Genomic DNA, 72,089 nt, shown 5'->3' on the forward strand with positions numbered 1-72,089 from the left:
CTCCTGAATTGCAGCCACTCGGTTTGCTAAAAACACGTTGAATCTTGAAGGATCCTCCCGAATCCACGAAAGCACCACAGTTGAGTCGCACCAGCAGTAGAATTTCCCTTCGAATACGTTCAGTTTACTGATTTCAGCTACAAGCCGAGCTAGGAGTTTAGCTCCGCAAATCTCATGCCTTGGCACGGTTCGGGTTTTCAAAGGGGCCACTCGAGACTTTGAATAAAGTAAGTGGCTGCTGTGAGATTGTCCCCTAGACACGACACGATATACAGGCTCCATAAGCTTTAATGCTTCCATCGCAAAATCTTTAATTTAGAGCTTGGAGAATGGGTCAATCGTGAGAATGAGGCATGCCTAATTTGCGAAAAACTACTGCATATATCTTAGCATTCTTAATCTTGTGCCAAAGGAAGGCTTTCGTCCTAGGACAACTTTTCAGCAGCTGAAAAAAAATCTTGGATTTTGTGAATCACTGGACCAGCCATCAGAACATCGTTTAAGGAGTATCCTGAAGAAGTTGACGCCGATTCCTTCCGCTTTCTGGCGGGGCTGTCGTTTTTCATGACACAATGATGGTGCAAAAAATACCGACAGGAATAAGATTCTCTGTCGAAACTTCTGACATATGTCCCATCTGCAAATACTCCTTAATAAAAACCTTATATTAAGCCGACGGCTGGACGATGCTCTAGTTATATCCGTTACTCGTATTGTAAAAGGGTATACTAGATTCGTTGAAAAGTATGTAACAGACAGATCGAAGCGTTTCCGACCATATAAGGTATATATATTTTTGATCGGGATTTTTTGATATTTATTCATTTTTGTATAAGTCTTGTAAATTTCTATCGATTTGCCAAACAACTTTTTGCCACGCCCACTTAAACGCTCACAAGCCGCCAAAAACTGTCAGTGTTGAAGACTCTCCTTCGCACTTCTACTAGCTGAGTAACGGGTATCAGTTAGTCGGGGAACTCGACTATAGCGTTCTCTCTTGTTTTCTCTTAAGAGATAAGAATCTTAGCAGAGCTTGCTGGTAGTATTGCCCTAACAGATCTAAACTGATCTTGGCTGGTAATCAAACAGAATAATCCCCAGCCGGCAAGCGAGCAAAGAATTTAACGAAATGCGCTTCACAGTCAAGCTCTTCTCTAGTAGCCCGGAAAATGGCCTCGTCGCAACTCTCCACCTTCCAAAACCGCCAAAGCAGTATCTCAAGAAGATCCAGTTAGGTTTCCTCATTGGGCGGAACAATCGCGCACGACGATATTAATGCCTTGCCATTGAAGCGACTGCAGTCTCCGGAAACAAACCAGCTCAAACGAGTCTTTTGAATTAGAGGCAATCCCGGCAGAAGTCTGATTTGACCAACGCATAGCAGGTCTTAAAATAGACTGGCGCCCATCAACAAATTAACGCGATGGGGACTGAGCTCTGGATCCGCGAGTTTCAGATTTAGGGGTATGATCCAGTTACAAAGGTCGATGTTAAAATTGGACTAATGTTCGGTTATATTGGAAGCAATGACAGCAGTGATAGAAGTCAAGTATTCGGAGGTTCGAGATCGCATTGTTAACATAACTGACAAACCATCTACCTTGAAACTAGAGTCACCTTTTCCGTTAACACAAGTGGACGTTTTTGTTCTACTAAGCTTAAGTAAGTTCTCAAATCGGGACGTTATTAAGTGCAGCTGAGAGCCAGAGTCGAGTACAGCACGCCAAGGTTCCAGAACGGTTTTTTACTAACACAATAGTAGTGTCTAGGAGTACCACATCTTTGCCTACATCATGAGCAATAAGAGCTGAAGATGGACCAGGTAATGCAGAGGGTTCTTTCGCATGATCAAAAGAATCTGATGCTACGGTTTCAGTAAGCTGAGATCTTTAATGTGACGAAAACGAGGCTAAGGTTCCCAAATGAAGCAGTGTGTGGTGCTTGGATTCGCAGGCAAATATTAATTATAATTATAATTAAGGCAATTTATACAAAGAGTCAATCCTTTTGCTTCTTGAAAACGACTTGCTGGATATTGGTTCTTAAAGCTCTGAGAATACTGAATCGAGTGCCCCGAAGCATAACAGAAATTACATGTCAGAGGGTTGAGATTTGTTCATCACTGCTCCAGAAATGATGCCATGGATTCCCGCGTTGGAATGAAATGAATTTAAAGCTCCGGTCGCGGAATGGTTTAGGGCTATCGATAGTTAGTGAAGTTTCAATTTAGATCCGCCAGAACTTGGAGATATTTGTGTTAGGATTTTGAAGTTTACGTATTAGGGCACACTAAATCGGGTGACGCCAAGCTTAATTTTGGCGGGCTAAATCACTCCGTTTTTGTTATCACATTGAGAAGGAAGGGAAACTGCGGTATGTAAGATTAAGACTGTATTTTAGGTTAAGTTCAACCTATGTATATTCTACAGAATAACAAGTAACAAGTACTTGGACTATAAATCATCCAGAAATTTGTTTCGTTTAGAGCGCGAGTATGGGCGTTAAATGTATCCGACAGCTCACGGAACATTGAAACGGAACCGCTCTGCGGTGGCAGTGCCTTGCGCCACAAAAATGTCACCCTTTTTGCATCAGCGGTAACGTTTCCAGAATTTTTAACAGCAACAACAACAAATTTGGTTCAAGCGGGAAGATGAGTGCAAGAAGAATCAACGACATCTTTCGTTATTTAGCTTTAATGTGTAATTATAGCAGACAAATATTGTTAATGCACAAGCTCACTAATGTTGAGCTAATAATTATTTTTATTATTTTTTTGCAAATGAGAGACGATTTTTATGTTAGCTAACTCATGTTGACAACAATTGGACATAACTTTATGTGCTGCTGGCGGCTGCGAAACCCGACAAAAATTAATAAACAATGTTCCTTTAAATAAACAAAAAGTTACAAACAAAAGTATTACATATTTTTTTTGTTTAAATTGTGTCAACTTGTGTAAAAATGGAGAGACATAATAAAAAGTTTTTCGATTATGTATCTATTTTTGGTGGTTCAAAATGCTTGCAGTCATTTTTCAGAGTCTTGTTCCTATTTAAAATTAATGCAAAAATTATAATCGAGAAAATATTTTCTTTGGGTTTGGACAGGGCCTATACTTACAGTTATTTGTATCGGGTCCGATAGCTGTTTGGAACCCCGCTACACTACATTCGGAACCAGTTCAAGAGCGAACATAAACATATGCGATTGAACAGCGGTGTACTTGGTGAATAATCTCGTATTTTATAATCTGTGCACACATATCTAATGGGTATGTTATAAAAGCAGTTGTTTGTTCAGCCATATCTATTTGCGTTTCATCCTAGAAAACATACTATGTATGTATTTACATACGAACCGTGTATTTGCTATTTAGCCTGTCCCATAGCTTTTAAAGAAAAACTAATAATGTAGTATTGAACATACGACTCTTTGCCTAGCATTTTGAATTATATTCATAATATCTCCTATACAAAATCATCACTGAGCCGATAATGAGTTTGGCTGAGTCAGCTAAATTGTCCTTCTCGATGATCGTGGTGGTTTTTTAAAACTAATGATTTTGCCATGTCATCGAGTTGAATCGCGACATTCCTTAGGTAAATTCAATTCAGTTTTTGTTTTTAATCTATGGTCATTGAAAAGTACGAAAAGTACAAGAAAGTGCAGGAAATATAGTCTCGGAAGCTGTTCCGACCCCCTAGGGAATATATGTACATGTATGTATGTACATTTTTCTTCTTCTAGCGCGCCCGTTCTGTACGTTTAAGCGTAAATATCTCGGAAACTAGTATAGCTCAAAAGTAGTGCAATTTTCGCTAAGGTTTGTGTAGTTTGTCGTCCTCTTTTTTTAATACCTCAGGGAAATAAGTATATATGGATGCATTTTTTTCCAAAAAAGTATACTTTCAACAAAGTGAATCCGGTCAAGCTTTTTTTTAATTTATAGGCATTTTGAACCGCTAACAGAATATATAATAATAAGACATAGTTTAATGGAAACTTATAAATATATTTAATTGAATTTAACAAGTCTTTAGGAAATAAGTATATGTGTATTTTTCATTTGGTTCTCTTAATCTTATTAATTGTTTCTGTATTCAATTATTGTTTTTTATTTTAGTAATTTATATGCTTTCCCTTCGCCATAAGAAGCTTATGAATGCGATTTGGCATAGAGTCTGCTAAATTTTGGAGAGTTTCATTGCTTATTAGCTCCCACTCTGCAACCAAAACGTCTTTTAATTGCCTGATATTGTCAAACTGCCGTCCATTCTTATAAATTCTTGCTGAAAGAATTCTCCAGAGGTCCTCAATAGGGTTTAAGTCCGGACTAATCGCTGGCCACTCCAGAAGTGGTATAGATTTTGAAGAAAAAAATGTTTTTGTAGCACGTAATGTATGGATTGGAGCGTTATCCTGCTGAAAAGTCCAGTTATCGGCGTAAAGCTCCGTTGCAAAGTCTATTAATTCTTCTTCCAGCAACTGGGTATATATCTCGGAGTTTGTTTTGGTTGGAATAAAACAAATGCGAGACTTTCCTGCATATCCAAAAGCAGCCCAAACCATCAGTGATCCGCCGCCAAAGTTCCTTTTGTGTCGTGTCTCTCGGGGATGTCGTAAATCACGCCAATACTTATGACACCCATCTGGGCCATCCAAATTCCACTTTTTCTCATCCGAAAATATAACACTGCGGAATTCTTCGGACCAAAATTTGTATTTTTCGGCAAATGACAAACGTGTGCTTATGTGACGTGGTAGTAGCATTGGTACAGGCACCCGAGAGCTTTATTTAACTGTCTTATTTTCTGCCAAAAGCTGATGAACCCGTCTCCTAGACACTTTGAGCTTCAAATGGCGCTTAATGTCGTTACAAGACATTTGCTTGTTAACAGCTAGACGCTTAATCTCGCGCTTGCACCTCTTGTCGATGCCACTGGGTCTGCCACTGCGTTCGGCTTTTCCATAAGATTCCACGTTTTTTAAGAAATTTGCAACCGTATTTGGATGTCTCGAAACTCTGGAAGCTATTTCAGAAATTTTGGCGCCACTTTCGCTCAAACCCATAATCAGACCGCGCTCTTCAACAGACAAGTGTGTTCCACGAGGCATTCTTAGAAAAAAACTGCATTTTTTATAGTGTTACATGCGATTAATTGATTACTTACATATTATTTTTGTGTAATTAATTTATTTTCTTTAGAATACAGTCAATTAACACCAATTTACTCGATCCAAATAACACGCTGATTGACAAATGCGCACAAGCTTTTGTGTTCACATATACTTATTTCCTAAGAAAAAAAAATCGCAGCACACAATTTTTCTATAACGGTGAGCAAAGAAGAATTTTGCATTTGCATTGTAAGAACAGAAGGCAAGAGTAGAGTATTGCATACCAATAATAGATTAAAAGCTACGATTATAGAAGATATAGGCTCATAAACAGTAAAAATAATCATACACATATACTTATTTCCCTAAGGTATACTAAAAATTTAAGTACAGTGATCTATTCTTACAGTAGGAAAGAGACTGTTTGCGAGGTTGCGCACAACTTAGGGTCGTTTACATTTCTTTCCACGTCCAATATAACGCCCACAAACCGCCCAAAAATGCCACGCCGACACTTTTGAAAAATGGGCTATATTTTTATACCCGTTACTCGTAGAGTAAAAGGGTATACTAGATTCGTTAAAAAGTATGTAACGGGCAGAAGGAAGCGTTTCCGACCATATAAAGTATATATATTCTTGATCAGGACCAATAGCCGAGTCGATATGACCATGTCCGTCTGTCTGTCCGTCCGTATGAACGCTGTGATCTCAGGAACTACATAAGCTAGAAAGTTGAGATTAAGCATACAGACTCCAGAGACATAGACGCAGAGCAAGTTTGTCGATTCATGTTGCCACGCCCACTCTAAGTCCCACAAACCGCCCAAAACTGCCACGCCCACACTTTTGAAAAATGTTTTGATATTTTTTCATTTTTGAATTAGTCTTGTAATTTTCTATCGGTTTTCTATCGGTTTTTGCTTCTTGTTAGTGGTGGGTACTGGCCGTGGAGCGGAGCTTGTTGCTCTGATGGTGTCAGCGTATCTGTTCCTTGGTGTGCCCGCGCCGCGTTCATTTTTTGTGAAGACGGCTTTTTAGCTCTTTGTAGATTGGGCATAATCTTGTGTTGGCAGATCTCGTGTGGCCGTATTCTTGCGGACGAAATATACATTTATGAAAGATAATTGATTTACGATATGGATTTTGAATAAAAAACAGAAATATAATGGGAAAACCATAAGCTTTTTTGTGTACAGGCTGTTAAGCATTTAACTTTTTAAAATTAAATGTTAAATTAGACTATAGTGTAAGCATTAAATAATTATTCACCGAATGATAGGTTGGTATACTGAAAATTCGCATATATATAGAATACATTTTGTTTTGTTATATATATATATCACAATTTTGAACTACTTATTGGCATAAAACGGCAATCAAAACCGCGCTTGATTGATAGTGAGTTATAAAAACAAGATTGTTATTGTTATGACATGCAAACTATGTATCTGGGAAGTAAAGAATCTTAGCAATCGATGCCATTTTCAGTCGCACTGCAACTTTTAAGACGAAGAGATGAAAGAGCAGTCCTTTCGGTACCTACATATATTGCTTCCGTCTTGAACAGAATTTTGATCGTCAATAGGCCTAAATCGTGCAAAGCCTTGGTCTGCTACAAGCATACTATCGGAAGCACTGGATGTCGTGCATGAATTTGAAGATGCAGACGCCACCGAAGCTGATGAAGTCGTGCATAACTCTAAACGTTGATTTCCATTATTTGGAATATGGAAATGTGCGTGAGATTTAAGATTAAGATTATTATTGTCTGGTATAAGATCAATCTTGAAGAGTGGTTGCGGCTGCCTGTTCCTGTTTTTTATGTTGAACACGCTTTTGGCGCAAAACCCCTTTTCCCTTAGCGCCTCAGTTATCTCTTCGGGCGTAATATCAGACTTAATGCCCTTCAGTACTACTTGTAGGCCCTAGCTGCTTTTAAGCTGGTAGGTGTAAAAGGCTATTTTTTGTGCGGTATGGTATTTTGTGACTTTTCTGTAGTTGTTCTCCGTTTTTGTTTGAAGTTTGATTTCTTCGATAGTACCTCTTACAAGGGAATTTATATGAAAGCTATCTTTTCTAATGATCTCGATCAAAGTATTTACCAGACCGCTTGTGCTCTTATTGGAGGAGGCTTTGTTTTCTTCGGTTCGGTATCAACGGATCCCAGCGGCACGTGCTCAGCGGTACCTGTCAGCATAGGCAATCTATTGGTATTTGCAAGGGCTACATTGTTATTCAGGGTAAAATTGTCGCGTGTATTTTTCAGCTTGTTTCCTGAATCTGAATTATCCGGGCTAAGCATTCGCTTTATTGTAATGTTGCGGTTCATTCCAGTCTGCCAGGTCGACTTAGCTTTTTTGTTTACGTTTTCGTTTCGTTTTGCTGGTAGTGTAGCAGTACCGTTTGTTGCTTGCGGTTTTTCTTTCGCTTACTCAGTAAGAGCGTGAGCGGTTGCAGCCGACGACGATATAGAGCAGGCTGTCGGTATTGCTCCAGCTGTAGTGGCTGGTGGGCTTGTGTCGGAGCTAAAAGACCAGGAGAGCAAAGGCGTGCTCTTTCTTCATTTGTTGGTAGGAGAAGGTTCCTTGGGCTATGGGTTATTGACCGCTCGATGTCTGCGTTTGCAGTTGTCGGGAAGACGTATGAGAAGTACGCGTTGTTGTGTTGAACTGAGAGCCGGCGTTCGTCTTGCTCTCGCTGACGCTGTGCTAGAGTGTTCTTCTGACTCATACTTCTATTATTTAAGTTAAAGAATCACTATATTTATTTTAGCGATCTTGCATAGCATAGAGCGCCTCTTTCGCTTTCGGATTATTTATTTAGTTTATATTATTAGTCGTTCACTTCACTCAAAACAACCGATTTGTGCGGAGCTCGATAAAAACACGTCTTCACACTTCGACCGATTGATTTATTGATATCTCTCGATTTGCCACTTTTTTGCCACGCCCTCTATAACGCCCATAAATCGCCAAAAACTGTCAGTGTGGAAGACTCTCCTTCGCACTTCCAATAGCTGAGTAACGGGTATCAGATAGTCAGGGAACTCGACTATAGCGTTCTGTCTTGTTTTAATAAAATCAGTTGGGATTTTTGTGCGTGGTCGTTTATTGAAAGAATTGTTTCCATTTGCAGGTGGTGGAAACTAGGTGTCACCTGTAAAATTTATAACGTTGCTTGAGTTAGATGTGGAGAACTTGGCGTTTATCATTTAATATAACGGAGTCATTGCGAGCAACTTGCATAAAGATGTTTGTTAGGTTTGTTATGTGAAATTTTTTTTTGTTTTATTGATTCATTTAATTGAGATATAGACAGTGAAAAATAACAACATATTTTAGGGCCTTACGAACAAGCACTTTAATAGGGTTTATGAGGTGATGCGGTTCCAGTTCATTTCGATATATTTTGGTTTTTTAAATATTTGTGGACAACCTGACGTGAAAAAAAAAACATTTAAAAAAAAAAAAAATTGGGCCCGTCCATTCTAAAACGAACAAACGCTGAAAATGGGGTGCGTAAAGGCTTGTTGCAGATTGTAGCCTTTATGGGATAGCGATAAAAATTGGCAAAAACAAAAATAATATGAACCAAATAAAACATTTTTAAGAGTGTGGGAGTGGACACACTCATTCGAAAGTCATACTGTTGAGCCAATAAGCCTTTTTATTAGCCTTATTTTGCAAAATAAAAGACGATTTTTATGGTAGCGAATTCAAGCCAATTTATCATTCTTCGCTAAATTAGGCAACGATATGTATGGTTGGCATACGAAACGAGAGAATTGAATGCAGAGCGAACAGTAGGACGCTAAGCCAAAGGTGTAAGTTCGAGAGTAATAAAAAAGAGAGTAAGCGCGAGAGGGAAGAGCTTAGAAGCTCACGCAGCTGATCTGCATAGAAACAAAAGATAATGCTGATAAAGTGTGTTGTGAAGTGTGAAGTTGGCATGTTTTTAAATAACAAATTTGTGGCAGCTGCGAGACTTGACATACTCTTCCCGTTAGAGGCGTTTTAACAGAATGCTTAAGGAGCAGCAGACGCAGCTTATCAACTGCTCGCTTCGTTGATCCTGTTGCTGTTCGATTATTCGGTACGTTGATTGGATTTCGGTCACTCTGCTCCAACAAAGACTTCTCCAGCGGACCATATACTCAACGAAGACCATTTTGGTCAATCAGGATGTCCTGATCCTAAAGTATGCGGAGAGGAGGACATTGTCGGAACTAACTGAGTCTGTTGCATTAGCGGCAATCCTGACCCAAGCTTGACTTTTCCGACGCACAGCAGTTCATAGAAAAGACAGCGCCAATCAGTAAGTCTATGCGTTGAAAACGATTTGGATTTGCTAATCAGATTATAACGTGCAGTAGAGTCGAGCAGAGCACGGCAAGGAACGAAGATTTCTTAACTAATACGGTAGCAGTGGCTAGGAGCGCAACATCTTTATCCTGTGCAAGAAGAGTAGCAAGCGTTCCAGGCTATGCAGAGTGTTCTACGACATGATGTGTGTCAGAAGCAAGCGTTTCTTCAGGCTATGATCTTTCATGTGCGAAGAGTCCCAGATGATGCAGGGTGTGGTGCTTAGATCCGCATGCACGGCAATTGCTGGAATTGCACTGCCTCAGTTGATGCCCAGTCTTGAGGCAATTTATGCAAAGTGCGAGCCTTTTTGCTTCTCTAAATCGATTTGCTGGGGTCAGGGTTTGAAGCTCCGGTAAAAATATATTGAGTGTACAGAATCAATGGAAAACGCACAAGTCGAAGGGCTGAAACTTGTAGCAAGAAGCACTGACATACGGAAATCAGATGCTCTGTTGCTTTTCACCTGATTGCCTGGCGCATAGCATGCCATGAAAAACTCAATGTTTTCCAGCGTCCTGCATCGCTGCTCCAGAAACGCCATTGATTCCCACATAGTAACTGAACTTCGGCGATAATGCATCCAGCGATTTGTTTCGTTGAACCCATTCCATGTAGCGCAAGAATATGAGTGTTGATTTTATCCTACAGCTCACGAGGCACTAAAACTGAACCACTCTGCACTGCGTTTAGCCCCAATGTCTCAGTGACATGCGCCTGAAAAACTAAACGCCGATTGGCAAATCTGTTTTGCAACAATTCCAAAGCTATGCAAACAATTCCAATTTCCTATATTCTAATTTCCAATAAGCGAATGGTTTCGCGTGTCCCTCAGACAGGATCGTAGATGCTTTAGCTTCTCAAGGTTGTGAGGTCAGGATGACTATCTATTATCGTCGTAAATATAGAATAAAAGTTCGGCCAGAGGCATAGCCTCTAACAAATTTTGGAAGCTTAGGGGGAGGCGCTGGTGCATTATTCCGGATTGAACGCTGCTGATGGCCACAATCCCACGGCGTGGATTTGTGAGGCGCGCTTTGAAATCTCCCACGAACTGAGAAATTGAGCGTTACGAGACCATCATCAAAAATTCTCGCTCAAATCGCTTTCAATTACATCCAAATCAAGCTCTTCAAGCTCGCTAGAATTTTTTAAAATGTTTGTTGCAGCTCATCGATCAGCTCCTCCAACCTCGTCAAACGAAGTTAACACAGAACTTGATAAAGAATCTGCGAATCGTTCTACTCTATTATATATGTCAGTCGCCTTGCCCCACAAAAATGTCAGCCATGGCAACAGCTACAACAACAAATTCGGTTCAAGTGGGAAGATGAGTGCAAAGATGAATCGGCGGCAGCTTCGGTTATTTTGGCTTTAATGTTCAATTATTGTGGACAAATATTGTTTATGCACAAATCACTTAGCAGTAACAGCTTTAAATAGTTTGTATAATTTGCACTAATATTGTTTATAAATATCAAGTCGGGGTCACAATTTTGAGCAAGTAAGCCTTATATGCAAAACGAAAGATGATTTATGTGGTAGCGAATTCAAGCGATTTAATTTATTGTTCTTTGAGAAATTTTGCAGCGATGTGCATGCTTGGGGTACGAAACGAGAGAATGCAGAGCGAAGACTAGAACGCCAATTTAGGGTTGATGGTGCGAGGGTAATAAAAACCAGAAAGAGCTCAGATGCTCACGCTGATCTGCGTAGATAATAAAGATAATGCTGTTGATCTGTGTCTCCAAAGTTGGAATGTTACAAATAACAAATTTAGGAATTTGTGGCAGCTTGGAGAACCAACACATACTGAAATGTTAAAGATTGTTGTTTAATACTACTTTTAAAGCTTGATGTAGATCACTCTTAATAAATTGTATTTGTGTAGATTATTTATTACATCAATTTATTTTTAAATGTATATTTTAAGGTAGTAATGAGGCGTCCTCCGTATTAAAAATGGAAAATAACTTGGCGAGTGATGAATATACAAAACTCCAGCACAATTATGCGGAATTAGAACGAAAGTACAATGAGAATATTGCTACCTCTGGAAACAATGGAAGTGGACTAACAAGTTTTTTATCACGACTGTCGTTGACAGTTTCTTCATTATTCGGTAAAAATACTTATGCTGATATATACATCCGATCGCATTCGAAAGTATTTTCTGCACATAAGATCGTACTTCACGCTCGCTCTGAACAATGGGGAAATGATCTATTGAGCAACATACAGGAGCTGGACTGGAGTGATTTAAATGAGGAGGTGGTATCGTCGCTTTTGCGTTGGATATACACTGATCTGATTGATTTGGAGCATGACGGGCTTGCGTTGGATCTTCTACGTGCCGCACATCGATTTGGTTTACCATCGCTATTAGGATTATGTGAACGGGCACTAGTAACTTCTGTAGGTCTGAGATCTTGTATACGATTTTATTGCGTGGCCGAAGAAGTTGGTGCATCAACACTGTTGGAACGTTGCTCCAGCATAATATCAACACACTGGAATGAACTTACAACTCAAGATTTCCAACATATGTCTGGACCCTTATTGTTTGAAATGCTTAAAACCCAAACAAAACATCCTCTCCATGCTGCTGTTAGACTCTTAAGGGAAGACGTCGTGTCTCTGTGCATTGAAAAATATGGAGACTCCGTAAGTACTTTTCAGTAAAAACTCGAATGAATGAGAAATGATTCCGACGGACTTTCTTTAATAATTTGGTCGAAAATGTTTGTATTGGGTTCTCAAAGTTCCCCGGCTTTGGAATCTTTCTAGCCAATGTTAAATTATATCCTGGAGTTACTCCAGTTAGCCCACTCTCCAGTTAGTTATTTCTCGCATGTTGCTGTTTGATTAAAGCGCATATTTCAATAAACTCTTCACGGTTCACTAGCTACGTAAAATGATGCGAACTTGGAAGGATCATTGAATGGCGACGCCCGTGTAACAACCCAGAATGACGCAATCGCCCCCTTACTCGATGCCTTCTACCAAGATCGGTGATAAGCTCAAAAGCTTACTTCTGGGAGGCAGTCTTTTATCCATTTTAACCACGGGCAGCTCGGACGAGAATGACTCTCTTTGAACGATGAGTACGATAGCGAACAGAGCATAGTCCAGCTCCTGAATGCTTAGAGGACCAGTCCACCTTTTTCCTTTCCTGATAGCATTGGTTTTGAACCGAAATATATATGCTATGACTCGTACCACCTGGCTAAAACTCGAAAAACGTTCCAGAAGCGCTGACCTTGGGTCTGCGTGGTGAACGCGAACTTTGTCCGCCTTTGCCTCTAGCGCGGCATCATTAGTGTCGACCTGTCCGATCTCCGATGAAGGGCAGTCACCTTGACTGCGTGTAAGTCACTCCGGGCCAGCCCTCTTGTCGCACAGTCCCCTGAATTCTCGCTAGTTCCGTCATTTCTCTATTGAGACGGTGGGGAGTGATCCAGGAAGAAGGCGACCCTGTAAGCGAGGAAAGTTTTCCATCTATTGACGTCCTCGTGCAACAAAAGCAGAAGAATTGTTGCATTCGTCCAAAAAAAGGTCTGGATGGAAGGGTCCTTTAGCCACTTAGCCGTGGTCAGCCATTTGACTAATTTGACTGCCAGTACTGCACCACTCAGCTTTTGCAGTCAACAGCCAGGTGTAGCACGTTTCGCCCTCATGCTCGAGCCTTAGATAGGTTGAAGCTGCGTAGAATGTGGAAACCAGTCACAGAACACGTAAAGCTGAGCTAACACTATGAATCCAGGAGCATAATGAATCCACCGCTGTATTCTTTCATCGTCGATCCTAAGCAAGCTGTCCCGAAATGCTTGCCACCGTTCCGCAAGAGCATTAGGAACCTCGTCGTCCCAATCCAGAGCCGTCCGAGTGCCGTCGGCATGCGTTTTCTTGACCGTAACCATGGCCGTCAGCATGGTCATGCTCCTTTAAAATCATCTTTCCTCAGATGATGACTGGCGCAATGAGACCCAGCGGGTCGAACAGCCTCGCTTTGCTCGAAAGGATCGTACTTTACTGTGTACTTGCATCGATGACCGCCCCCCGGACCCGCCGCAAAAATAGATGCTCGGGTGGCTGATAGTGGTCTGCACGAGTGCACTTAAAATTTTAGGTTATTTGAGTACTCACAAGCCTACCTCGCAATTCGGCATGCCGAAACGTTTTCAAATGACTGAATTACACATTGGTTAGCGTTGTTTTCGTTATATGCGGAATGAGTAAAATTCAATCCAAAGCGGAATGGATAGAATGAGTGAATGCAGAGTAAATGTTTAAAGTACTCGGATAAATTTTTGGCAATTTTATCGTTCATGGATTGCATATTCAATTATGAGAATGCAGAGCTCGAACGAAAGCGTAAGTTCTTAGTAAATTGCGTACATATGTACAACATAATATCTGTGTAAATAGAATAACACATTAATAATACAAAATTAATTTAACAATTCTGATACTTTAAACAAAATGTTGTTTCTGCATTCAGTAATTGATTAATCCACGTCTTTCTATTTTTCTATGTCTTGTATTAAAAAGCAAGACAAAAAGAAAAAAACAAATACGCATAAATTTGACGTCACCAATGCGGAGCACAGTTAGCCGTCTCGGTTATTCCGAGTACTCGGTCGCGAGTACTCATTTGTGTATTTCTTCGCCGTTCGAATATAGTAAATTTTTTACTCATGCCTTTACCACATTTGCCAAATCCGTTTTACTTAGTCAGTCAGAACTTTGAGAGAGAGTACCAAATGCTGCTTTGACTGTATTCATGCGGACCTCTGGTGGCTGACCGCTTCAGGTGCAGAGACTGAACGACGTGTTCCGATACTATGGTTGCCTCAGATGCTTGATCGATGAAAGCAATCCGGTCGTTGACCGGATTTCGTACGGCGATACGAGCAGTGGCGAGAAGCACATTTCTCGAAGGGACATTCGATGAAGTTGCCGAATGGCATCTGTAAGAAGCGTGCGAATTTGGGTCCTCCGTCGCCTGCAGACGTTGCTTAAATACGTTCTCCATTTGTGCAGGTGCACTAAGAGGCGGCGCTGCAGGCCGGTCGACGATTGATTATGAGCCACTACTGGGAAATGCAACAGCGTGTGATGGCGCTGCCCACAAACTTGGCAGCTCTTATTGCTGGTGCAATTAATGCATAGTTTCGTCCTGCTCTCTTTATCCTTCCTCCTGTAACAATCCAATGCTAGAACGGTTGCGCAACGACACAAAACATGGTCGCCTCTGCCGCTGTTAACAGGCGGATAGGGCGTCATGAGCGCTCCTGTGCATTATGGACTCGCACTCGTTTGCTCGGGTCGGGAGATCCTAGTCCATAATTGGAGTCGTACGACGAACTTTGCTTTTCAACCGCATCCATTATGACCAGCCGATCATTCAAAAATGATTCTAAATCCTTATACGTAGGAACGGTGGTACCGCTTTTTTGATGGTGCTCCCAAGCGTTGTCAGGCTCCTTGGGCAACCTCGATGCTACGTAATGCGCCAACCAGTGCTGCGATTTCCCGTCCAATGCTTGAACGCGGCGGAATGCAGTTAGACAAACATTGACCGTGCTTAACATCGTCCGTATTACTTCTGTATTTTCCTTTTGCAGCCCGGGCAACGCGTAAATAGCGTTCATGTGGTACGAATAAACGAAACGACGATTATTGTATCCTTTATCATCAGTCCCCAAGCCACGGCGTAATTTGCATCCGTGAGCTGCATTTGTCGGATGTCATTATCGCGCCCTCCTGTCAACGACTCTTTATGAAAGTGCAACCCTTGCACATTGCTCAGATTATTGATGTTGTGAAGGCGTCATAGTAGCCTGGCCACTTTTTCTAGATGCTTCTTTAAATAAATCTTCGTTTTCCTCGACTGCGAATCCTTCTTACAATTCTGCAACGTCAATTTAAGGGACCGATTTGCTGCAAATTTACTAATATGATTTTATGATAACGAGTGTAAAAAATTCCCAACTTAGCGCAACTCACCACCCTAAATAATCATGTTTAATATGAAAACTCAATAAATTCTTGTCCCGCACATAACTTGCACACTTACTCCGTTTGTCCACCAGATTCGACTTACAAGAAGCCGCTAAAAAGTCGGGGTCTTTCTTTCCCGTCTATTTATCGCAATTTAATGTCGGCGAGTCGAATTAAAAACTTAACGCGACCGCGATCTAACGTCATCTATTTACACACTAAATTTTGGAATTTTTACACGTGCAGGTTCCCCTCAGGGGACATATGTAAAGTTGTGTCCCCTTATATATGGTTAAATAGGGGTCATTGTAAGAGGAGTTCCCCGGCAAGAGTAAACAACACAGTCGAATTAATTTCAATCGTTATAATTATTAACTGATTTACTTTAAGCTTCAATTTTGTACAGACGTGTGTGTGTGTAAAAAAATAGAAAGTTAGACCGGCAGCGGGCGTTTAGCGATGTGTGCAAATTCAGACTGATTTTTGGCCTCTCATTTCTTCTTCTTCCCGTTGTATGCGCTGCCCAGAAACGAGCGAGCGATCAGCTGATCGCCGCTCTCCCGCACATTGGGACAAGCAGCAAACTAAACAAGAGTTTTAATGCAATCGTATTTTTAAGGAAACATTGCCAGAAACCGATCAAACTATTGAAAATGTTTTGAACTCTATTATATGATTAGCTTTGCCATTTTCTTGTATGTCAACTTTTTGGCCACGCCCACTTGTACAGTGTACAATGTACACACAAATTACAATGGCAATAAATTGAACCGCTCCAAGGTTGCGCTACTGAGCATTTGTTGCGTTTCTTTCTACACTCACAAAAACAATTTTATGCATTTTAGAAAATCGACCTAGAGAAAATAGCACGCTAATACATAGTTTTTTTTTAAAATAATGTGTTATAAAGTCAAGACAACGCACCCTCAAAGCAAGGTTGCGATTTCTTGCGATTATTTCTTAATTTAAGTTCAATTTTCTAAAATTTCTGTTGTTGGCGACTACCCTAAAATCATGGGTGGATTGCCATGAATTTGATCCTAATACTTTTCTAAGTCTACGCATAGTTTGCCTTAAAACTAAGGACACTCGGCCACAAGCTAAAGCAACGAAAAAATTAAGAAAAAGAATTCTCTCTTGTTCTGTACTTGCCTTTATTCTCAAAAACAGAAGAACCCTGCTCTTATTGCTCTAGAGAGAGCAATAAATATGTTGAATATATGTGCATTTTCTTTGTTCATTAATTGTTGTGACGACAAGTATATTCCAACAGACATGGACGATTTTTTGAAGGAAATGGGAGGCGAAGCCTTTCTTAACATTTTTTCCTGGTAAGTACATATATTCTTTAAATTTGGTGTATATAAACCCGAAAATATTAAAACAATAATAATTATAAGGTTATTTGTGTAGGTATCGTATGTTACATACTGAACGTTATATATTTTTTCCATTTAGAACGAAATTTCAGCGACCTAACGCTTAAATCGGTAAAGTCGGACCAACTACGAAGATAAATTCCTTAAGAGCTTGTTGAAGAAGCTGTTGAGTTAGAGTAATTATGTCCCCTTTTACAGCACTCCACTCGTGGTAACAATTGCAATTTCCCAAAACAATTACACAAATATAAAATAATAAAATATGTAAAAAGCCTTGGATTCATTTTTTAGTATAGCATGTAATTAATTGTATGTATGTTGGAATTAATTCGTAGAGTTTTACGAAAGATTGCGCTAGCCAATTCATAGTCACACATACAAAGGTAAATACTTTCCTGGAAGCGTCTGACATAGCGCATCTTTACCAGTATATGACATTTTGTTATTGTGTTCATAGCACTTGTTGTGCAGTATCAAAGGTGTCGAAGTTTGTGCCTGAAAAATCGTTTTTGCGGGGACTTTTTACTTTATTATTTTAACGTTGCTCGATGAAGAACCGTGCCAAACACTTCTGCAGTTGTCCAGATATACAAGATATAACAAGCGAGTTGCATATCGATAAAAATAAAGAAGAAAAACAAGAGAAAACGCTATAGTTGAGTTGCCCGAAGATACCCATTATTCAGCTATGTAGTGGAAGTGCGATGGAAAACACTGATAGTTTTTAGCGGTTTGTGGGCGTTAGGTTTGGAGTGGCAATAAAATATTGGCAAATCGATAGAAATTTACATTACTAAATAAAATGAAAATAAATATCAAAACATTTTTCAAAATTGCAGGCGTGGCTGCTTTGGGCGGTTTGTGGGCGTTAAAGTGGACGTGGCAAAAAGTTGATCTGAAAATTGATCAAAATTTACAATACTAAGAAAAAAAAAAAAATATCAAAACATTTTTTAAAAGTGTGGGTGTAGCAATTTTGGGCGGTTTGTGGGCCTTATAGTGGGCGCGACAACATTGGTCAACCAACTTGCGCTGCGTCTATGTCTCTAGAATCTGTATGCCTAATCTCAACCTTCTTTTATAGTTCCTGAGATTTCGACGTTCATACGGACGGGCAGACAGACGGACGTACATGGCCAGAACAGAAATGCTCCCCGCCAGTTACATACTTTTCAACGAATCTAGTATGCCATTTTACTCTACGAGTAACGGGTATAATAATGACATGTAAACAAAATACAATTTTTTAAATGTGCGGGCGCAAAAGTTTTTAGCTAACAAATTGAAATTTACAGTAATGACTAATAAAATGATGCAATAAAAATCGAAACATTTTTAAAAGTGTGGTAGTGGCATTTTTCGGCGGATTGTGGGTTTAGGAGTCGTGGCAACATTGGGCAAAAAACTTGCATCTATGTCTCTGGAATCTGCATATTTAATCTCAACTTTTTTATTACTATAGTCCCTGAGTTTGACGTTCATACGAGTACGTACGAGCACACCGACGTTATTACGGACAGATAGACATAGCCAAATCAGCATGGCTATTGATCCTGTTAAAAAATATGCATACTTTGTAGGGTCGAATAGCTAAGCTTCCTTCTACGTAACACGTTCTTTTCAACGAATCAAGTATACTCTTTTACTCTACGAGTAACGGGGATAAAAATTTGCATCATCTAATTTTTTTAGCACGCTCATAATTTAATACGTTGTATTTTTCTTTTATATTTTTTTACTAGCTGGTAAATACATTTTCTGAAAATGGTTTGTTGCCTCTTCAAATGGCCTTGTCTTCAAAAAATACCCAAATTGCGATGACTCTAGTAGAAAACGGAAATGCTAACATAAATGCTGTTAATATAGAGGTATGAATAATTAAATAATTAAATTTGCTAATTATTTTTTCTAACAGGGATGTTCGCTCCTAAAATCTTCTTTAAAAAATGGTGATACTTTTTCTGCTAACTTTCTGTTGGACCAAAACTGTCTTTTAGACCTTCCATCAAAGTATAAACATTTTAAATATAGTTAATCAAATAAATAAATAATATTTTTTTTGTAGACATTCTTCAGATACTGCATTACACATTATTTGTAATTATAATCCGGACAATATCTCAGAAATAATAGAAGTTGTGATTAAGATTTTGGAAAGAAATGTAAACGTAAATATACAAAACACAAAAGGAGAAACGCCCTTGCATATAGCGATTGCTAGACGAAATGTAGAGATGGTGAAGCTTTTGCTTAAAGTGCCGAGTATTGATATAAATTTACGCACCTTAGACGAAAAGTGTGCTTTGGAACTAAGTTTATCAATGGGAGACCACGAGTTCTTAATAGCCTCAATGCTTCTTAGTATGGGAGCACAAACAAATCCTACAAAGTCAAAGACCGGAGATAGCATACTACAAGTGCTTGCCTTGGAAGGACATCGTAAAGAAAAATCTGCAATTTTTCTGTCTGATTTTGCCGATTTAGACCATTTTAATTTACGTGGGTTAACAGCATTACACATCGCTGCATTGAACAACATGCCAAACCTAGTTAAAAAGTTGATTGTTAATGGTGCTTCCTCCAATTTAAAACACATTGACTGCGGTTTAAGATCAGCATTGCACATTGCAGTTGAAGCTAATGCCATTGATGCCTTAGAAGCTTTTGTTGAGTTAAAAAACCATAATATTGATTTTAATTGCCAAGATATTAATGGTGACTCTCCCCTAAGCCTATGCTTAGCCCTTAAGAGAACTAATCTAGTTTCTATTCTTATCCGAGGCGGCTCAGATGTTAACGGAAAGAATAAAGATAACTTATCACATTTACATCAATCAATTAAGAATGGAGATAGTGATACATCATTATTTTTACTGGAGCAGGGTGCAGACATTACAGCTTTATCAGGTAAATTTGTGTAACACCAAAAAAAAACAATTACCGGATCAAAAAAGTCTGCTTGGTTTCAATGCACAAATTTCATATCTGTTTTCGGTCATTTTTAAACGCAAGCGGATTCTGGTGCACTATATTTTACCAAATTTTGACATCGTTTTTTGGTTTCTATATATATTTTATTTATCAAGGGGCATGCTCCGGTTATCAAATTCGTAAGATTTTTACGATTTCGATTTGAAATCGTAAAATTGGTGCTCCGGTTTTCGAAACCGTAAGAATTTTTCGATTTGTAAAACGGTCTGGTCGAAATGAAAAGCAAATGACTGTTTTCATATCAAATCAGATCTTATTTACTAAAGGAAAAAAAATATTTAACTTAGTGGTCTATTGATGTTAATTCCACATTCCCACAAAGTCATTCTGCCACTTAGTTATTTTATAAAAAATATATTTGTGACCCCACCTCAGATTTGACCAACAAAATGTTGTCGTCGGCAACAACAATTTACGATTTGGTAAGGGGTCGATAAGTACGTCGGCAAAAGCTATCGCGAAGGTTGCCATACTGTTCGTGAAACGAATCAGGCGGATAAAAATACTTATAAAATATAAAAAAATTTATTAATTTATTTAAAAAAGTTTTCTTTGTAAATATTGCTATTTAATTTAATTACTTAAATGGTCAAAGTGCAGTAAAAAAGTAAGTAAGTAAAAGATAGCAAAAATTTTGCGAAAACCAGATCTCCTGAAAACGAAACCGTACGATTTGGCCCAAAATAGATATCGAAAAAATCTTACGATTACCGGAGCATGCCTGTAAATATTTTTTCATTTTAGGTGTAAATAGAAAGAAAATATATATTTATAAATATGACATATTGTTATTTATTTTTTAATGTAAATACGTTATTTTTTCTATTTATAAGTTTTTATATTGCGCTTCTGATCCTATAAAGTATATATATTTAAATTAACTTTTATTTTTGACAATATGCAATTCTATAACTATGCAAAAAAATGTTGAAATTTCCCTCTCGTACTCACACTATTCCAGTAAAGTGTCTTATTAATAGTCAACGAATTCGACTTGTGTTTACTTAAAAAAAAATTAAATTATCATTATTATATATATATATCAATCGGGCTTTTTAGGCCCATCAACATAGTTTACTACATTTAACTTAATTTATAACTCAGTGTAATTAAAAAATTTAATAGATAATCTGGATTCTTCATTGGATTTATCGATTATGCATAATCTTCCTAAAGTTGTCGACGAACTTTGCAGAAAAGGAATCGCCCTAAGCATTAACAAAAATGGATTATCACCATTATGGTCTGCTTTGGAAAAAGGGTACGAAGAAGTAGCACTTATACTTGTGCGACATGGTATTGACACAGATTGTTGGCACGAGGGACCTGAAGGATGTCAGCAAACTCTATTACATCGCGCAATTGATGAAAACAAAGAGTCAGTAGCTATATTTCTAATTCAAAGCCAATGCGACTTAGACTCTGCGCGTCAGCCAGGTTCCAACGGAGAGGGTGGAGATGAGGCACAAGATAAGGCTTCTCCGCTGCATTTATGTTGTCGTTGGGGCCTAACTAAAGTTCTTCAGACGTTAATTGATCATGGTGCTAATGTTAACGTAGTTGATGCTGAAAGCAAATCCCCACTTCATGGAGCTATTGAAAACCACCATGATGAGATAATATCCATACTACTTTGTCATCCTGATATAGACCTAAAGCTACGTGACAGGTCTGGAAACACACAGTTTGCAACTGCATTGGACGTCCGTAATCACAACGCTGCTCAACGTATTTTGAATCGATTTCCAACAGCAGCAGAGCAAATGGACCTGCGCGGTCGAAACTTTCTGCATTTAGCAATTTTAAAAGATGACTTAGAGAGTGTTTTATTTTTATTAGCTATTCAAGTAGATGTCAATTCTCGGGTACATGACGTCAATCAATCGACGCCGTTACACCTAGCAGCTGCATCACAAAACGAAATGATTACCAGAAATCTAATTTTAGCTGGCGCCCGTATGAATGAAAGAGATGCTGTTCAAAAATTACCTCTGCATGTTGCTATAGAATGCGGTAATCTTCCTGCAGTTTCTGCGTTAATTCAAAACAATGCTGACTATGACGCAACAGATGCTGACGGCAATAATGCTTTGCACATTGCTGTGCGATGCGCCCAGTTATTCATTGTGCGGGAACTTTTAACCGAATCGAGAGTGAATGCGGAAGCAACTAATTTAAAGGGTAGAAATCCCATGCATGAATTGTGCCGGGTCGTAGAAGATAATACAGCCGGACTGATTTGTGAATTATTTCTTGAGTGTATGCCGAAGTATCCAATTAACATTCCTGATATGGACGGTAACACACCTCTTTTGCTTTCATTTATGAGAGGCCAATCACCACTTTGTAAAATTCTTGTAAAGGCAGGGGCTTGCCTTGGTACTGAAAATAAAGATGGAATTAATATTTTTAACTTTAAGCTGGCCACGGATCAATTACTTCACAAATTATTGGACCAGCTGCCACAGGAATCACCGTGGTCAGAGTGTGACTACTGCCAGCATTGTACAAATAAATTTACAATTACTATGAGAAAACATCATTGGTAAGAACGCAATTTTTGACAAATGTAAAATATTTTTTCTTTAATATTATAAATTTTTAATTGTTATACGTTAGCCGGCATTGTGGACGGGTCTTATGCTCCAAATGTTCCAGTAATGATGTGCCCATTTTAAAATTCGGCATCAACAAACCAGTTAGAGTATGCACCGTTTGTTTTAATGTACTACAATGTGGAAATGGATACTTTTCATAGAATATTTCTCTATTGCAAAAATTAATTTTTAGTCTTAACGACGTTTTAATTTTTGAAGCGGTTGAAATAAAAGTGTTAGTCTGTCATTTATCGAGGAGACTTTTAGAAGCCCTTAAAACATATTACCTCAAGAAACATGCTAAGCTCTTTGTAAAAATTTATTCCACTATAAGATATGGGTATAATTTGTATTTTTGCTTCAAGCGAATTTATTTTAATATTTTGCAACCAATTTAAAATTAAAATAACAAATATTAAATTCGCATATTATCGATGGGCACCGCTACTACTGTCCGTACGTCTGTTCGCTTGCCTGTCTGTATGAACATCGATGTCTGGAAACTATGAAAGCGTCTAGATTTCAGTGACGCAGACACAGTAAAGGTCGCCCACTCTAAAAAATGTTTTTAATTTTAAAAACTTATCTGTGAATTGGAAGTTATCTGCATAAAAACCAGGAACCAAAAATTCATTTTTTTATGAAAAAAAGTTACCATTTATATTTGACATAGAAAAATAAAGATTTCACCAAATTCCAAAATGATTTTAAATTCTAAATCTTCAAAGATTTCACAATAATAAATAAAATTTTAAATACAAACTGTTTTTGGTCAAAAAAATAAAATTTAAAAAAATTATGAATTAGTTTTATTATTTAATATTATTTTTATTATGTATTTATTTAATAAAATTTAACAATAAAACATAGGATCCGTGTTAGACTTTTCACCTGATTATTAAATATCCTTGTGTTAGGATCAGAAAGCAGCCCTCCAAAACTTTTTTGTATATCCGTTACTCGTAGAGTAGAAGGGTATACTAGATTCGTTGAAAAGTATGTAGCAGGCAAAAGGAGGCGTTTCCGACCATATAAAGTATGTACATGTATGTATGTATGTATATTCTTGATCAGGATCAATAACCGAGTCAATCTGGCCATGTCCGCCTGTCTGTCCGTCCGTATGAATTTATATTTATTTTCTTCTTAGATTAAAATAAAGAGCCAGCTGTCTGTCCGTCTTTCTATCCGTATGAACGTCGAGATCTCAGGAACTACAAAAGCAAGAAAGTTGAGATTAAGCATCCAGGGACCTAGACGCAGCGCAGGTTTGTCGATTCATGTTGCCAAAACTGCCACGCCCACACTTTTGAAAAATGTTTTGATATTTTTTCATTTTTGTATTGGTCTTGTAAATTTCTATAGCGTTTTCTCTTGTTTTTCATTATAAATAATTTTATCTGCTTGTTTTGTAAATACTACTTAATATGTTTTGTTTTTTCTCCTTTGCATGTTGTATAGGGGGGCTCGTCCTCCAAGATGTGTTGAGCTGAGTGTCGAAATTGGGACAAAATCTCCCGGCGCAAACGAATCGATTAAAAAGGGGACCACCGAAGAAGAAGAACAGCAAGCGGGGGCGTCGTGGGCATGTGTTGTTTATTCGGGTGCATACATTTTTTTTTAACAGTTTGGAGCTTTTATTTGTTGTATCTTTTCAGTACCGAAAACTAACAACAAGTTAACAAATCTTAATTGTAAATACTAATTACCAGTACATTTCTTGAACTGTATTATAAAAGCGGCCCTAAAAAAAAAATCACTGCTGGGTTGGCAAGTCGTTTCGACGTAGTCGTGATCGGCTGCTTAACCTTGTTAGACTCCTCGCGAGCTGGTTAGGATACGTTGATAGCTTGTTAAGGTACTTTTCCTTTTTTTACGCAATTTCGTCCTTTACAGGTGGCACGTTTTAGATCTTTGTGAATGTTGGCGTTTCGAATATACCACGGTGCCCCGGTGATAGTTCTCACTATCTTCGTCTGGGCTCTCTGAACGATATCGATGTTGCTGTTGCTGGCATTTCCCCATAGCTGGCAGCCGTAAGTCCAGATTGGTTTTAGCACTGAGTTGTAGAGCAGCACCTTGAAGTCCAAACTGAGTGATGAGCGGGAGTTGATAAGCCAATGAAGGCTGTTGGCCTTCAGTTTTAAGTGAGTTCTCTTGACTTCGATGTGTCGGCGTCAAGTTAGTCTTCTGTCGAGGTGTACTCCCAGATACGTCACTTCGTTTGCTGTTGGAAGTGCGACGTTGTTCAGCGTGAGCGGTGGACAATCTTGCCTGTTAAGGGCGAAGGTTACTTGCTTGCATTTTTGTGTTTACCTTTATACGCCAGTCGGATAACCACTTTTTCACGTCGACCAGGTAGATGGCTAGCTGAGATGATGCTTTGATTGGGCATCTGGAGCGGCTGAGAATAGCTGTGTCATCCGCAAAAGTTGAAACTGTCAGGTTATAGGGATGTCTGCTGTGTATAGGACGTATAGTGTTGGGCCTAGTACGCTGCCTTGTGGGACGCCGGCTTCAATACTGTGTTCGTCGAATATCGCAGTGTTGCACCTCACTACAAATTTCCTGTTGTAGAGATACGATTCTAGAAGTTTATGAGTGTTGTTTGGAAGCGTTGTTTTGATTTTGTAAATCAGACCGTCCAGCCAAACTCTGTCGAATGCCTGCGAAACATCTAGAAATATCGCAGAGCAGTATTCCCGTTTTTCAAATGCGTTTCGTATTTCTGATGTTATGCGGTTAACTTGCTCAATAGTTCCGTGTTTTTCGCGAAAGCCAATTAGGTATGCTGGTATTGTGATGTGCTTGTTCAGGAATGGAGTAATAGTCAGAGACAGTAGGCATTTTTCGAAAAGTTTCGATAAGCAGGATAGAAGGCTTATGGGTCTGTACGACAATGGAACAGTGTGATCTTTTCCCGGCTTTGGTATCATTATTATTATTGACATTTTCTATCTTCCTGGAAAGTATCAAAGTTTGCTGATGGCGTTGAAGAGCTGGGTAATGCTGCATACGGCACAGTAAGGCAGCTCAATAATCATCTTAGGGGTAATTAGGTCGCACCCTGCAGATTTTTTTGGGTTCAGATGTTCTTTGATGATTTTTGAGATTTCGTTTGAGCGAAACACAACTGGTGCATGATGAAGCTGGAAGTCGTCTGTTGCGGGCGGAATTTCGAACGTGTTTGTTGCAGAATTCGGTTGGAAGACTTTTTGTAGATGAGTGGCAAATGTGCTGGCACTATTTTTGTCGCTACGGGCCCAACCACCTGTGTGGTTTCTAATAGGGACCACTGGTGAGCTTTCCACAGTGAGTTTTTTGTACTGGATGTTGATAATTTTTCAATATAAGTTCGTTGGGCAAGCTCTTCTTCTTGCTTTAAAGCTTTTGTAAGTTTGCGTGTGGCGTCTTTTAACTTTTGTTTTGCCGACGGTGATCTGGAGGACTGCCATTCTCGCCGTAGGCGTCGTTTTTCGAGAACAAGTATTTCGATTTGCAGGTTGGTCTTCTTGTGATTTGTAATTTTGCTTACTGTTTGCAGCGTTGAGCAGCGAGCTGCAGCAACGATGATTGACTCCAGAGAGTAAACGAAACTATCAATGTCAGCTTCAGCTTCGAGAGGTGGGTTAAGCTCAATGTGTGAGCTTATGTATTTTTTGTATTTGAGCCAGTTGGTTTTTTCTGAAGTCAACTTATAAGAGAGGTTTGCTGGTTCTGGGTGTCGAAGCAAAATTATTAGGAGGGGCGAGTGGTCAGATGATAGGTCTGAGAGGCACTCGGCGCTTATCAAATTACGGGGAATGTTTTTGGTGACTGCGAAATCAATTAGATCAGGTAGTTTTTTGGGGTCAGTAGACCAGTATGTAGGTGTGCCAGGAGAAACGTGATCGAGCTTGTTGTTTGCTTTTATAATGGCGTTGTAGAGCTGTTTTCCTTTGGGATTCATGTTCTCCAAGTGAGTTGAAGAATTCCATAAATTGGTTTTCAGATAAAGTGGAACGAGGTGGGCAGTAAACAGCGGCTAAAGTAAGCTGGTTACCATTATCCAAATGAATTTTTAATGATGTTGCTTGTAGATAGTTTTTGGCAGTCTCAATATGACAGTGGTGCTTGAGACGGCTTCTTATCAAAATCCCGGTCCCGCCGTGGGCCTTACCCTCAGGGTGATTGGTTCCGTAGAAAATATATCCTCTTATGTTGAAGTTATATTTGTTTGTGAGGTGTGTTTCCGAAAGTAGCATTACGTCGATGTGCTTTTCGAGTAGGAATTGTGCTAGCTCAAGTTTGTGCTGTGAAACGCCATAGGCGTTCTACATAGAGATTCTTAGCGAGGCCATGAAGATGATTATTTTGATACAAGCAATTGTATCAACATGTTTTGATTTCGTATTGGATCTTGCATGGTTGTCCGCATAAACGCCATAAACTCCGCCATGCTTTGCTGCAAGGTAAGTATCATTGCTTCGAAATTGTGTTGTTGTTGTTCCATTGGCTTTTTGTCTTGTACCGAATTGAAGTCCACATATTTGGCTTGTGAACATGGCGCACTGGAGGCTGGGGGCTCTAGACTTGATCTTAGAGCGCTTGCGTATGACGCGTTTTTGGTAACGAATCCTGTACCTAGTGAGGATCTGGCTGTGTTAGAGAAGAAAACATCAGGGTTGTTTTTGGGGGATTTTTTTTGTGATCGGTGCGTTTTGTGAGCGTACAGAGGCTACGCGCTGGTTTATGCGGCTTTTGAGATCTTTGTATACTGGGCAGTTGCCTCCACAGTTGCCACACTTTTTTGAGTCTTCTTTGGGTGCACTGCAGCTGGCTTTGTCGTGGAGCTCGCCACAGATTACGCACACTGGGCGCAGCTTACAGTAAGACTTTGTATGGCCGTATTCTTGGCAGTTCATACACTGTACCAGAGTGTTACGTTTGTGAGGTTCTTCTACAGTGATTCTACGATGTAGTAACAATTGGAGTTTGTAGATTGGATGCACATCGTTTCTTTTCGGCATCTTTGCTTCTGGTGCAAGTTCCACCTTGAAGAGTGGTTGCGGCTGTCTATTTTTGTTTAAGATGTTGAAGACTGATTTTGCGGTAAATCCTTTATTGGATGCACATCGTTTCTTTTCGGCATCTTTGCTTCTGGTGCAAGTTCCACCTTGAAGAGTGGTTGCGGCTGTCTATTTTTGTTTTAGATGTTGAAGACTGATTTTGCGGTAAATCCTTTATCCTGTAGCGCCAGCTTTATTTCGTCTGGTGTTATATCAGGCTATATGCCATTCAGTACGACTTGCAGCCCCTAGTTTTTTAGCTGGTATGTGTAATAGCTTTTTTCTCCGTCGTCCAGATACTTTGTTAAGGCTCTAAAGTGTTGTTCAGACTTGGTCTGAAATTTAGTTTCATGAATGTTGCCCCTAACTAAGGGAATTATGTGGAAATTTGCGTCACCTATGAGCTTTATTACATTGTCTACAAATGTACTAGAACTTTTCTCACGTACAAATATTGGTGGTGGCTTTGGCTTATTCTTGTCGCTTCCATCAGCTTCAACGGGTCTTCAATAGTGTCTGCCAAAATGTCGAACCTGTTGGCGTTGCTCGGTACTTCGCCTAAAGTTGAGTTGGCGTTGGCGTGTGTGATTTTTGGTTTGTTTACATTTTTTGGGGGCTTAGCTTTCGTTTTATTTGTATGTAGCGATCCATTCCAGTCTGTATGGCCGGCTTTGCGTTTTCTTTTTCATTTGTTGCAGTTTGTTTTGCTGTCTGCGCAGCTTTCGTTGTGTTTGTATGTGTTGAGCGGGCAGTCGGCATCGGTGTTGTTTTAGTTATTGACAGCGACGGGGAGCAAGAGCGTTCACTGTCGCGTGTTAAGAGAGAAGGATCAGCTGTCGGGTTGGGGGTGATTGACCGCTCGCGGTTCGATTCCGACGCCGGAAAAGTAAGCGTTGTTGCGTTGCAAAGAGAGCCGTCGCTCATCTTGCTGACGTTGACGCTGCGCGCGAGCTTCGTTTTCACTCATTGTTTTTGGTTAGTTTGTTTATATTTGTAATTAGTTAATTGAAGATTAATATCTTAAAAATCTATATGTGCAGGCATTGCACTGAGCGTCTTATCGCTTATGATTTTATGTTTGGTTCACTTCACTGTTTCGATTCAAATAATAAATTCAAATTAGTTATTGTTTGAATATTATTATTTAGGTACAGGTACAAGATTCAGCTGTTGGAGCAGCCCTATGCAATTTACCTATCGCTCGCGTTTTTTTTTTCACTGTTTATCGAGCCGAAATGATGCACATTTGCACCGAGTGGCTTTGGGCAGTTATTCCGCCAAACTCGCCCAGCCGTCTTCGTGATAAAGAATTTTTTCGCGCAGCGTATCAAAAACACGTTCGATTTTAGGAAGTCTCCAATTCATTTCCGGGTGCATACATGAGACTAATTATAGCTTTAAACTGGAGCGGCGCTCTTACCCGCTTTACATCGCTTAAGCGGGCTCAGGAGATCGGATGCGCTTGGAAACCGCGAGCGTAAGTGCGACGAGAGCGAAAGCTCTGTGCGCAAAGGCCGTACAGTGGCCCCTCACATAAACACGTGTTTCCTCTCCAATAACCGCAGATCATGGGTAACACTTTTTCCAAAGGTTTTCAGGGTTACGCCTTTTTCGCCTAGTTGGCGGTTTTATTTTTATTTCCGGCGGTAACATTCCCCGTAAATGTGTATACGTGTACATAATCTTGCTCCTGCATTTTGCTAAGATAAGTTTCGGCGTCCCATTTGCTCTTGGAGTTTTCAAAATCACTAGCAAGAAGTTATCTTAGACGCCATCAACTTAGTATGTTTGGAAATAAATCGGTCTAGTTGTCTGTTACACTCGGGCAGTTTTCTTTTAATGAATAATTCAAAATTGACTATATTTTTGTCAGTCTTTTCTGTCTTTTTCGATTCCAGATTATTTTTGTTGATTGCAGAATAAACGTAATCTGAAACGTAACTTATTTGCCGATTGTTACGCCTCCAAATGTCCAGGAGGTCGCTATGTCTGAACCCAAACTTGCTTATATATGAAATCAAATTCTTAAAAAACGAAAAATGAGTTATACTCCACGAAGCACACTGGACACGTTTTGGATGTTAAGCAACACAAAAACAGTACAACTACACATGTATTAACTACATACGTTAAAAACAAGAAAAAACGCTATAGTCGAGTTTCCCGACTATCTAATACCCGTTACTCAGCTAGTGGAAGTGCGAAGAAAAGTCTTCAACACTCACAGTTTTTGGCGGCTTGTGGGTATTAAAGTGGGCGTGGCAAAAAGTTTTTTGGCAAATCGATAGAAATTTACAAGACTAAATCAAAAATGAAAAAATATCAAAACATTTTTCAAAAATGGTAGTTTTGAGCGGTTTGTGGGCGTTAGAGTGGGCGTGGCAACATGAATCAACGTGTGTCTATGTCTCTGAAGTCTGTATGCTTAGTCTCAACTTTCTATCTTTTACAGTTCCTGAGATCTCAGCGTTCATACGGACGGACAGACAGACGAACGGACATGACCAGATCGACTCGGCTATTGATCCTGATTAAGAATATATATATTTTATATGGTCGGAAACGCTTCCTTACCTCTTATTATAAATTAACATAAGGAAATTATCTAAAGCAGAGCGTTAATGGGAATAACTGGATTTAAGTGGCAAACTATATATCAATAATCGCCTAATAGTCGGAACTAAACCAAATTCTTCGATAGGCACTTTGACTTGTCAATTTACATTTGCTAGGATATATCACACTCTTTCGTTTTTTTTAATAATTTTTTGTTACTAGGTTTACTAAGAGGCTCCTTTATCTTGTGAATAAACCCCCCAATTAATATGACCACAACTGCAGTGGACTCTATGGTTTCTATGATGTGCCATGACTTAGTGGGAACTGTAGTGTCCTGGAACTGGAGTACTTGGGACATCAGCGAGTGCAATCGGGCCGATAACCGACTCCTAAGGAAAGTATCGATGACCGTTGCTAGTTGAGACAACTACTTGAATTACAGCTCAACTTGGCCGCAACAATGTCTTTTCGGTCTTCTGGATGTGAGTACACTTGAGTGAAGCGCGCCAAATAGAATTTGTAAGGCGATACTTTCTGGAAAACAAAAACAAAAGGGGGTTTCAGTACCAGAAGGGTTGATTGCCGGTACATCAATAAAGTTGCTTTTCTAGAGGACAGATACAAACCAATGCAGCAATAAAAACGCACTCTTTGTTTGGATTTTATGAGGGCATCACTTCCGCAAACAAATGCTGTGAGAAGTTCCGATTGATAATCTATAGGTTTCTCACAGTAGCGAATAAAGGGGCGTCTTGTCCTTTAATTATCTGCGGTGCCGCACGCTCCGCTATCTTTAATGCCATTTTGGCGAGCCGCAAATGATTATCCTGTAATCCCTTGGATAAATATTAAATTTCATTTAACATATTATTAGCCACCGATCGGCACTATCATTATCAACATCATTGGGCAAGTCACGTGCCGTCGAGGAGCTAATAGCCATCTTCGTAAAAGCGAACAACCGCAACCCTCCATTTCTGCAAATACAGGAGTGGTGACAGCCCGCAAAGGATGCGACTGCAATTTTATCAGATTATTCATGTCGGCGGAGTTCCCCGGGAGTTTCGGCCTTTCCCGATTCTGCTCCCCTCTCCATTTGTATCGAGTTACCTTGCTTCACCCGATTGGCGCTGTGATTTGTCGTTCCCGACAATTGTCATGAAATTAATTTAAAACGATGTGTCCAGGATGGATATCAGCTGAATTAAAACAATTAATAAAGATTCAGTTCATTTCTAGCCCATATGTTCAGTTACATATACTTTTAACAGCCATTTGTGGGTGCTGTTATAGGTTACAGAGCCTGTTAGTTTTTAGGGTGAAACTGTTTTGCATATTTGTAGTGAATAATTAACATGAGCAAAGTACTTGTATTAAAATGAATTTAATAGGAAGAGGTTTTAAAAATAAAACAAGAGAGAACGCTATAGTCGAGTTCCCCGACTATCTGATACCCGTTACTCAGCTATTGGAAGTGCGAAGGAGAGTCTTCCACACTGACAGTTTTTGGCGATTTATGGGCGTTATAGAGGGCGTGGCAAAAAAGTGGCAAATCGAGAGATATCAATAAATCAATCGGTCGAAGTGTGAAGACGTGTTTTTATCGAGCTCCGCACAAATCGGTTGTTTTGAGTGAAGTGAACGACTAATAATATAAACTAAATAAATAATCCGAAAGCGAAAGAGGCGCTCTATGCTATGCAAGATCGCTAAAATAAATATAGTGATTCTTTAACTTAAATAATAGAAGTATGAGTCAGAAGAACACTCTAGCACAGCGTCAGCGAGAGCAAGACGAACGCCGGCTCTCAGTTCAACACAACAACGCGTACTTCTCATACGTCTTCCCGACAACTGCAAACGCAGACATCGAGCGGTCAATAACCCATAGCCCAAGGAACCTTCTCCTACCAACAAATGAAGAAAGAGCACGCCTTTGCTCTCCTGGTCTTTTAGCTCCGACACAAGCCCACCAGCCACTACAGCTGGAGCAATACCGACAGCCTGCTCTATATCGTCGTCGGCTGCAACCGCTCACGCTCTTACTGAGTAAGCGAAAGAAAAACCGCAAGCAACAAACGGTACTGCTACACTACCAGCAAAACGAAACGAAAACGTAAACAAAAAAGCTAAGTCGACCTGGCAGACTGGAATGAACCGCAACATTACAATAAAGCGAATGCTTAGCCCGGATAATTCAGATTCAGGAAACAAGCTGAAAAATACACGCGACAATTTTACCCTGAATAACAATGTAGCCCTTGCAAATACCAATAGATTGCCTATGCTGACAGGTACCGCTGAGCACGTGCCGCTGGGATCCGTTGATACCGAACCGAAGAAAACAAAGCCTCCTCCAATAAGAGCACAAGCGGTCTGGTAAATACTTTGATCGAGATCATTAGAAAAGATAGCTTTCATATAAATTCCCTTGTAAGAGGTACTATCGAAGAAATCAAACTTCAAACAAAAACGGAGAACAACTACAGAAAAGTCACAAAATACCATACCGCACAAAAAATAGCCTTTTACACCTACCAGCTTAAAAGCAGCTAGGGCCTACAAGTAGTACTGAAGGGCATTAAGTCTGATATTACGCCCGAAGAGATAACTGAGGCGCTAAGGGAAAAGGGGTTTTGCGCCAAAAGCGTGTTCAACATAAAAAACAGGAACAGGCAGCCGCAACCACTCTTCAAGATTGATCTTATACCAGACAATAATAATCTTAATCTTAAATCTCACGCACATTTCCATATTCCAAATAATGGAAATCAACGTTTAGAGTTATGCACGACTTCATCAGCTTCGGTGGCGTCTGCATCTTCAAATTCATGCACGACATCCAGTGCTTCCGATAGTATGCTTGTAGCAGACCAAGGCTTTGCACGATTTAGGCCTATTGACGATCAAAATTCTGTTCAAGACGGAAGCAATATATGTAGGTACCGAAAGGACTGCTCTTTCATCTCTTCGTCTTAAAAGTTGCAGTGCGACTGAAAATGGCATCGATTGCTAAGATTCTTTACTTCCCAGATACATAGTTTGCATGTCATAACAATAACAATCTTGTTTTTATAACTCACTATCAATCAAGCGCGGTTTTGATTGCCGTTTTATGCCAATAAGTAGTTCAAAATTGTGATATATATATATAACAAAACAAAATGTATTCTATATATATGCGAATTTTCAGTATACCAACCTATCATTCGGTGAATAATTATTTAATGCTTACACTATAGTCTAATTTAACATTTAATTTTAAAAAGTTAAATGCTTAACAGCCTGTACACAAAAAAGCTTATGGTTTTCCCATTATATTTCTGTTTTTTATTCAAAATCCATATCGTAAATCAATTATCTTTCATAAATGTATATTTCGTCCGCAAGAATACGGCCACACGAGATCTGCCAACACAAGATTATGCCCAATCTACAAAGAGCTAAAAAGCCGTCTTCACAAAAAATGAACGCGGCGCGGGCACACCAAGGAACAGATACGCTGACACCATCAGAAACAAACCCAGAGCAACAAGCTCCGCTCCATGGCCAGTACCCACCACTAACAAGAAGCAAAAACCGATAGAAAACCGATAGAAAATTACAAGACTAATACAAAAATGAAAAAATATCGAAACATTATTCAAAAGTGTGGGCGTGGCAGTTTTGGGCGGTTTGTGGGCGTTAGAGTGGGCGTGGCAACATGAATCGACAAACTTGCGCTGCGTCTATGTCTCTGGAGTCTGTATGCTTAATCTCAACTTTCTAGCTTTTGTAGTTCCTGAGATCACAGCGTTCATACGGACGGACAGACAGACGGACAGACGGACATGGTCATATCGACTATTGGCCCTGGCCCTGATCAAGAATATATATATACACTATATGGTCGGAAACGCTTTCTTCTGCCCGTTACATACTTTTCAACGAATCTAGTATACCCTTTTACTCTACGTTAACGGGTATAACTACATAATTTGACCTTTATTTTTCATATTTTACTATAATTAATGGATGTGTATTTAACAGTCGTATCACGTGCAAAAGTAAGTAAATAATTTGGCGCGAATTGCCTTCTCGCAATCAGCTGTTAAAAAATGCACATCTAAAAGCTCATAAAAGGCTTTAGTGAAGGTTTCAGTCAATATTGTTTTTGTTTTTTATTTATATGATCAATTTTCTTTTAGAAAATAATTGATAAAGGACGATAAATTGACATCAAAATTTATACTTAATGAAAACTGGCGGTGGTAATTTTGCAAAGTTGACAGGGCTTTCGAACTGTTTTATACAGCACTCGTAGACGAGTTATGTAATAGTCGTTTCGAATACGATTTATCGTTGACTCGTGCATCATGTGATGTGATTTTTCATGGCTATATTTTGTAATTAAAAATGCGATTTGAAACTTCTTTGACAGAACAATGGCGTTGTTAGGATTTATGTTATCGTTTCTTCCCTGAATGCGTAGTACGCCGTCTTCAATCAACGAGCTTGACTTGTCAATGGCTGAATTATTTTTTAGAGCGGTGGTTTCAGCTGAATACGCCCTGGATTGCGCCTGTTTATATAGTCACGATTTTGCTCTATTTATGGTTTCGGGGTCTAACGTTTTCGGCAGTTGATTTCCGAGACATTTGGCACGTACTCTTTGAATGTATAGCACGAATGTCTCCAATCATAGAAGTATTCTACTGCAAAATCAAAAGCCTTTAGTTTGTTTACAACGAAGATATGCATACGTAGTTCACACGGCTCGCTGTTTTTGAGAATAATGTCTTGTAGTGGCCATTTGCTTTTTGGCTTCCCTAGGAACTGAGGGCCTTTTAACCAGCGATTAGCGTCAGGTGTTTTGAGGAATTTGGTAGCTGAGTCCGCAACATTTTGCTTTGTGGGAATCCATCGTCATTGATTTCGACTCGTGTTATCGATTATCTCTCCAACTCTATGCATAACGAAGGCTTGAAATTTCCGTGGGTCCATATCAAGCCACTGTAGAACTGTCCTAGAGTCTGTCCAGTATGTTCTTGAATTGATTACCCTTTTTGGCGAGGCCCACTCCAATTACAGCTGCCAGTAGTTCCATGCGTAGTATTGAGACTGGTTTTAGTGGGGCGACGTTACATTTCGCTGCTACCAGTACTGGGTCGACCTCTGCTCCTCGCTTGATACGAAGATATGTGACTGGTGCGTAGGCGTACTCGCTCGCGTCTACAAACGTGTGCAGGTCGATCTGGTCGGCATTCGGCAGCAAAGTGGAGTATAAGCGAGGAAATTCCAATTCGGTAGCTTAAAGCAGGACCGTTTTCCATTGTTGCCATGACGTGAGCAGGGCGTCGGGCATGTCTTCGTCCCCGTCTATGCCTGCTCGCCATACTTAGTGTTACCGGCAGGATTTAAAAGTTTGATTCTTCAAGATCAGTTTTTTGATGGTGGGCACTGACGACTTCGGGCTTAAAAGCTTCTCTGTGAAGGAGAGGGTTGTCTTCTGATTGGCAGTTATCAACGCCGCAATCGCGTTTGGAGAAACATTTGCGACGGTGCCTCTTTAGGCATCTGTAGCATTCCTTGGCGTCGTTGACTCTATGAGTCGCTTCGGAACTGACAAACTTTTAAATTTTTCGCATTGGACGGTGTAATGTTCGGTGGAGTTTCACATGGCGCAAGAAGGGTTCGGTTTGGCGTCTTCATCCTGATCGTCTTCGGACTCACACATTTCTTCGGTTGATAGGTGCGTGTGGGTATTCACGCTTCATGAATTTTGTGCAGGTATGACTGTGGAGGCTGCTTCTGCTAAATTGTATATCCAGTCGCTGAATGATTTTGCAACATGGATAGAAACACTGCGGGTGAAAATCCGGCTACCGAGCAGCTGTTCTCGGACATGCTTATGAAGATTGGCCATTCTGCTGGGTTGCCATTGAAAGTCGGCAGATCTGCTGGTAATATTTGCTGCTAGTTGGGATGCATTTGGTCCAAATGATAGGATGTGCCTTTCCTGAGTCCCCTGCTGCTGTGCAAGTATTGCGTATTTCTGTTCGATATATTTCTTTTCCACTTGGCGTATCTCTTCTAGCATCCTTATCATCAAGTTGTTTGAGCATGGAGTATATGATGCCTCAGCTGGCCTAATGGGATTGGGTTCGATTTGTATTATGTCGCCATCTTTCGGCAAGGTATTTGTCAGTTCGTTGCGTTATGAAGCGGCTTGCTGTGAGGTAGAAGGGGTATCGTCGACAAGTTTGCACAAGTCGCACGTCCATTGTGACTGTGCAATAGAGGCATTGACTCTAACGCAGGCGAAGTGTTATCATACCTTGCATACGTCGCACTGCACCCAGTTTTGGACGCCACTGGATAGGCGGCTCTTATTGCATGAACCGCAAAGAGTTACATCTCTCTCCATTTCCGCTATGAGAAGTCAGTCGTTTTCTTCGTCACAGATAATTTCACAACTAATGGCGTTGGTCCCTGGCGTGATCTACTTCAACAAAGTTCTACACATACATAGCCTTCATACGTGTACGTGTGTATCTTGGCTTATAGTTATGCGTGTGTTCCGTGTGAATTTCACAAATGGATGGAGTCACTTGTAATAGCGCTTAATATTGAGTAATTGCAAAGTTTTTTTAGGGAATGTTAAGGCACTAATTAATTTGGGAGATCAATAATAAACAACCTGTTGTAGCAGTCACTTTATTATACCCGTTACTCGTAGAGTAAAAGGGTATACTAGATTCGTTGAAAAGTATGTAACAGGCAGAAGGAAGCGTTTCCGACCATATAAAGTATATATATTCTTGATCAGGATCAATAGCCGAGTCGATTTGGCCATGTCCGTCTGTCCGTCCGTCTGTCCGTCTGTCCGTCTGTCCGTCTGTCCGTCTGTCCGTCTGTCCGTCCGTCTGTCTGTCCGTATGAACGTCGAGATCTCAGGAACTACAAAAGCTAGAAAGTTGAGACTAAGCACACAGACTCCAGAGACATAGACGCAGCGCAAGTTTGTCGATTCATGTTGCCACGCCCACTCTAACGCCCACAAACCGCCCAAAGCTGCGACGCCCACACTTTTGAAAAATGTTTTAATATTTTTTCATTTTTGTATTGGTCTTGAAAATTTCTATCGATTTGCAAAAAATCTTTTTGCCACGCCCACTCTAACGCCCACAAACCGCCCAAAACTGCCACGCCCACACTTTTGAAAAATGTTTTTATATTTTTTCATTTTTGTATTGGTCTTGAAAATTTCTATCGATTTGCAAAAAATCTTTTTGCCACGCCCACTCTAACGCCACAAACCGCCCAAACTGCCGCCACACTTTTGAAAATGTTTTTATTTTTTCATTTTTGTATTGGTCTTGAAATTTCTATCGATTTGCAAAAATCTTTTTGCCACGCCCACTCTAACGCCCACAAACCGCCAAAAACTGTCCTTCGCACTTACACTAGCTGAGTAACGGGTATCAGATAGTCGGGGAACTCGACTATAGCGTTCTCTCTTGTTTTTATTTAATTATACCCGTTACTCGTAGAGTAAAAGGGTATACTAGATTCGTTGAAAAGTATGTAACAGGCAGAAGGAAGCGTTTCCGACCATATAAAGTATATATATTCTTGATCAGGATCAATAGCCGAGTCGATTTGGCCATGTCCGTCTGTCCGTCCGTCTGTCCGTCTGTCCGTCTGTCCGTCTGTCCGTCTGTCTGTCCGTATGAACGTCGAGATCTCAGGAACTACAAAAGCTAGAAAGTTGAGACTAAGCATACAGACTCCAGGGACATAGACGCAGCGCAAGTTTGTCGAATCATGCTGCCACGCCCACTCTAACGCCCACAAACCGACCAAAACTGCCACGCCCACACTTTTGAAAAATGTTTTAATATTTTTTCATTTTTGTATTGGTCTTATAAATTTCTATCAATTTGCAAAAAAACTTTTTGCCACGCCCACTCTAACGCCTACAAACCGCCCAAAGCTGCCACGCCCACACTTTTGAAAAATGTTTCGATATTTTTTCATTTTTGTATTAGTCTTGTAAATTTCTATCTATTTGCCAAAAAACTTTTGGCCACGCCCACTCTAACGCCCACAAACCGCCAAAAACTGTTCTTCGCACTTATGTACACTAGCTGAGTAACGGGTATCAGATAGTCGGGGAACTCGACTATAGCGTTCTCTCTTGTTTTTTTTAGAAAAGCGAGCAGCATTGTTTTTTCTCCTTCGCCAGTGTTGCCTCAAGTATCGAACAAGTGTTACCCTATCCAATAACCGCAGATCATGGGTAACACTTTTTCCAATGGTTTTCAGGGTTACGCCTTTTTCGCCTAGTTGGCGGTTGACTTTAAATTACGGCGGTAATAACTAGTGTTAAATATTGCGACTCGATTGAATTCGACATATTGAGTATGTATGAATTTGAGCAAGCTGCAGCAATTTAAGACATTTTACAAAGGGAGCATTAAATGCTCCGTGCGTTCGTCGACCTAAAAAGACTGGCTAGTACTCTAAAAGCAGCACACCTTGCAACATAAGTTCAAATTATGTTCAGTTCATATTATCAGAATCATATTATTAATGCAACAAGTGCCGATTGCGGCAAGCGTTTAAATCCAGGTGTCCCGCTATTCGTTTTAATTCGTATACGAGAGCATACTTCCCTCTTTGCTTTCATCTTCTCCCTTCCTTGTGCGACCAGGCCTCACTCAAATATTATGCCTCTTTTATTAGGGCTGGCAACAGCGTCACGCTATTTCGTTTCCTTCTAGGAATTGCTATGCAGCCACGTAACTTAGCGACTCAACAGACAAATAACTACACGGTTTCCGGTTTGAATATTTCTGGGAACTGCGACACGGCTTTCCTGATTTTTGCATAAATTCTAACATTATTTTCTTCTTACTTATTAACATGTATGTACTTCCAACTTAAATTACTAACAGTACCTCATATATAAATATGTATTACTTTATTAACTCTTGTCTTATTATAGGTTAGGTTAGGTTAGGTCGGAAGGCCCTCACGGGGTCGCGCATAGGCTAATATGGCCCATAGCTGTCCGAATGTTTCTTTTATGGACGTAGAGAATGTTTTCGAAATCCTTTAGGATCGAGGTATTTTTCGCGAAGGCAAGTAATTCGCCTGGCTTCTTCCTTGAGGCATCTTCTAGCGATGCCAGAATACTTCCGCCTGGAATATGCTGCATTGGCTTGGTAGCTTATACGACAGCCTTATTTCAGGCTCTGTACAGTATATGCCCGCTTCAACTCCTCCTTCCATCTTGGAGCCGTCCGTGTATATATTGAGGTGTTGGGCGTGGTCCTAACCTGTTTTCCAGTCGTCTGGTCCCATGAATGTCGTTGTTCTTACATCCGGGCACATTCTGGTGACTATGTAGTCAGATATGCTGCTCATGTCTCGATCAATTGAACTGTGCCCAAAGCCTTGTAGAGACATTTTCCCTGAGGAAACTGGACGTTGTGCAGCATTTCCTGCGATCATTTGCGCGTTGATGTCTAGGGGATCAACTCCAACTATAGTTTCGAGTGCTTTTGTGGGGGTTGACCTCAGCGCCCCTGTTGTGCAGAGCAGTGCCTGCCGCTGAGTTCTCTCCATGAGCTTGTTGTAGGTCTTCCTTTCCATAGCCTCCCACCACACTAAGACTCCATACATCAGAGTTGGATGCACCACCGAGATGTAAACCCAGTGCATTAGAGCGAGTGAGAGGCCCCATGTGCTGCTAAGCATCTTCTTGGATGCATATAGCGCTATGGTGGCCTTTTTCACCCTCTCTAGTACATTGGGCTTCCATGTCAGCTTGCTGTCTAACACAATTCCAAGGTACTTGACTTTAGTCTTCGGGGTTAGCCTGGATGAGTTAATCGTCGAGGAGACCCATAGCGGCACCTTGTATCTCTGGTGAAGAGAATGAGGTCCGTCTTGTCCGCGTTTATGGGGAGTCCTACCCTCTTCGCCCACTCACATATCTTTTTGAGCGTTGATTCCATAATCGAGCTGAGTGTCGATGGATAGACTCCCGTGATAATTATGCTTATGTCGTCAGCATGAGCTGTTATCTTTGGGGCTTTCCCTTCGAATCTCCTGATCAGGTCATCTACCACCAGATTCCACAGAAGAGGCGACAGGACCCCGCCTTGCGGCGTGCCCCTGTGTGCTCCTTTCACCATGGAGGCGGTGCCCCAATCGGATTGTACCCGTCTTCAGCTTAGTAGATTTCTTATCCACAAACTGATAACGGGGGGCGTGTTGGCCGCTTCTAGGCGGTCCATAATAGCGTCTGTGGTCACGTTGTTGAATGCTCCGGATATATCCACAAACACTCCGAAAGCATATTTTTGGTTATGCAGGGTTTTCTCAATGGTGGCTACTAATGAGTGTAGTGCCGTCTCCACTGATTTACCTTTCGTGTAAGCATGATGGTTGGATGACAGTTGTCGTCCTGCATCATTTTTGATGTATACGTCCAGAAGCTTTTCTAGCGTCTTGAGTAAGAAAAAGGTGAGATTAATCGGCCTGTAATCCTTGGGGCTCATATGGCTGCACTTCCCTGCTTTTGGCAGGAAGACAATCCTAGAGGTGCTCCATTGGATAGGGATATAGCCCGTGGTTAGGCACGCTGTGAATATAGCGTGTAGCCATGGGGTGATCACTTCTTTAGTCACCTGTAGCATGGCTGGAAATATTCCATCTAGTCCCGGTGCTTTTATTCCCGCAAAGGAGTCTACAGCCCATTGGATTCTTCTAGAGTATTTTAGATCTGTTGGGAGATGCTCTTCTCCAGTTACGAGGTCCTGGTGCTTGTTGGCATTGGATATCTCGGTACATCCTGGGAAGTAAGCATGCATTAGTGCTGTTAGGGCCTCTTCGCTGCCCTCAGTCCACTGTCCGTCCTCGCGTTTGAGCTGACTCTGTATGGTTGCCTGTTTCGATAGCAGCTTCTTGAGTCTAGCTGTTTCTGGGGCCGTCTCGATTTTGGAGCAGAAGTTTCTCCACGAGCTTCTTTGTGCCCTGCGTATTCCGTAGAATGCGTAGAAGCGAAAGATTACCATTCCACCAGGGTGGCCTGGTCCTTTTCCTGGCTCAAGATGTCGGGCATGCTGCGCGTTGCGCATCTAACAATTCCCTGGAGAGGGTCTCTAGGGACTTTTCTATGTCTTCAGCGGATTTTACTAGGCCCGGGCCAGTCGCGATTCGTGTCAAGATTGTCTTTTTGAACTTCCCCCAGTTAGTGTTCCGGGGGTTTCTAAAAGAGGTTGGTTTGGGAGAGTGTTCGAATTCGCATAGGAATTGTATGTACTTATGATCTGAGCGTTTGCAGCGTTTTCCAAGCTGAAGTAGCAGCAATAAGGGAGGTCCTAAAACACTTCAAATAACTTAAACCGGAAAGCTCACATGTAAACATTTTCAGTGACAGCCAAGCAGCTATCAAATCGATTGGCTCAATCTCAAGTCACTCGAAACCAGTATCGAATTGCCGATCATCTTTACACGAGATGACACAACAATTCGTAATCAGCCTTATATGGGTACCCAGACACAGGGACATAGAAGGCAACTCCATCGCAGATGAACTAGCTCGAGAAGGCACTACCGCGCCACTCATACAAGAGATGGAGGGCATGAGTATGCCTTTAGCCACTTGTAAACTACTACTACTATTTCCCAATATGGGAAAACACCACACACTGTCGCCTAACACGCCAAATATGGCTAAAAATAAGCTCAAAAAGAAGGCCAGAGCAAACCTCAGCACTGCTATGAGAGTCATCACAGGGCATTGGTTGATAGGACGAAGAAATGGAAGAAACGGTAGAGCATCTACTATGCCACTGTCCAGCACTGCAAGCGAAAAGACTTGCTCAATTAAGAAGCAGATTCCTGATAGACACGTCCGACCTGTCCGACACCGATCCCCATCGGATACAAAAATTCACCAGCGCCTCTGGCTGGGGAAACTGCGAACTTCACACGAACCTCGACGGGCAAAAGGGGAAAACATACACGGCATCACAATGGATCTCTAATGGTCTAAGTGAGTCGGATAACCGACGGCCGGTAAAACCTAACCTAACCTAACCTATGATCTGAGGACTGTCCATTCTGAAACCATAGTACTTTGTCCCCTTACGAGTGTTAGGTCTAGCACGTTTGAGGAGGTGGGGCCTACAAAGGTGTGCTCTTCCGCCACGTTAGCTATGCATAGGTTGGTTGATAGTAAAAAGATTAGGAGTGACTCACCTCTGTCGTTGGTGTCGGGGCTACCCCATACGCAGTGATGCGCGTTGGCGTCTGCACCCACGATCAGTTGTTGGTCGTTCGGGCTGGCTTCCACCATGCTCCTGACTTCCTCCGGTGGGGCCGTTCAGTCGTGTGCCATGTAGCAGGAAGCTACCAAAAGGCTATTCCTCTCGCTCTCCAGCATCACAACAGTCATGTCATCCGTGCTGTAATGAGACATAGGGTTAGCATGCAGGCCCTTCCGCACAAGAGCGGCAGCTCTGTTTCTTCTTACCGATGGTGTGTAGAAGAGGTTGTAATTGGAGGACTTTAGTCCGGCGACGGCATTGCCCGAGGCAATCCATGGCTCTTGGACCAAAGCTATGTCGGCGGACCCTTGCTCTTCGCTTTTATGAAGATTGAGCTGCAGCACCCTCAGTGGCATGGCTCATCTCCATTTGACGGGTTGACTGTCAACGTTAGGTCTCCGTCTTCACCATCCGTCTCGCCTAGCAAAAGTCCCTGGGCGGCTTCCGCGATGGTTTCCAGATTTAGGTTCTTCTCCACCTCGCCTGCCTTCCGGGTGTGAGCATCCTTATCCCCGGGATGGCGTTTTTTGAGGCGCAGGTACACGCTCCCCATGCCCCACGCCGTCTTCCCGTACCTTGGATGTCTTCCGCCTCCTTATTTATCTGGAGGACTGCTCTCTGGCCCCCCTCCTTGGGTGAAAGGGTCGCAAGGTGCAGAACCTTCCAGTCCGCGGTTGGTATGTCTGGATTCTGCCGCTGCAGTAGGATGGGAAAGAGAACCTTCGCCTTATGAATGGACGGGATTAGCTCCCTGTCCACCACCTTCAGCTGAGCCCCCTCCCACAACGCCTCCAATTGGCAGACCGTTTACGTCAGACACTTTCTCGTCGGGTCATCCATGCACTTTTGACCCCGTTCAGCCACCCGGCACCATCAAAAGTGTGCATGGGGGCCTCAGGAGCTTCCTCCATCCGTGCAAACAATGACTCAACGAGTCGCGCATACACCAACTTCCATCGCGGCTCGGTCATCTTGCCGGCTTCATCGCTTCTGTCGATGGGTGCCACGATCAAGTGTCGTTTGGTCGCCTCACTGACTTTAAGCCTTTTCTCGGGCTTCTTCGCTTTCTGGGGGGGAGGGCCTGCCTCCTTCGGCCCGCGTCGCCGCTTGCTCCCCGGTGCGTCCTTATTGGCGCTCTCGGTTGAGCGTTGCCTCTTGTAAGCAAGCGACTCCTCCACCTTGTTGGCGAATCCGCCCGTTGATGCCATGTTGGGGAGGTTGGCGAAGTGCAGCCTACCTCTCTTCGACCCTTTGCTAGGTCCAGGTTAGCTTTTCCATCTCCTGTGGGGATAGGGCGGCTTTTTCCTTGAGCCGGCTCAGGGTGCGAAGGGCGGCTTTATATTGCGCCTTTGCCTTCATCCCCTCGCTTGAACGCTTCGGCCCGTCCCTGCGCGGGGAGCTGGTGCCTGGTTCCCTTGAGTCGTTATTGTTGTTGTTATTGTGGCAGTAGCGTTACAACTGTCATGACCTGCTCCCGTCAAATCAGAGGTGTGACCGCTGGCGACACGCAGAGGCGGTTGCTCCCCTCCGTGCCCGGCGGTGGTAGCAGTCACGCCTACCACCGACGTTTGGGCTGACATCCCAGCCCGGGTTGAGTCCTTTTGGTTGTCCATTAGCAGAGAACACGGTTAGTTTTCCGAGGAACCACCCACTTGCGTTTTATGCCTAACCGCCAGGCACCTCCGCCCATGGCAAATGGTTAATTTCGTCCTGATTTCGAACGGAAGGAATTAAACCTTTGCCTTAGCTAGACACTGCATTACCGCGGACGGAGCAAGTAGCAATGCATTAACCGTTGTCCGGGATAATGCAGTGCCCATTGCCCAGCCGGCGCCCTCGTGAGGGGTTCAGATTGGGGATTTTTGCCAGCCAAAAAGATGAAAGTTATCCATCAATATTCAATGTGATAAATGTTTTTATGCAGCAATTTAAGTGTTCAACATAGCATATTAATTGTATGCATATTTATCGACCATTTGTTGACAATTCATATTGCGAATTATTTATCGATAATTCTTTCATTAATATTTAAAGTCGAAAATACATCGCCAGCACCAACGCAGATTTAAGCAATAGCATCCACGGAACTTTCGGTCGACTCTGGTTTATGGTCTCTGTAAAGGATCCAAATGGGAAGACTTTACTTGTGAGTTGATAATTTTAAACTTAATCTTTATTTTCTAAGTCCTAGCTTAGGTAGCTAACATACAAATTTACATATTCTAATCTTATGGTATCTCTAACTAGACCAACGCAGTGGCCATCTGTTCCCCAGATGTGGAAAACTGTCTTAAGTGCAGGAATTTTCCACTGCACGATATTCCTTATCTTCAAGGAAATGGTACGTAACCGCTTGCATCTTTATTTAAGGGATGAAAACCCCGCAGGATTCGTTGTTTGTCCCAGATATCTATATACTAACGCTAAGGCGTTGTTTATTTTTAGATAAGGCATTGCTCCAACGTTTCACTAGCTGTACATACATTTCTTATGTAAATCCTTTTATATATATAATTAAATAATCGCAATACTCATATGTAAAAAAAATATAATTTTATTTTACTGAATGATTACAATATTTTTAGTTGAGAAGAACACCGACCGATTATAATTAGGTCTCAAACGGAACTCTGAATTTTAATCTGATTTGATTGACGTTCAAGCCTCGGTTTCGAGCTTTTCTAATATGGACTTTAGACTTTAGGGTTCTGATCAAATGAAGAGAGAAAGCTTTGGAGTTGCTGACTTTAATAGTCTTCGCATTTCTCTTGGATTCAAGTGCATTCGCTCTTGGATACAAGTGCTCTTAGATTCTTATAATTTTGTTTATTGAAATCTAATACTTCTGTTTTTCGGGATTGCGAGTCCGAGCTTTGAACGTGGGAACGCAACGATGATGCGAGGGCTTAAGCATAGATTGTTTAAATTAGACAACGGATGTCTAGTTTAAATTAGACAACTGATGTTTAGTCTACCAGTGGGTGACTTATCAGGTATCTGGTATCTGTTGGGTACATCCAGAGTTGTGTAGGGTGTGTGGGTGTGTTTGGGTGTACATGTTGTATGTGTATTAGTGTGTAGGCATGTGCTTAAGTCTTAAGGACTTATGGATATGTCACTCCCCCAATTATTAAATTTGGCCTGTCCTCAGGTCGTTAAATTTGGATATATCATAACATTGTTTTCTGGCTGAATATTTTCCTTGACATTAGTTTCAAGGTGCGGATGTTCTTCTTTTTGTTTACAATATTTGACAATAATTTTCTTAGGTATATTTTTAAACTTATATGCTAAATACAGAGTCAAACTTATTATCATGATGACAAAAGTTGTAATGCATATAATTTGGAAAAAGTTGTAGTGTTTTACATGCAATTTTATCATTTCTTTTGTTTCTAAGTGATTTATTGGTTCTAAACGTGTAACATTGTTAGTGATATAAATCGTTTGTGTAAAATCTGCTACATTATTAGTAATTAGGAATTCATCTATTTGCATGGTACAATTTTTAATTTTAATGATGTTGTTTCCTGATATTAATATTTTGTTGTTTGTACAATCTTGGTTGACAACTGTTTCAGGAATATTCCATGTTAAAAGTATATTTGGTTCTATATAATTTATTTGGAAATGTCTTTGGGTTTTAATGTATTTGCATTGAGTTTGCTCTTGTTTAATAAGTCCAACAATACATTTGTCGAATATTAATTTATCTGTATCTTTATGAAATACTTGGTTATTGAATACATTAAACTTATCGAATATAGAATATAGTTATGTTCATCTGGGTACGGAACTATTTGAAATATCGGAACTTTAGTGACCTCGCTAGGAACGTGGGATATAATCAAATTTTCGTTCGTGTCTGTCTTGAGCCAAGTTGATGTTTTTATCTTTAGCATATTCTCCGAATTTACGTGTTTCAAATAATCATGTTTTAGTAATTTTGGGTTAAAGATTCCTAATCTGGTTAATTGCATACCTAACTCGATGTCTTTTATGTATTCTGTAAACTGCTGTAGGTTGAATATCAGTATCGCAATTTGTTGGTTCCGTTCTTTTTCCAACTTGAGCCTATTAATTATGCCGATACCGCTGTTTATTAAGTCGATAACCATGTTTAGATCATGGGTTTTAACGGAGGTTCTGACATGTTATTAATTTTTTCCCCTAACTCCTCCCTGTTGTCTTCATCTAATGTACCAAATAAGTATTTATTTGCCTTCCCTACTACGTTCAAGAGACCTCTTTTGCTTCTGTTAATAATTCTTAATCCATTTATTTCCCGTTTTAGTATATCGACTAAATATTGTATCTGAGGTACATTGGGATAGTCATTTGCTTCAGTTACTAGATTTTCGAACATAAGCATTGTCTTTGTTATGTTTATACTCAAATAGTGGTACTCGTAGCTGGTTGGAATTTCCATCGTTCCGTTTGGAATATAAGGTATCCATTTTTCGCACTTATTGGGTTTACTTCGATGTTGCTGCATTTTACTCTTTACGAGTGGAGCCTGTATATATTTTATATCAACTTCAAAATCATGCCTATTCTTATTAAGATATTCGATCTCATCAATTTTGTTTTGTTGTACGTTAAAGTCTGGGCTGCCTTCATATAGAAAAATGTCTGCCGGAGATCGTTTTGTACTATTATGTTTAGTTTTATGATTATAGATTTATAAGATTGTTTCGAACCTTGTAAACCTATCTTCGATATTTTGTTCACTACCGATGATTCTTAGCTTTTCGTTTACGGTCTTGTGAAATCTTTCTATATCGGATACACCATTTTTGCTGGTTGTTACAGAAATTTGTACGCCTTCGGATCTTAACCAATTTTGCAAAGCTATGCACATAAAAGCTGAATCTTTGTCTGCTTTAATTTCTTGTGCTTTCCCATATCATTGAATATTTTAGTAATGGCTCTTTTCGCTTCTAGCCAATCTCTACTTTTTACTTCAACTAGTGAGGCAAATATTGAATAAATATCAATACAAGATAAGAAGATCTGGTTACCCGTGAGATAAAGATCTATCACGTATTTTTCCCTTGTGTTAAATATTTCTGGTGTTGTTTCAAATGTCAATTTAGTGTCTCTATGTTCTGTTTTTGCCAGATTACAGATTTCACATTCGTTGATAATATTTTGAATTAGCTTTTGACTATCTGGGTAATAGTATTTTTCTTTAAACCAATTAATGGTTTTTTCTATGCCTGGGTGTAAAACTTCCTTATGTCTCTTTGGGATTAAATCCTTAAATTCCGCATAAGTTAGTATATCAATTAGCTTTGTTGTACATCTCAATAGTTTTGTGAAATTGTTAGGGCTTATGATTTTGGTAAATACCCTCTGGAAGATTAGAAAATCCTCATCATTAGGGAAGTAAATTGCGCTTTTCTTGGTGCACACATATTCCTTAATGAGGGTTTGCCGAGTTTAAGTGTCATTTCTTTATAGATTATTTTAATCTTTAGTTTTTGAAATTAGTGGCTTACACTTGTTGTGTCACTGTCGCCTTTTTCTATCTCTATTTGTCTAGAGAAGAAATTGATTGGTCTCTCCGTTATGGATATATAATTTAAATTATCTTCAACAGCACTATGTATAGTTGCGCCTGCGCTGTTGGCGACTTCGCCAACCATGACTTCTTCTATCTTTGTGCGGGAAAGAGAATCCGCGACATAGTTTTCTTTGCCTGGAAGATATTTTATCTTATAATCGAATTCATTAAGTTTGATTTTCCACATTTGTAATTTCATGTTCGGCTCTTTGATGTTATTCAGCCATACCAATGGCTTGTGATCACTCATTATTTAAACAGGCCTGCCGAATAAGTATGACCTGAAATATTTTGTCGCCCAAACTAAAGCTAACAATTCTTTTTCAATGGTAGCGTAGTTGATTTCGTTTTCGTTCAGCGTTCTGCTGGCATAACAAACGGGCTTATGGTTCTGTGAGAGCACTGCACCAATAGCTACATTACTCGCGTCAGTTGTTAGAGAAAAAGGGTTCGAAAAATCGGGGTAGATTATTATCGGATCTGAAGTAATCGAAACCTTTAGTCTTTTAAATGATTCGATGTAGTTTTCACATTTAATACAGCCCCTTTCTTTAGTTTGAGGGTCATGGGTTTAACTACCTTGGCAAAGTTAGGAATGAACTTGCGATAGAACCCACATAATCCCAAAAATGATTTTATCTTTTTAGGTGTCTTAGGTGACGGAAAAATTGTGATTGCATTAGTTTTGTTTGGGTTTGGTTTAATGCCATGTGTTGTGACAATATGTCCCAGGAATTCAGTTTCTTTTTTCATAAATTCTCATTTGTCTTTCTCAAAGACTTTCTTTAGAGATAAAATATGTTCCTCCAATGAAGTGGAGTAAACAATAATATCGTCCAAATAGACTAAACAATCTTTGTAGATAAAATTTTCCAAAAGATTATTCATACATCTCTGAAAAGTAGCTGGAGCATTCTTTAGACCAAAAGGCATACGTGTATATTCGTTATGCCCATGCTTAGTTGAAAAAGCTGTTTTTGTAATAAAATTTTCGTCCATCTGGATTTGCTGAAAACCCTTAGCTAGATCAATGGTGGTAAAATATTGGCATCTACCCAATTTATATATAATCTCATCCATTCGGGGAATGGGGAATTTGTCATTAACAGTTATCTCGTTTAGATTCCTGTAATCAACTACCAACCTAAATTTTTGTTTCCCAGAGCCGTCTGCCTTCTTGGGGACCACCCAAATAGGAGAACAATAAGGGGACTTCGATTTGCGAACGATCCCTTGCTCCATCATATCTTTGATTTGTTTGTTGACTTCTTGGTCAACACTTTGGGGGTACTTATAGGGTTTACGGTATAATGGATCCTCATGCTGAGTCTGGATGACATGTTTAATAGTACTGGTGAAGGTCAAATTTTCGTCTTCCTTGTACTGCATGTCTCTATATTCGTATAGAACTTTCTTTAAACATTCAATTTCCTCTACATTTAGATGTTCGAGTCTGTACTTGTTACATTCGCGTAACTCATTGTTGATCGCGAAGTTGACTATATCGTTGTCAATGGACATGGGATCGAGATGTGTTACATCGTTGTCCACTGTGTCACTAACAACTTTTGAAGTGAGGCATTTTGGTAATGCGGTCTCCTTCTTCTGTTGTTTATGCTTTGGTTTAAGGCACATCCTTTTGCTGTGTGTCGAGGCATTTAGATGCGGTCTCGCCCTTCTTTTCTCCATACACAAACTTAAAGGTTCTTGAACCTAAAGTTACCGTCTTGTTATCATAATTTATCTTAGCTTTCGTATCCTCTAGATACTTTCGACCTAACAGGAAACCATAATTTTCGGAAAATTTGTGAATATAAAATTTCTGAACAGACGGACATACTGAAGTGGGTTTCATTATTATGCTTTTCTTTAATTTTATTACCCCTTTAATGGTATACACTGTTAGATCTTCTTCTTTTTCTTCAAAATTTTCAAAATTTTCCCTTATGATATTGATGGATGAACCTGTGTCGATCATTCCCTTGTAAATTTCGAATTTTGAGGTTGCGTATTGTTATTTTGATTCGTTCCAGAATAATTATTGCTGTGATTGTAATATCTTTGATTATTGCTTTGACTATGATTTCCCCTGTTCCTGCGTCTGTTCCCTTCTGATCTATTAGAACGCTGATTGTCTGGACTGGCGTCATAGAGGCCTAGCTCCATTGAAGCTTGTTTTAATTTATAAATAGTATCAATATCTTACCGTGCCAATGACATATAAATTCTATCCGGCAGTTTTCGATCTATTACAGATTTAACAGTTCTTTTTAACATTTCAGTGTAATTTGATTTATCTACAGGGTCGCTTTCTAATTTTATCTTGTCAAACATAATCCAATATTGTGATTCGAGCTTCTCGATGAACTTACAGATGCTTCCGGGGTACGATGTATCCTCCAGTTGTCTTGTAAGTTTTATGTAGGGCCTGTGATCCTTGAATGCCATCGCCAGGACCGTTTTTGTCTCCAGCCATGTGTTTACTCTTTCTTGGGTCACGACCTCCAATGCTGCATCCACTAGTAACCGTTTCACTGCTCCGTAGATAACGTGTGCTTGTCTGGCATCTTGGGTAGGGTATAAGTTAAGTAGCTGCTCGACCTGGTTAACAAACACAGACAGCTTGCCAGGTGTGCCATCGTAGTAGTTCAGTTCTTTAATTTGATTTAATAATTGATTTAGGTGGGTTTCCGAAAGTTGCGGAACTGCCATGGTGTATTTGTATAAGTATTTGGATACACGGTGTTTATTTTAATTTTTTGTTTTAAGTTACGGAATTACAAATTTTAATTAATTTTGTTTCCGACCGCACGGGATTTTAAATTGTTTTGCAGAAGTTACTGACCACACGGGATTTTTTCTTGAATACTACTTTAACGTAGATTCTTTTGCGGATCTCAAAATAATTTTAGAATCAATGTTTTAATTCGCTGATCCTAGATAGCTATCCTTCAATGGATCAGTACCGTACTAAAAGGACTCTTTATTTAACATATCCTACCGGCTGCGCCAATTAAATAATCGCAATACTCATATGTAAAAAAAATATAATTTTTTTTTACTGAATGATTACAATATTTTTAGTTGGGAAGAACACCGACCGATTATAATTAGGTCTCAAACTGAACTCTGATAATTACTCTGATTTGATTGACGTTCAAGCCTCGGTTTCGAGCTTTTCTAATATGGAGTTTAGACTTTAGGGTTCTGATCAAATGAAGAGAGAAAGCTTTGGAGTTGCTGAAATTTTATTAAATTTTAATTTATTTGAAACATTTCTGCTTTAATCTCTTATACATTTTTTCTTTTCGAAACAACGATATGGTGAACTGTATTTTTGTGTATATATATATTTTCTTAATAATTTTATTGTTTATATCAACAGCTTACTCTACTGACAATGGACCTGCAAAGGTTATTGCTTGCACTCTTTGTTGAATAGCACATTTTCGTATAAAATATATTATTAATACTACGATTATTATTAAAGCAATAATTAATCCAGCATGTCCGGAAATATGATGGAAATCTAAGTCCTTTAATTTCTAATGATACTCCTTCATATATTTAATCGTTCAAATTCTGCAGTATGATTTAATAATGATAATTTTAGCGGATCCCAAATAATCTTCGGTACTTCACTAACCTATATAAGGCATTGATAGCGATTCATCGCTTTCGGACGATTGAATATTATGGTGGGCAACTAGAATTTTATCGTCGGTTCTAGCCGTACAATATGGCGCAATGCTTAGAACTCCTTGCTGCGGAAAATCAAACAATTCAATTGGAGAGCCTGTACATTGCAGTCGGACTTTGGAATTTACCGGAACCTTAAACAACCAACTGCTTTTTTTCTCCAACTCTACCCAGTAACTTTTAGAGTCGAATGCTGTTTTATAGATACAGTTCGCCGCTTTATTTGGCTTTAGAGGCTTCCTTCCAACTTCCTTTGCATATTCTCTTCATTAGTTGCCATTTCTGACATTGATTTAGAGTGGCTTCCGTCATTATGTGATAGAAATCTATTCCAAAATTATAAATTAAATATTCGGCAGTTTTATGCACCATTATTATCTGATCTTCATTACGTATTGGCACTGGAATGAGTCGAAACAATTTAGATGGATGCCTACTAAACAGAGGGACCTTTGCACTAATTATTAATTGGTCGTCGATAAATAAACCTCTAACAACGTATACACCTCCTTAATTTCCGTACCTGACCGTTTTCCTGGAATTACTAAATTCTCCGAAAGACTCTGCTGAATTTTGGCAATTTCCTTTTTGAGCTGATTTGGCTTAATAATATTTGTATTTAGCCTACCGTGATTAATATCAATCAAAAGGCTTTTAATACCTGCTTGAACTTTTTCGCCTTCTTCTATCATTGAGTGCAGCTGTTTCGTAAACATAAAGAATTTTATCGATTCCTTATAAACGTAATAATTTTCTTTAAGAACTTCGGTCATGTTCTCAATTCTTATTTGCACACTCCTAAAATTTGCGTTAACATAACATATTTTTTTAATAAATTGGTAGTTCAATCAACCACTGATGTTTTTTTTTTTATTAGTTTATCAAGGCTGTTCTGATTTGTGAAATGTACGGCCATTTGTCGTCTCTCATTTATGCGTTGCAGCTCCAGCTGGTTTTGCTTCGCTAACAGGAAGTTGACAGATCTTGTTTAGCGATCTTTTTACTTCCCCATCGGTTGTTTTAACCGTGACTACCCGGACTTTATCATCTTGTCCTTTAGTCGTACTAATGATTATTCCCATTGGCCATCTTGCAGGGTGAGTGTTCTCATGTTTTATAAGAACCAGCTGAACCAGCTCCTTCAGATTTGGTTTTTCTTGGCGCCATTTAATTCGCTGTTGCAATGACACCAGATACTACTCTTTCCATTTCTTCCAAAAATCACCTCTGATGCGTTGAATAAGCTTCCAGCTATCCAAAGAGCTGATTGTCTTACTTTCGTCAATATGTTCAGGAGCTCCAATTAGAGGTCTTTCCACCAGAAAATGACCCGGCGTTAATATGTCCTCACCATCGTTTTCGCTACATGCAGTGACTAATGGATGCGAGTTTAGCACTGCTTCGATTTGACATAGCAGCGATGCAAATTCTTCATATGTAAAGCTGTTTTCACCAATAACTCGTTTAAGGTGATGCTTCACTGATTTTACACCGGCTTTCCATAAACCTCCCATGGGGGGCCTCCCGGGGAAATAAAGTGCCACTTGATGCCTTCTTTTTCTAGTGTAGGTGCTCACTTATTATTGTTTTTAATGGCAGCTACAAATTCTTTGTCCAATACTCTTGAAGCTCCCACGAAGTTTGTTCCATTATCTGAGTATAGGTGCTCACTCCTTCCCCGTCGTGCAAAGAACCGTCGAAGAGCCTCCAGGAATTTGTCTGCCGAAAGGTCGCTAACAGCTTCCAGATGTATCGCTTTTGCTGCCATACAAAAAAATACATAAATGTATCCTTTATACGTTTTTTGACCCCTTCCCTTTGAGCAGCGAATCTGGAACGGTCCGGCATAGTCGATTCCAGTATTTTTAAACGAGTAATCAGCCGTTACTCGATAAACTGGTAAATTTCCCATCAGTAGACTGAACATCTCTTGCTTGTATCGTATGCATACAATACATTCCCTTAAATATTTCTTTAAGGAATGCCAAATATCCAGAACTCCCTCTGAATATAAGTTCTCATAATGTTAATTCCGCCATGCAGAGTTACTTTATGAGAATCCTTTACAATTAACCATGTCAAATGTGACTTATCCAGTATAATTGGATGTTTTACATTATACGGTATCATTGCGTTTTGTAGTCGTCCACCAACTCGAAGTACGGATTTAGCGCCTGCAACTTACTCTTTGGGTCTAAAGGTCTTTTGTTTTTGAGTAGTCTGACTTCGTTTCCAAAATCTAGCTGTTGTTGTTGTATCTTTACCACAGCAATCCTCGATAGCTTTAGTTCCTCCACCGTAAGATGTGACGGCTGTTGCGATTTTCCTCTCATCTTTGTTAAGAAGCGTATTACATACGCCATTACTCTAAGAAGTTTGTCGATCGATGAATACTTCGATAAAAGATGGTTTTGCAGATATTCGGATTTTATCAATGTGGATACCACAACAATTTCCGATTACTTTTGAGTGGGCCAGTGTTGTGCATCTATAGATAGCCAATTTGGCCCTCTCCACCAAATTTCACAGATTTTAAGAGATTGCGGTGATATCCCTCTTGAAGCCACGTCTGCTGGATTTTCTTCTGATTTAACGTAATTCCATTTGACATTGTGAATTAGTTTATTGATATCTTCCACTCTAGTTCTGACGAACTTATCTTTGCTGCGCTTGTTCTGTATCCAAGCAATAGTAATTTGCGAATCACTCCATGCATGCGTTGTAATCTGGTTGCTCCATATAGCCTGCACTTTCGCTAATAACTTTGCTAGTAAATGCGCAGCACATAATTCCAACTTTGGAATTGTTTTCCTGTTTTTTATAGGATTTACTTTGCTTTTTGCTGCTAGCAAAGTAACTCTGCCGCCTACTTTTGTATACACAGCCGCTGCAAATGCTTTCTCTGATGCATCGCAGAATCCATGTAGCTCCATAATGCCTTTGGAGCATCCAGTCCAGCGTGAAATGCTAATTTCTTCTAAATCTGATAGACCTTTAGCATATTCCATCCACCAGTTTGCTAAGTTGGATTTCAATTCAACGTCCCAAGTCATCGGTAACTTCCACAGTTCCTGAATGAAACATTTGCCTTGAATCCTTGAATTGTTACAGGTGCCAACCATCCCAGTGGGTCGAAAATTCTGGACAACTGTGATAACACTAACCGCTTTGTTATGCGTGTTAGCATTGGGTTTTCTGCCGAAAACGTAAATGTATCCTTCTTCGGATCCCATTGAAGTCCTAAGGTTTTGATCGATACATTCTTCTCAATGCAGATTTTCTCCGCAGCACCGTCGTCCTGAATGTCGGCTAAAATACGTTCGTCATTTGCAACCCATTTCGCAGATGCATGCCGGCCTTCTCCATCACTTGTCTCAATTTCCTTTGAAGTTCATAGCACTCGTTGACTGTGTCTCCACCAGTTATGAGGTCATCCATATAAAAGTCGTCTCTAATTCTCTCTGCTAAGACGCTATCCTCTTGGCATAAGCGATAATAACGTCAATTAGGCTTAGTCCATTTGTCGTCTTTGCGGATGCGTCAAAAACTACTCGTAGCTTCGTAGTTAAGCTTCCAGGCCTGATGATTGCTTGATGGGGTAAATAGTATTTACCTTGACCCGTTGTCTTTACAGATTCCATATGTCCCATCTTAAGGTATTCTTTCATGAATTCGTTGTATGCAGCCCAGTTCTTTGGGTTTCTTTAAAACTTCTTTTCCATTTGCATAAGCCTTGCCATTGCCTGTTTGCGAGAGTCCCCCAGCTTTGCCTCTTGGTGGAATGGAATTGAAACCACAAATCTGCCTTCCTCGTTGATGACAGTTGTTTCTTGGAATTTTCTTTCGCATTCTGCATTGTCTGTAATCGTCTCATCGGCTTCATCTTCCAATTCCCAATAGCGATCCAGGTCCTTTAGATTTATTGTTGTAGTGGCACTTATAATTTTTTGTTTCTGCTCGAGTTATATTTCCGGACACAATCCATCCAAATTTGGTTTTTTGTCCCAAGATTCCATTTACGGTTTTCATTTTCTCCATCATAATCAGGGGAAATAGATCCACACCCCAGCTTTGCCTCTTGGTGGAATGGAATTGAAACCACAAATCTGCCTTCCTCGTTGATGACAGTTGTTTCTTGGAATTTTCTTTCGCATTCTGCATTGTCTGTAATCGTCTCATCGGCTTCATCTTCCAATTCCCAATAGCGATTCAGGTCCTTTAGATTTATTGTTGTAGTGGCACTTATAATTTTTTGTTGCTGCTCGAGTTATATTTCCGGACACAATCCATCCAAATTTGGTTTTTTGTCCCAAGATTCCATTTACGGTTTTCATTTTTCTCCTATCACCATGTCAATTCTGCTTGGCTTGTTGAATCGTGGATCTGCTAGCCTGTAGCCCTTCCACTCTTTGTTGATATCAATATCAAACTTTTTGCTGGGAAGGGCTCTATGGAGTGTTGGTAAAACCAATGCTTCCGTTGATGCTTTGAAGCTGCTTGGAATTTTTGGTTTGATCGTCAGGTGGACACTATTTTTTGATAATTGAGTAGTCTGGGAGATACCTTCGACCTCTATAGTACTTCTTACTCTGGGAATCCTTAATATTTGTGCTGCTTCCTCTGAAATCAGCGTCTTCTGGGATCCACCGTCAATAAGCGCTTTCAACTCGTTGTAATCTCCAGCTTTGTTTTCCACTAAAACAACAGCTGTAGCCAATAGTGTGTCTTGACCTTGCTTAAGACTATTGCTGTTGATACTGCGTTTTGTGTCTTTATGAAGAAGGCTGTTGTGTCTTTTGGAGCATCGATTCCATGTAATTTCCTTTCTGCAGTCGATAGCATTATGCTTTCCAAAGCATCTTGTGCTTTAGATGCTTTGGAAAGCATAATGCTATCGACTGTTCGACTGTATCGGCTGTTCTTTTGAACGAATTCTTTTCTTTTTTCGATTGATTGTGCTCTGAACTTGAGACACTTTATCATATCGTGGCCATCCTTAGAGCAAAAGGCACACGATCTAACTTGCACTTTTCTTGTAGCAAGCTAAGCGGTATTTTTGGTAATGGCATTTACTGAGTTGTATTGTTGCTCAATAAACTCTAGTACATCTTGTAAGGACTGTATAGCTCTTGCCTTTTTTACATGCTGTTCATACAGCTGCAAGGCTTCTGGCGAAAAGTTCCGCAGCAGAATTTCAGCTAAAATTACGTCAGCAGAGCTTCCCATTTTTCCTTTTTGCTATGCTCCTTTTTCCTTTTCCTTTTTGAATATGCTCTCGGTCGCAGTATCCAAAAACTTCCCTAAATTTTTCTCATCATGGGGCAGCAAGCACTCCAGTTCCATTAATTTGTTGAAGTGTTGGGAGAATATTTTTCTGCTATTCTCATAGCGTTTGCAGATAAGCTCGCACGCTGCTGCATAGCTGGCCGCTGATCCTGTTATCAAATGGCTAATAACCATTTGAGCTTCTCCTTTTAAGCAGGCTCTTAAATATCCCAGCTTCCTTGTGTTGCTGAGATCCTTCCTGCTGTCTATTAGTTCAGAGAACAGCTCGTAAAATGTTGGCCATTCCTTCGCATTTCCATTGAACGTTGGAAGGTCCACTTTTGGGAGTTCTGGCACGTCGTAGTTGGAACTTTTGAACTGTTCCAACTTCCTCTGAAGTACCATTTCTAGTGCGGCAACATCAGATTGCAGAATGTCTGCCTCATCTTGATCAAAGGCAGTTCTATCATACTTGTTTTCAAGCAGTTTCAGTGTGTCCGTCACGTTGGACCAATGACTTTTCATCATTGCCAGCTGCTTGACTAGTTCAATCTCACTTGAACTATCCAGGGTTTCGTATATTAGGCTTATCTGTTGTCTCACCCTGTCCGCTCTTCTGTCCACCAGTTGAACCAGATTATCAACTGGACTGGAGCTCCGAGCTGATGCGGAATCAGATAATTTTGATCCACTTGGTATATTTATCTCTTCAAGTGTTTCTACCTTTAATTGCGACTCCTTGTAGGCCTTGACAGCATCCATAGTTTTAATAAATATTTTATCATTAAAATATTGATGATCGCCAACTCCCCATTTTACCAGCGCATTGTTGTTAGTAGTAAATTGGTCTGCCAATGCTTATATTGTTGGTATAGATGCCTTGTCCTTGATGGCTTGCAGTATTTTGTTATGCAGCACTCCTTGGTCTTGCATGAATTTCACAGATCTTTCCGACAACATCTTGGGAAAACAATCACTGTGACTTGTGCTTTATGCTTGTATTCTTTGGCGTGATCCGTTCGAGGATTTTTTGATTGGTCGCCCAGTTGACCTAGCTAGAACACAATGTTTCACCTGATAGTCCTAGTACTTTAAGGCGTGGTCTTTTATTCTGTGTTTCTTACCACTGGTGGGGGAAAACAACAGAATTTCTCGAAGGACCAAAATGTTCACACTATAAACTAATGCGTACACTTAATGAGTTCAATTCGGGTGTTTGAATCTAACTGACTCGCTACTGCGAGGGCATCGCCTTTTATTCATTCTTACATAGGTTCTTATCATCTAATTATATAATGCAGCGCTTGTAAGACGATGCAGTCTGCGGGAAATGTACGGCCAGTAGTTGTCTCTCATTTATGCGTTGCCTCCGGATATAAATGACCATTATAATTATGATAATCGTTGTCAACGCTAGAGCCGAGTGTCCGCTTGCCGTGTGGAAAATCAAGTCATCAATGTGTACTTTGTTATTTTTCAGGGTCTTGAAGCGCATTTGAAGATTTTGTAGTTCATTAGTGTTGTTGACAATCAAGTGCTTCAGCGGGGCCACGTTCCATGTCTCCTTGTCATCTATAATTCGTAAAATGGGAAAGATAGACTTTTCAGACGCTGTCGAAATTACTTTTTGAGGAGTAATTATTGTTGTATCCCCTAATATTGCTGTGCATCCTGCAGGTAGTTGTATAATGCCTTGATTGGGCAGTCTTATAACTTGATGCTGTTCGTTGCATCTTATATTAGCTGTTGTATTCCGAAACAGTCTAAATAGCCAACGGATGGATCCACTTATCTCTTTGATGAACGAATTGCCTTGGAATTCCATCATTTCGCATGAGTGTGCCTTGCTTGGTTTCAATGGAGATATTTCGCAAGAGTGATCATCCGCGTTTTTCCATGCCCAATTATTTTCGCAAAGCCATGTTGTCGAATCCTCTTGTCTGCATTGGTTAATTTCCATATCAGACATTAGGTGATATGCGTTTATGTCTGTATTGAACGCAAAATATTTAGAATTCAATTTCGGAATAAGCTTTGTTCCGTTTGTCCACAGTGGTATTGGGATTACTTCAAAGAGATCCGTTTCCTGATTGTTGTATATCGGCAATTTTGCTTCAATGAATAGGATATTATCCTTCAACATAGCTTGTGCCTTCATCAGCTTATAGATCAGTATAACTGAATTTCCACCCAGTAGCATTTGTTTTCGTCCTAATTTTTGCTTAACTTTTTCGAGCTCCTCCAGCATTTTGTTAGGCGTAATTAGTGTAGGATGAATTCTTCCTTCACTAATGTCCGTTACCATTGAGATCGCTGTTGCTTGTAGGCTTTCTGCCTCTTCAATCCAGATTCGCACTTGATCGCACATAAAGAATTTAATTGACTCCTTATATACCATAAAGTGCTCCTTCATGGTTTCTGCAATAATATTGACTTGTTGGGTCAGTTTTCCCAAATTCCGGTTAGCTTCTATCGTAGTTGCTCTTACTAATTCTTCCGTGACATTGATGACCGAGGTCTGATTGTCAACATATTCCATTAGATGTTTTTCGTTTTATATGATCGTTTGCATATTTTCATGTATTCTATTTGCATTTCCGATATCAAAGAACAGTATAAACCTTTTCTTTCGGTTGGTACGGTGCCGTAGTATTTTGTCTTTTTCTTTTATGTTGTCAATTTTTGTCCTTATTGTCGTGCCGAAGAAATCGCAGTAGTCCTTGAAGTTTCCCTTTTTTTCGCAAACCAGGCGGGATTTTTCCAGGAAGTCCTCTGATTGTTTTATGACATCAAAATAGGCTTGCATGTTATAATAAAACAATAATTGCTAACTGGATGTAGCGACTTCAATATTCCAATTTTCCCAAGTTCTTTGGGAATTTCTTCCGAATTTTTTGTCGCAGTTGTAGCTTGCAACATCAATAAACAGCATAGCACAGTAGCTATGCTTCCAGTGCCATTCCTTTTGCCTTTTGGAACTCGCTGCCTAAGCTTCTTGTCCTTGCGTAGCTGCATTTACTCCGTTCTAGATGGCGTTGCAGCTCCAGCTGGTTTTGCTTCGCTAACAGGAAGTTGACAGATCTTGTTTAGCGATCTTTTTACTTCCCCATCGCTTGTTTTAACCGTGACTACCCGGACTTTATCATCTTGTCCTTTAGTCGTACTAATGATTCTTCCCATTGGCCATTTTCCAGGGTAAGTGTTCTCATGTTTTATAAGAACCAACTGTCCCTCCTTCAGATTTGGCTTTACCTGGCGCCATTTGGTTCGCTGTTGCAATGACACCAGATACTCCTCTTTCCATTTATTTGTTGAAGTGTTGGGAGAATATTTTTCTGCTATTCTCATAGCGTTTGCAGATAAGCTCCCACGCTGCTGCATAGCTAGCCGCTGATCCTGTTATCAAATGGCTATTAACCATTTGAGCTTCTCCTTTTAAGCAGGCTCTTAAATATCCCAGCTTCCTTGTGTTGCTGAGATCCTTCCTGCTGTCTATTAGTTCAGAGAACAGATCGTAAAATGTTGGCCATTCCTTCGCATTTCCATTGAACGTTGGAAGGTCCACTTTTGGGAGTTCTGGCACGTCGTAGTTGGAACTTTTGAACTGTTCCAACTTCCTCTGAAGTACCATTTCTAGTGCGGCAACATCAGATTGCAGAATGTCTGCCTCATCTTGATCAAAGGCAGTTCTGTCATATTTGTTTTCAAGCAGTTTCAGTGTGTCCGTCACTTTGGACCAATGACTTTTCATCATTGCCAGCTGCTTGACTAGTTAAATCTCACTTGAACTATCCAGGGTTTTGTATATTAGGCTTATCTGTTGCCTCACCCTGTCCGCTCTTCTGTCCACCAGTTGAACCAGATTATCAACTGGACTGGAGCTCCGAGCTGATGTGGAATCAGATAATTTTGATCCACTTGGTATATTTATCTCTTCAAGTGTTTCTACCTTTAATTGCGACTCCTTGTAGGCCTTGACAGCATCCATAGTTTTAATAAATATTTTATCATTAAAATATTGATGATCGCCAACTCCCAATTTTACCAGCGCATTGTTGTTAGTAGTAAATTGGTCTACCAATGCTTCTATTGCTGGTATAGATGCCTTGTCCTTGATGGCTTGCAGTATTTTGTTATGCAGCACTCCTTGGTCTTGCATCAATTTCACAGATCTTTCCGACAACATCTTGGGAAAACAATCACTGTGACTTGTGCTTTATGCTTGTATTCTTTGGCGTGATCCGTTCGAGGATTTTTTGATTGGTCGCCCAGTTGACCTAGCTGTGCCTCGACTCACAGCTGATTGATCAGCCAAGGAAAAAAAAAAAAGCAAGAACACAATGTTTCACCTTATAGTCCTAGTACTTTAAGGCGTGGTCTTTTATTCTGTGTTTCTTACCACTGGTGGGGGAAACAACAGAATCACTCGAATAACCTTGCTCTTTTTACTTTGAAGCGCTGGTTTTTTCTTCTGTGTTTCTTACCACTGGCGGGGGAAAACAACAGAATTTCTCGAAGGACCAAAATGTTCACACTATAAACTAATGCGTACACTTAATGAGTTCAATTCGGGTGTTTCAATCTAACTGACTCGCTACTGCGAGGGCATCGCCTTTTATTCATTCTTACATAGGTTCTTATCATCTAATTATATAATGCAGCGCTTGTAAGACGATGCAACTCGTTGGTCAATGCAGATGAGATTTATCTTAAATCTATGTTTGTGGCCTATGACCGCGCTAATCACCTCCCGCGTGATCATATCTCTTGACACTTCGACAATAGACCACTGCAATCGTACTTATCTGTAGTTGCCACTTATGTTGTCCCGTGCCATGTTTATTGCAGCCCATAAATAGAACATATTTATAGTTTGTCTACTTATCATGTCTAAACACATCTTTAGACAGTTGGTCTACTTATCATGTCTAAACACATCTTTAGACAGTCAACAAAGCGCATCTAAGTGCTTTAAAAAAGTATAAAAATGCATTACTATATATTTCATGTCCAAAGCGTACATTAAACTCTAAGAGAAAAGTCCTAATTCAAAAAGGAATTTTTGGAAATATTTTAAAAAATGATCAAAAATAAGCATAATTTAAATAAAGTAATTTTAATGAGCCCGAATACCTTACAAAAATTACTTAATAATGATCAAGGGAATAAATTAATAATTAAAAAATTTTTACCAATTTTAAATAATAACAAAATAAGTGATTTTGATAAATGGATAAAGATTCGTCAAGAACTAAGTTTCTATCAAAATAAAACACGTAGTAAATCATGGAATACTTTAAATGAACAAAAATCATACTTAAATTCAACGAGAACAGCTGAATCTCAAACAATAGAATCGATTGATATAAATCCTAACACTTCAAAATTAAATTCAAAGTTTTCACCGGACATGTCGGAGCTCTCGGATTTACCTCAAAAAACTGATGAAGAAGATTTTAAATCAAAAGAAACTGCTAAGTTATTGAATGTTAAAAAACAGGTAAAATCCGGTATTTTACTTTCAAGAAACGAAGAGATTCCTGACTTACCTCCAGAAAGTGATGATGAAATTCCAAATAAAATTAGCAATAAACGAAAGATAAGCAACACTTCGTTTTCAGACGATAAAGAAGATATAAAAAAACAAGCAGTAGTAAGAGTAAAGCTTACTGAAAAACAACGCAGGTTAAGAGAAAAGTTAAATAAACTTAAAGCAACGGAAACATTACCATATCAAAATTTAAATTATATAACAGGTCGTGAAAAATTGCGAAGATCAACTAAAAAAAATTTAGTGCAAATAGGGAAAAACAAACTTAATTGGATATCTTACCAATAGCAGAAATTTAAATATAAAAATGAATTATGTAAATGATTTCTTTATTAGATTGCTCAGTAATGACTCATTGAATGTATTTCCTGATAATGTAAAGTGTGCATTTACAAACATTGTAAATATCCCCGAAGACATGAATGATGACTGGGAAGTAGGCATTACAGATATGTATCTGAATAATTATATTAGCAAAACAACTGCAAAAGAAACAAATTTATCTGAAGAAGCAGAGTTTGTAAGTTTAGTAAATGCTGAAACATTTAGATATAAAAACGTCGCTGTCGAATCGAAAATATCTGAATGTGGATTGATTTTTATTTACACTGACATAATTAAACCCAGGTCTGTTGGTAGTATGAGACCCCGATGTCTTCGTGTAATGCATTATAACGGAAAAGAAAAAAATATTCAGTTTAAAAATATTGAATATTATCGTTTGGATATATGGTCTTCAAATGAAATCTCAATATTAATTACTGATTCAAGTGGATATAAAGTACCTTTCGAGACTTCCGCCGTGCCGATTTTTGTTACTCTTCACTTTAGAAAAAGGAGAAGGTCAAACCTATAAATAATACATACCCAAATAATGCTTACTTAGAATACTAATAGTCATCATGGTGAAATCTTTTCATGATTATTATGTAAATCAGTGTGGAGCAGGTTTGTCCAATATAGGAACTCTATATGTAAGCCCGCGAATTATTCAACAAGGGCGAGGAATCGGAAACTTTTTTAGTGGACTTTTTAATTACATAAAACCTCTGTTCATTTCGGGTTTAAATGCTATAAAAAATCAAGCTGGAAAAATCAAATCTGGAAAAGCTGTAATTAATGAATTTGGTAGAAAGCCATTAAGAAATATTATTCAAGAACAGAGTAAAATTGCTTTACAAAACCTATCAAATAAAGCAATAAATAAAATGACACGGTTTCAAAATGGCAGTGGAAAAAGAAATAAAAAGCGAGGTGGTAGAAAAAAACGAAATCATTTAACATCTAAACGACAACGTAAACATACACAACACAAAATGAGTAACCATATAGAATGTATGAAAGTTCAATTCTACGAACCGAAGAGGTTTCTTATAATCCAATTGCATCCTTGGATGGTGCCTCCTCTATCGAATTTGGGAAATGGTGAAACATATCGAGATCTATCAAGTGTTTATTTACGACATGTGGTGCAATTGAAAAAAAATGATAACAGCGTCATTGAAGGAAATGCTGTCGGTGTAGTAAACAATATCTTACATTCAATATTTAGAAGTTCATCAGTATATTTAAATAACATATTAGTTTCGCAGAGTGATATTAATTATCATTATAGAGCATATCTGCAAACAGTTTTAAACTATGGGAGTAACGCCTCGGAAAGCCACTTGGCCTCGCAAGGTTATTTTCCTAATTTCGGACGATTAACATCAGGAAAATACGTTTATCCGAGCTCTAATGAAACTCTGAAAAATATATTTCAAAATAGTAATAAGGTAGAACTATTTGAAAAAATTCATGGTGATATATTTAATCAAACGAAACTTCTTGTCAATAATGTTGACTTAAGAATTAGTTTTAATATTGAAAAAACTGCATTTTATTTAATGGAAAAGGATAGCGAATCAAATTTAAAGATATTAGAAGCACAACTTTTCATGAATCATGTAACTGTGAACCCAAGCATTTTATTGGCTCATCATCATGTTTTACAAACAAAAAATGCTCTTTACCCATTCAGTAAAGTAGAAGTAAAATCGTTTACAATTTACCCAGGATACAATACGCTATCAATAGACAATGCTGTAATTGGACAATTACCAAATTTTCTAGCTTTTTGTATGATTAAAAACCGTTCATACTCAGGCAACAGAGGACTAGATCCATTAAATTTTGAACATTTTAAAATGCAACGCTTTAATCTAATGGAAAATGGAGTTCAAGTTCCTTCGCAAGCTCTGGAATTTGACTACTCGAACTCTGAAAACGTTCAAAGCTCAAGAGGCTATAATATGCTTTATCTATTTATCTTTATCTATTCAGATCAAGCGGAATAAAACATTATGATCGGGGTCTTCAAATTACCAAGGAAATGTTTGATACGAACAGTTTTATATTAGCCTTTGATTTAACTGCTGATCAGTCAAATACCACCATATGTTCAAATTTGATGTCGCAAGGCAAAATAAGAATCGAAGGAAGATTTTCAGAACCTCTTAGTGAAGCCGTTACTTGTCTGGTATATTGTGAATACGATTCCATGATTGATATTGATAAGCATAGAAATATTCGAACCCTTTTTTAAAATGAATACTTTACAAATTCACAATTTGCTTACAAAACATATATACACAAAATCAATTTTTAAAGGAGTTTTCCCTTCAGACCAGCTTCCAAAAACTATTTCAAAGTATCCGGCTTTAATTATTGCAAATACCGACACTTTAGATCAACCAGGAACTCATTGGATTGCATTCTATTTCGAAAGTCGCAAGTCAGCAGAATTTTTTGATTCCTATGGACAATTTCCCGAAAACAAGGAATTCGTGACATTTTTAAAATCTAACGCAAATAAATATTGCTATAACAAGCAACCACTACAAGGATATTTTTCTAATACGTGATGCCATTACGATAAAATATTTATTAACAAATTTTAAGAGAAATGACTTTTCATATAACGATAAATTAATACATAAAATGTTTAAGTCTAATTTTAAAAAATAAAATGCAGGATATTTAAGAAAATCAATGTAGTTTATTTATTAAGTCGTTTGTTTAGCTTATAATATTTTAACATAATATTGAAGGCCTCGTCTCTTAAAATTGGAAGCCTATGACACTGGCACGTATCGGGTCCTTCCGAAGCGTCATCATCACTCCAGGGACAAAGCTTGTAGTGGAATCCATATTTAGAATGGATCAGTTCTTTATCCTCTAAGTCCTCCAGAGTGCTCTTCAAATATATAAGCTGCGTTACGTGCTCCTTAAATATCATGTCTTCGAACTGCATCAAGAAGAGCTCAATTTGTTTGGAGTCCATTTTCGTTAAGGTTCTTTTAAGGTTTTTTAAAGACTGATGTTGGATTTAGAAAACTCAAACCTTTACATTGGAAAATTTCATTTACTTAATTATTTACTGATAAAAATTCAATTCGTGCAGAACTATATCTATTTACATCCTTCCCCTTATATACCATATGGGTAATACCATTCTCATTTAATTTCCTAAAGGGTGTCTTAGTACAGAATTTGTTTAGATAACTCTTAGATAGAAAAATCCAAACATATTTTTCGTCCTTATCTGCTAAATAAAGAGCTACCTTAGTTCCATAAGGTGTCTTTTTCAGCTTATAACCAGTGATCTTATACTCAAATCCAATACATAGATCTTCAGTTTTTGTATAACCAATCACAGGCTTCGATTCATTCAGAGTCTCTAGAAAATCCGAGAAATTCAATAAAATTTGAACAGGATTTATTTATTAATGTCCTATATGCATTCCATTTCTGACCAACGTGAGATTTGATTCGTTATGCTCTTGTAACTATTCGTATTATACTAATGCATTTACTTACTGTTCATGCCGAACAGCTGAGTCCGGTATCCCGCCAGCAGAGCATCGCTGTTGGCGGAATGTTTCGGAAGTGGGACACGAAGCCGTTATTTTATGTGAAGAAATTACTTTAAAATAAAACCCCAAACGAGAAGGACGAACTCCAACACCTTTTGTTTCATTAAACTCTGGGAATATTTGCGACACCAGCTTTTCCGGCCCCCGACGTCTCTACATTTTGGTCCTTCGAGCCGGATCATCCAGCGCTTTGCCGAGATAAGTACGGTGCCAAAATCCCCACCATATATGTATATACATACGCATATATATTGCTGCGATCAAAATCCGCTCACTATCAACTAGTGGCCACCTGCGCAATTATATATGTTCGTGTGTATATTTTGTATGCATCCTTTCCCTTTTATGTTATCAACCAATCATCAACTTTCCAATAAAAACACCAAATTAAAAAACAAAATTCGCCACCCAAACTTTCACATACACAAAAACATACAGACATTCCATGTATGTTGGCCGATCGATGTACATACATATGTCCATTGCATCTGCATACATTGCGTACATGGCACATACGCAACGTCGTACATCTGCATGGTCATAGGGTGTTTCATTAATTGCCAAAACATTCAAACCATTCAAACAGACATTAATATCATCCAACATATGTACATGCATACATTAATGTTATTGTTTACTTTCACATACACGAAAGCTTCCACACACACGACAAGCACAGACGATTTTTTGGACCGGCAGATAAGAACCGGCTGCAGCCAACACTAGCGACGAACACATCCACGAACACAACCTCCAGCGCAGTAAGAGAAAAAAAAAAAGAATAACAAAAAAACAAATTTTAAAAACAACCATCGGCGCTAACATTTACATATTGCATATATATATATGTGTGTACCAGCATATGTACGTATGTGTCAAGGTAGCCACTCTAGGGCCTATTCCAATAAGGGACCGTTCACACTGACACTACTTTTTTCTAGTTTCCCATAGAAAGTGTCAATGTGTGTTTATTTTTGTTTCTTTAATACTTTTTTTAACTTCGTTCTTGACTTATTCGTATATCCGATTCGCATATATCGTCTCAAAAAAATTGGCCGAACATCCACGCTTATCCAGCGTCCCACATCAACAATTATAGTCCAGTGTGATCCAGCGCCCTCATATCTGTTTTTTTTCTCAATCGATAGCAACGTTTATTCCGATTATTGTGTATTCCGCGCTTAATCCAGCGACCCCAGGTTTTATATAAAACGATAACATAATTTGTAACGATTACCATTTGTTTTTCAAGCGCAATCCGGCGCCCCCTTACCTTTGTCTAAATCGATTAATTCCGATTATTCATTTTTCTTTTGATTTTGTCTCTTGCTCAATACAGCGACCCCGGTGTTTGTCACATCTTTTTTCACGCGTTGTCCTGCGCCCCCACACCCTGTCTAAATTGATGCGATAATTTGGTTCTTAAATTACTTTTGTGCGCTTTATCGAGCGACCCAGTATAACTCCAAATCAACAATCCTAAGCTTTCGATTATTTTGGGTGTCCGCTTTATCTAGCGACTCCAGTTATTTTTTTCCAAATACGGAACATTCCGATCGATCCAACTGGTCGCACGCTTATCCAGCGTCCCAATATATAAGTTGTTTCGATCTTGGTTGCACGTTTTTTCCAGCGTCCCAATATAGAAGTTGTTTCGAGCTTGTTTGCACGCTTTATCCAGCGTCCCAATATATAAGTTATTTCGATCTTGGTTGCACGCCTTATCCAGCGTCCCAATATATAAGTTGTTTCGAGCTTGGTTGCACGCTTTATCCAGCGTCCCAGTATTTGTCCAAGTGAACAGACTGTTTCGCCCCCACACGGTTTTCGGCTCCTCCGAGAGCTTAATATGCCAATTGGCCACGGTGAGGAGGTAAAAACCCGTTTGACTGTTTCCAAAACGTCTCAACGAGTTAGAGCCAAGAGCGAGTCCTCTGTGCCCTTCAAAAGCCCAAGTCCCACTCGAAGCAAAAGCCCATCGACAACTCCACGAAAATCCACGAGCACGTCGCTCCAAGTTCCACGGTCAGCACCGAACACGAAACCGAATTCAGACTTCTCACCCCAAATTATTAGAGCAACCGCAAAAATGGCGCAAGCTGAGGCAGACAGGGCCTTGATGAAATTCATGACCATAACCGATAGAGTAGGTCAGTTCGAGGCCAGAGTCAACACCCCAGCAGTCACAAGTCCGTCAATCCACACAAGTAGGGTGCGACTCGAGCAGATCAGGGCCCTATGGGACAAGGTGGAGAAGGAATACGAGGCGTGCTCCGAAGCTCTGTCCGGTCTGGGATCCACAGACACAATAACAGTCATGCAGTCCAAGTATGACTACTGTTATGCCGTTTACGAGCGGTGCGCAGCGAGCCTCAACGAGATCATTGAAGAAGGTTCACGCTCGCAACAGGCCGTTCAGGCCTCCATTCCGGCGCCTCCTCAGGGAGGGTGTCGCTTACCCCCAGTCGAGTGCGACAGTTTCAGTGGGGACTATGTTCACTGGCCCACGTTTCGGGATCTTTTCTCAGCCATCTACATATACAACCCTCGGCTTTCAGAAGTTGAAAAGTTGTTCCATCTCAATGCTAAAACTAGTGGTGAGGCTAAATCCATTGTGGCCTTATCACCCTTAACCAATGATGGATTCGAATCAGCCTGGAGAAACTTGCAGAATCGTTTCGAAAACAAGAGGCTACTGGTCAACAGTCAGCTTAAGATTTTGTTTAATTTACCTTCTGTTGGCCTTGAATGCGGCAATTCCTTGAAACAATTAAAGAGCACAATTCAAGGTTGTTTAACAGCTTTGAAAATAGCAAAAATCGCCACCTCTAACTGGGATTGCCTGCTCGTTTTTCTGTGCTCTGCCAAGTTGCCAAAGCTAACGCTGGGTCAACAGTCAGCTTAAGATTTTGTTTAATTTACCTTCTGTTGGCCTTGAATGCGGCAATTCCTTGAAACAGTTAGAGAGCACAATTCAAGGTTGTTTAACAGCTTTGAAAATAGCAAAAATCGCCACCTCTAACTGGGATTGCCTGCTCGTTTTTCTGTGCTCTGCCAAGTTGCCAAAGCTAACGCTGTCTCTATGGGAACAATCCCTTATGAGTAAGACAGATATTCCACTGTGGGCTGAATTCCAGGCTTTCTTACAAGATCGTCATCGAACGCTCGAGGCGATCGAAGATTTTAAGCCAAACGCTCAATCCAGAGCACTGCGGACTGACAATAGCCCGCGGGCGATCCAGACCTTTGAGAATAGAGTGACGGTAACTCCACAATCCTGTAAACTTTGTTCGCAAGAGAACCATCCTATCCGAGTATGTCCGTTATTCTTACGAATGCCAGTCGGAGAGCGGGAGAAATATATAAAACAGCAGAAGTTGTGCTTAAACTGTTTTTCTAGAACGCATCTGCTTAGGGATTGCACTAGCACGCATAATTGCAATACTTGTAAAGGGCGCCACAACACTCTCCTGCACCGAAGCGGCACTCCACCAGTCCAGTCAGCGGTCAATCCTGACCACCAGGCCCACGTATCCACATTTAACCACCAGCAAGATATACAGTCCACTCCATTAACGAATCAACCGAATGTGCAAACGTTTCTGGCTGTAAACACTCAAGGGGTCCTGCTGAGTACAGCTTTAATAGAGATTTGCCATTAAGGCATCAAATACTCAGCACGGGCACTTATTGACTCGGGTTCTGAGGCAACCTTTATTTCAGAACGCTTGTTCAACTTGATTAAGTTGCCTTATGAGTCCATCCATGCTCAAGTTTCAGGGCTCAACCTCACTGTTGCGGCTTAGCCCCGTAAGCGCTGTCAACTCAGCATAGGTTCTCCGGTCAAGCCCCACATCCAAATTAAGACTTCTGCATATGTACTACCACAATTGGCCGGGAGTCTCCCATCCTTTACTTTACCTGAGGACTCTTTAAAGCATCTGCCGCCTTTGTAACTAGCAGACCCAAATTTCTACCGGAGTTCGCAGATCGACGTTCTGATCGGTGCCGATATCCTGCCATCGATCATTCTCAGCGGCTCCCATCCCAATATCTGTGGCACGCTTCTTGGCCAGAAGACCATATTCGGATGGATTCTTTGCGGTCCGATCGCAACAAATCCCACAAGCAGAATATGCTCATTTTCGTCCCGACTAGCTGTCACCGAGTCCAGACTGGACAACATTCTCACAAAATTTTGGGAGGTGGAGGATGTTCCAGTGAAGCGGGTTAGGGAATCCACCTCGATTTGCGAGGAAAACTTTGTCCAATCTACCAAAAGGAACGAGAATGGGAGGTATGTGGTTTCGTTGCCCTTTAAAGATATTTAACAATATCAACCTTGGGCACTCCAGGTCGATCGCACTGGCTCAGTTCCTCCGAAACGAGATTCGACTGAATAAAGACGTTGCGTCAAAAAAGCAGTACGACTCAGTCATTCAAGAGTATTTAGATTTAGGTCATATGCACCAAGTCTCTCCGGACGACTCTAATAATTTTTATTTGCCCCATCATGCTGTCTTCAAACCAGACAGCACCACAACGAAGGTTCGCGTTGTGTTTAATGCTTCCAATCCTTCATCAAACGGGAACAGCCTCAATGATATCCTTCATGCGGGGCCCGTACTGCAGTCCGATCTTACTATCCAGATTCTAAAATGGCGTTTCTTCAAGTATGTGTTCAATGCGGACATCACAAAAATGTACAGGCAAATTCGGGTAAATTCAACCCATAAGCGCTTTCAGAGAATCCTCTTTCGCAATAAGGATGGAGAGCTCTGTGACTATGAACTCGATACAGTCACCTTCGGCGTAAACTGTGCGCCTTTCCTAGCCATCCGCGTACTACAACAGTTGGCTCAGGATATCCGAGGCCAATATCCTTTGGCAAGTGACAACATCTCGAACTTCATGTACGTTGACGATGTGCTCGCAGGCACTCACAATAAGCAGTCGGCAGTTTTAGCCATCGAGGAGCTTCGGCTGGCTCTTGAGAGTGCTGGTTTTCCATTACGGAAGTGGACCTCGAACGAAAGAAAACTCCTACAAGAGGTTCCAAAGGAGCACTTGATAAGTGCAGACTTTCTGGAGCTTGAAGAGGCTAGTACGGCGAAAACTCTTGGGATCCGTTGGCAAGCTACATCCGATAGTTTCTTTTTTATTCCAATGGTGATCCACCTCCAAACTGCTTACACAAAACGAGAGGTTTTATCTCAGATAGCCAAACTGTTCGACCCAGCAGGATGGCTATCACCTTTCGTAGTCCGAGCCAAGATTTTTATGCAGAAAATTTGGCTACGCGAGCTGGGCTGGGATCAGCCACTCCCCAGGGATCTCGCGACCCAGTGGCGGGAGTTCCTAGAAGGGTATCCTGCCCTGAAGGAGATTCGTATTCCGAGATGGGTACGTTTCCATCCAGCTGCGAAACTTCAGTACCATGCGTTTTGCGACGCGTCACAGGACGCCTATGGGGCTGCTATTTTCGTCCGAATCGAAACGAAGGAAGGCTGTTGTACCCATCTACTTACATCCAAAACCCGAGTCGCTCCTGTCAGATCCATCTCCATACCACGCTTGGAATTGTGCGGAGCAGTGCTGCTCACGGAGCTGGCAGCTCTAGTAATTTCTGAAATGCCTCCTCATGTTTATGAGACCTTTTACTGGACCGAATCCACGATCGTTCTTGCATGGCTGAGTAAGCCAGCGTGCA

At 40.0% G+C, this 72,089-nt stretch overlaps 2 protein-coding genes across 7 annotated transcripts in view; both read left to right on the top strand.

Annotated features, from left to right (window-relative positions):
• Positions 1-3,134: 3,134 nt before the first annotated feature.
• LOC26535976 (rabankyrin-5) lies at positions 3,135-23,156 on the top strand. 6 transcript variants are annotated; one of them, XM_015191493.2, is made up of 7 exons: positions 3,135-3,274; positions 11,418-12,148; positions 18,609-18,734; positions 18,782-18,876; positions 18,932-19,773; positions 20,983-22,402; positions 22,477-23,156. In XM_015191493.2, the coding sequence occupies exons 1-7, from the start codon at positions 3,271-3,273 to the stop codon at positions 22,613-22,615; spliced, it is 3,357 nt and encodes a 1,118-aa protein (XP_015046979.1). In that variant the 5' UTR covers positions 3,135-3,270; the 3' UTR covers positions 22,616-23,156. The 6 variants fall into 6 exon arrangements, with proteins under 6 accessions (XP_015046979.1, XP_039231068.1, XP_015046980.1 ...); XM_039375132.2 differs by having other exon boundaries at positions 3,173-3,274; positions 11,422-12,148; XM_015191495.3 differs by lacking the exon at positions 11,418-12,148 and having other exon boundaries at positions 3,175-3,274.
• Positions 23,157-68,468: 45,312 nt separating this feature from the next.
• LOC122319617 overlaps positions 68,469-72,089 on the top strand; it is a 4,157-nt gene continuing 536 nt past the window's right edge. Inside the window, exons 1-3 of the mRNA XM_043207168.1 lie at positions 68,469-68,976; positions 70,343-70,676; positions 70,735-72,089. The exon at positions 70,735-72,089 is cut by the window's right edge and continues 536 nt beyond it. Of these exons, the coding sequence (XP_043063103.1) occupies positions 68,469-68,976; positions 70,343-70,676; positions 70,735-72,089 (2,197 nt within the window). The remainder of the gene's footprint in view (positions 68,977-70,342; positions 70,677-70,734) is intronic.

This window comes from Drosophila yakuba, chromosome 3R, assembly GCF_016746365.2.
Source record: "Drosophila yakuba strain Tai18E2 chromosome 3R, Prin_Dyak_Tai18E2_2.1, whole genome shotgun sequence".
Taxonomy (NCBI): domain Eukaryota; kingdom Metazoa; phylum Arthropoda; class Insecta; order Diptera; family Drosophilidae; genus Drosophila; species Drosophila yakuba.

Bases quoted from the DNA above. Each gene is read 5' to 3' on its own strand.
- LOC26535976 (XM_015191493.2), top strand. The intron at 18,735-18,781 runs GTATGAATAATT...TTTTTCTAACAG, and splicing joins TAAATGCTGTTAATATAGAG to GGATGTTCGCTCCTAAAATC. The intron at 18,877-18,931 runs GTATAAACATTT...TTTTTTTTGTAG, and splicing joins CTTTTAGACCTTCCATCAAA to ACATTCTTCAGATACTGCAT.